This window comes from Quercus lobata, chromosome 2, assembly GCF_001633185.2.
Source record: "Quercus lobata isolate SW786 chromosome 2, ValleyOak3.0 Primary Assembly, whole genome shotgun sequence".
NCBI lineage: Eukaryota > Viridiplantae > Streptophyta > Magnoliopsida > Fagales > Fagaceae > Quercus > Quercus lobata.
This window is the reverse complement of record NC_044905.1, coordinates 14,871,095-14,943,183: the sequence shown is the minus strand read 5'-3', so window position 1 is coordinate 14,943,183 and position 72,089 is coordinate 14,871,095. Positions and strand designations below refer to the sequence as shown.

General features: G+C 34.4%; 3 protein-coding genes and 2 pseudogenes across 5 annotated transcripts; 4 read left to right on the top strand and 1 right to left on the bottom strand.

Annotated features, from left to right (window-relative positions):
* Positions 1 to 15,237: 15,237 nt before the first annotated feature.
* LOC115974660 (Fanconi anemia group J protein homolog) lies at positions 15,238 to 28,987 on the top strand. Of its 2 annotated transcripts, none has more exons than XM_031095116.1 (28): positions 15,238 to 15,688; positions 15,914 to 16,007; positions 17,055 to 17,130; positions 18,128 to 18,192; positions 18,287 to 18,331; positions 18,439 to 18,539; positions 18,642 to 18,783; positions 19,453 to 19,514; positions 19,591 to 19,664; positions 19,752 to 19,822; positions 20,668 to 20,755; positions 20,840 to 20,912; positions 21,013 to 21,108; positions 21,336 to 21,441; positions 22,115 to 22,208; positions 22,298 to 22,381; positions 22,468 to 22,624; positions 22,873 to 23,066; positions 23,464 to 23,508; positions 23,765 to 23,793; positions 23,885 to 24,006; positions 24,266 to 24,313; positions 25,343 to 25,467; positions 25,579 to 25,877; positions 26,464 to 27,400; positions 27,556 to 27,627; positions 28,202 to 28,240; positions 28,327 to 28,987. In XM_031095116.1, the coding sequence occupies exons 1-28, from the start codon at positions 15,322 to 15,324 to the stop codon at positions 28,369 to 28,371; spliced, it is 3,750 nt and encodes a 1,249-aa protein (XP_030950976.1). In that variant the 5' UTR covers positions 15,238 to 15,321; the 3' UTR covers positions 28,372 to 28,987. The 2 variants fall into 2 exon arrangements, with proteins under 2 accessions (XP_030950976.1, XP_030950975.1); XM_031095115.1 differs by having other exon boundaries at positions 15,239 to 15,688; positions 28,121 to 28,240.
* A 471-nt stretch (positions 28,988 to 29,458) lies between these two features.
* Positions 29,459 to 39,726, top strand: LOC115959928 (annotated as a pseudogene).
* A 9,912-nt stretch (positions 39,727 to 49,638) lies between these two features.
* On the top strand, positions 49,639 to 53,470 carry LOC115974659 (putative 12-oxophytodienoate reductase 11). 2 transcript variants are annotated; one of them, XM_031095114.1, is made up of 5 exons: positions 49,639 to 49,887; positions 50,001 to 50,141; positions 51,459 to 51,589; positions 52,285 to 52,461; positions 52,767 to 53,470. In XM_031095114.1, exons 1-5 carry the CDS (start codon positions 49,787 to 49,789, stop codon positions 53,357 to 53,359), a joined length of 1,143 nt encoding a protein of 380 aa, XP_030950974.1. In that variant the 5' UTR covers positions 49,639 to 49,786; the 3' UTR covers positions 53,360 to 53,470. The 2 variants fall into 2 exon arrangements, with proteins under 2 accessions (XP_030950974.1, XP_030950972.1); XM_031095112.1 differs by having other exon boundaries at positions 52,755 to 53,470.
* A 369-nt stretch (positions 53,471 to 53,839) lies between these two features.
* LOC115974940 lies at positions 53,840 to 57,339 on the bottom strand (annotated as a pseudogene).
* Positions 57,340 to 60,706: 3,367 nt separating this feature from the next.
* On the top strand, positions 60,707 to 63,657 carry LOC115977925. The gene is made up of 2 exons (XM_031099955.1): positions 60,707 to 60,834; positions 61,002 to 63,657. Exons 1-2 carry the CDS (start codon positions 60,822 to 60,824, stop codon positions 63,413 to 63,415), a joined length of 2,427 nt encoding a protein of 808 aa, XP_030955815.1. The 5' UTR covers positions 60,707 to 60,821; the 3' UTR covers positions 63,416 to 63,657.
* The last annotated feature ends 8,432 nt before the right edge of the window (positions 63,658 to 72,089 follow it).

Sequence of the window (72,089 nt, the reverse complement as noted above, 5' to 3'; positions counted from 1 at the left end):
CTTGCTCATGAAGTTGTGCTTTATATGACAAAGGATATAATTTTGGCGCACTTGGTGTTTAGCTTCCATGGTTGTTACTTCATCTGTTTCATGAAATTTATGACTCCACAAGATAAGATGCAGTTGATTAAGGTATGCACTTTGGAGTTTGCACGCTCTGCACTACGCTTCTCTTTTCATGGCAAATGGATGAGTGCTAGCTTCTTCCTTTTTACAGCTTTTATTGGATTCCTTGCCATGGTAAGTGGCTTCAGTTCCATCTCTTTTTCTTCTTTTTATTTATGTTGCATATATGGCTTGGGGTTTTGTCTTTTTTTTTTTTCTTAGTGAAATTGAATTATGAAATCATTATTTTTTTTCCGAAGGTGAATTTCAAACTGATGGAGAACCTACCCAATGCTGCGGGTGAAGTGGCTGACAACATGCATCGCCGATCATAGTGGCTGACTAAATATGATACCGGTTTGTGTTTCTTCATATCATAAAGTACGCAGTCTGCATGTGTCTCGGTCCTCCTTATATGTATACTCTATATTGTCTCCCCCACTTGTTGTGTGTTGTGTTTTTACTTTTCCCTGTGTACAACTCTGAAGACATTCGTTATGGTGTACCTTTATGGCATTGTTTTTAGTAACTGACGCTATTCTGAGCAGTAGCAAGGTTACATGTGTTGTACTCGTATTGTATATGTTGCCACAATATATGAATATTAAACAATGGAAGATCTTGACATATTTGTTCTTTGCGCTATTGATTGGTAAGAATAGTTGAAATTCCAAAAAGGGCAATGTCTATCCACACCTGTTATACACACACCTCTTCAGAATTGTGCGCGTGTAACCACCAATCTCTGGTGTGAACCATCATTTAAAAAATATCATTTTACCAAATAAGAAATAATTAAAATTAAATTATGTATGGAAAAAGTCATATTTAACTTTCTTTTTATTTTTTTAGAAGAATATCTAATTTTCAATTGACTACAACTTTAATATTACTATTCTAATGTGATCGATTATAAGTGATATACAATCATTTTTATATAAACGTACTATTTTTTTTTAAATCACTCACAATTAACCATAACAAAGTTGTGGCAAGAGATCTATCACAAAAAATATGTTCCTAAATATATAGATATAGGATGCTGATAGAATATATATATATATATATATATATTTGTATCAGCATCCTCCATTCTATATTTTGTACCAACTTATAGAGGATGTTTGGGGTGTTATTTACCCTAGTTTTTATTTATTCAAAAAGCTATTGGTAAGTCCATTATTCAATGATGCCTTATTAAAGTAGACCCACAATTTGCACATATGAGCAGACTTTACCAAAAAAAAACAAATGGTGATTTTGAGAATGGCGCTTAAAGTCTTTATCAATCTACACCATCTGCTATTACCCATGATGGGCTCTGAACACATTGATAGACTTGTCCTAACAACTGCTATGGATCCATTCTGTCCATATTGGGATCACATAATGGACCTCTTGAGCTTGTGAAGATGGAAAAGATGGAAACGCTATTAGTCTTAATTTTTACCCACAAAACGATATTCTACAATTCTGCATCCAACTTTGCTGGCTTTTTTGCAAATTATCATAGCAGCATGGGGTGGACCATAGCTACACAAAGGTTCAAGGAAGGAGGTAATAGGCCACTTTACGGGCTTTAAAAAAGGCAGCAATTAATTTGGTACGAGTAATAACATCCGGGTCACAGTTATTACTCAACAATCAACATATATACTTTTATAATACTTCATAAACCCATCGAAATCTCCAACAGGAATAGAGTTAGGACAAAACTTAGATGCAATACCTTAACTATTGTTAGTTAGGTACCTCATTTAAAATTTAGCCACCTAGCACATTGTAAAAGCACATTCAAACACTTGGTGTGCGTTTGGACATGGATTAAAATTATAAATTATTTCACTATTCAGCTTATTTTTGCTACTATTTATAGGCCTCACTACACTTTTTGGTACTATTTATGGACCCCACTGTATTATTTCAACTAACTTTTACCTTTATCTACAGTACTTTCAGCAATAAGTTTTCAATTTCAGTAAAATAAACGGTATCCAAGCAGAACCTCGGTATAACATTTCAACCCAAACTCTTCTACATTTCCAAACATTTATATTGCTTTTGACACTTGATGAGCCCTAATGAAACTGTCCAACACAATTGATAGAGTCTCTAAATCATGGCTTACACCTTCCATCCTCATGTCACACAATATTTCCATCACAAACTTAACAAATTTCCTTCTTCCTAAATTCCCTTTGTTCACTACATTAGCAACAAAGTCAAGACTCAATTCAACAATTGACATTCTATTGCAGTTTTACCCTTCAATTTCTAAAGGAAATTCCCCTCGTAATTACTCTTCGGTAGTAAAAACCCATCAACTGCTCGAACTTCAACTACTTGTTTTGTGGGATTTTCAAAATATCTACTCTACTCCCTCTCAATCAAAATGGGCCCTAAATGGGTTTGGTGCTAAATAGATACAAGGGAATGGTAAAAGGTCAAATAGCTGGTCAAGAATGAAACGTTCCTTGGGATTTATTTCATTCTTGATGTGATTCGGTGATGGCCTAGAGTTGAAAATGGAAATGGAAATGGAAATGGAAGTAATGAAGTTGGTGAAGAGAGGTGGTGGGAAATGGGAATGGTGCCTGGTTGTGAGATTAGGAAAAAAAATTTAAAAATTATTTTACCATGAAATAAACACTTGAAAATGATTTCCTATTTTCATGTTAGCGACTAAACATTGTAAATTGAAAATATTTTCAGTCAAATATTTTACAGCGAAACAAATGGAGCAAAAATGAATCAAAGTGTTGCACTCTTCTGTAGACTAAGAGTTGATATAATTTAGGGAAAATTGAACTTTTTCATGATAAATTATGTAAGGGCGGTTTTTGGGGCCCAGGCCCAGCAAGTAAGTGATTCTGGCCCAAAAGACCCTAGACAATGAATTTGTAGAGAGTGGGTTACAGAACTAGGGCTAGACAAAGTGAACGTTAATTAGTTGTATGCCATGCAACAGTCTGGACGTGAGAATATTTCATTTATGTTCACAGGATACCGGTCTGAGGAGACGTATGAGTGCACCTTTTACTCCGATTAAAGACTACAGAATTCTTTAATCTCTCTCTCTCTTTTTTCCCTCTAAATTTTCCAATCCCTTCTTCATGGGGATTTCCTTCTCTTATATAGCCTCCTTAAATTGATAAGAGCCTTACACTTGTTAACCATCTGGACCTTCACTTGAGTGCCTGTCCCATCGGACATCCACCTTATCTTTCTGTGAGTTGCATTGGCCAATGTAACACTGTTCGCTTGTCTTCTCCACATTAATGCGGCTGGGAAAGTAGCTTCCCTGCATTTAATGCGGCAGTTGTGGCTGCCCCCTGGACGTCTTATCTTTTCTTCCTCCTTCCTACTTTTTGGGACTTATCCTTATTACCAATATTTGTTTGGAATGACTCCTTATTATGAATAGGGTGCACGTTGGGCCTGTATTTGGTGCGTCCGAGGAGACACTCCTCCTCGGATGTCTCCTTTAAATAAGTTTGGACTTATTAGGGTTGGGCTAGCATTTGTTTTGGTGGCCCATTTCTCCCTTTGGTCTTAGTTGGACTCTGTATAGGGCCCAAGGCCCGTTGTTTGACTTGGGAATTTTACCCCTACAAATTATATCATGCATATTTACACTTTGCATCATAAACTATTGAAATATACTATCGACCTCCCAAAGTTATAACCCTACAACACTTAATCCCATGTCGATTGTTTTGGGGTTAAGTCCAACAAACTTTAGCATTAAAATACCAATTCATCCTCTATCGTTTGTTACGAAGTTATAACTTTGGATGGTCGGTCATGAATTTTGATAGTTTAGGAGATAAAATGTAAAATAAGGTATAGTTTACAATGTAAAAGTGTAAACCGATAGTATAAGGCAAATTGGTCTTTAATACTACATTCTAGTAGACTTAACATCAAAACAACGGGCTAGTGTTTGCATTCAATATATATTCACATTTCATGGACTATACAGAGTTATAATTGTTGGGCTCCTCCTTGGCCAGATGGCCTTTTCCATATGTTTTTTTGTTTTTTTTTTGTTTTGTGTATATAGAGATGGCAATGGGGTGGGGTGGGGCCGAAGGATGGGGTCTTCATCCCCACCCCACATGGTTTTGTATTACTTTATCCTTGCCCCGCCCGCATGATGGGGAATTTTTTTTTAAAGAAATATCACAAATATTAATTAAAAAAACATGTGTGAATATTAATTCATTCAAATCCTTCTATTATTATTTAAAGGAATATAACAAATATTAATTCTAATTGCTAGATTGGTTGTACGTTTGAATGAATAATTCTATAAGTAGTAGCTGTTTTTATACGCCAAAACTGGCTTTATGCATTTGATGTTACTATCCTCATTTTTTTTTCCGTCAAATATAACTTTTTATTGTACCTCAGATGCACAGTACTGCTTTATGCACTTGACATCGCTATTCTTCATCAAAGATAACTTTGTCTTGTCACTCTATTTATTGTGTTCAAACCTGACTTGTTACGATCCATCTTCAAACTTTCTTTGTCAAATGTTCCCTACTACTATGCCTCTAATGCATCATTGGTGTGAGGATCTTCTTTGCCTCTAATGCATCATTGGTGTGGCTATCTATATTCCGAATTTTACTCAAATACGCAATGCTTATCAATATCCATCTTCCAACTTTTATTCATAAAATTAATCTTCCTTTAATGTCTTATGCCTCCTCAAATGTTCAAATCACGTTGCTATCCATCATCCCATATTCTCATTCTTACTCATATCCTACTTTGTACAATTTAACTTAAGTGACTAATGCAACGTAGCTTGTGCTACACCTTTGATAAACTACTATGAAAATGTATGCATTAAAGGGGGTTTACCATTTATGGCTATAAACTACTTGACAAGAAAATCTTTTGATTGATTGGATCTATTGACACGCATTTAAATAAGTTCATTGATCCACTCCTTCAACGAATTGAAATTCATTTGAAATAGTTCATTGATTTGCGCCTTAAAGGAATTGAAATGAGTTTTTATTTTTTTTAAATGAATGGGAAGATGTTCACATAATATAGCTAGTAAATATTTGTTTCTCATAGCTGTTTCTTATATATTTCGTGAGGTAGATAAGGTGAGTTGTACTTTCATCATTTTTAAAATTTAATGAGTTTTGGCTTTTTTCCAATTTCTCATATAACATAGAAACCTTATACTTTGACAGCAAAATTTGTGGACAGCGTTGTTAACCACGCCGCCCATAACTCTCACATTCAACTTTAATTGAATAGCATTATGATTTATGAGAGCAATTTAGGCAAATGCTTTTATAGTTCACACCACAATAACACAAACTTCTTGATTAGACTTGCGTTTTTCATTAATTATTGTATGTTCCTCGTAAAACGTGTGAATCACCACCTAATCATAGTTTTCAGAACCGGACCAGACCGGGAGGTCGAACCGTAAAAATCGAAAATTGAGATGAAAATCGGTTTTTTAAGCCTAAAGAACCGGATTTTTTGTTAATTCTGTGAACTGCTAAAACCGTGGTTGGACCGCACGAACCGGTGAGAACCGTGCGGTCCAACCCCTTAGCAATTTTTTTTTTTAAAAACAACTTAACACAATTTTATTCTACTTAATTATTATCCATCTCTTACAAGGAATAAAAAAAAATTATAATTAAAATCCTTCAAAGATATTCAACTTTACTTCAAAATTTAATCATAACTTTTAATGTTTTCATGGTTATTATTTTATTTTATTAACTTTCTTATTTAATTATTAAATATATGCTTGAAAATCATTAAATTTCCCTCACATATATAGATATATTTTCAATTTTGCTAGTTTTATAAATTTAATATCTATATTTAGACTTTAATTAATTATTAAATTAATTATGACGTCATCACGGTTCAATCCCGATTCGACCTCAGTTCGACCTCAAAAACCTTGAACATCTCCCTTTTACGGTTCAATGAACGGTCCGGGTCTGAAAACCTTGCACCTAATGGGTTAAGAGCATTCATATTAAGAATGCTAAAATTGCTAAAAAGCCAAATTTAACATCCAACACACAAAAATACCCACTACTTCAAAACTCTCAAATGCCAAAAATTTTGACACTCAGTTACCATGAGCTATTATTTATAAGATCATCCACAGCAGATGTTCTATAAAAAATGTCATTTTGACACACTAAAAGCCTACTTTATTATTTTACCACATTATTTTACAACATCTCATTTATCAGATGTTTTATCATTCAATTCTATACATTAAAATAATATTTACTATAAATTAAAATAATATATTATTTCCTCCATATCATCACTAACAACAACAACAACGGCACATCCACCATTGTCGCAACAACGACCACCAACAGCAACAACACTGACCAGCCACCACCGGCACAAACCCACATACAACAACGCCATCTTAAAAAAATAAAAAATAAAAAAAACCACAACCAAAGAGATCGGCACAACCACAAATCTCAAACCCATCGACACCATCCCAAATCTCAAATCCATAGCACCATCCCAAAATCAACCAACCACCGCTCAAATTAGCCAACCATGACTCAAATTAACCAAACACAACCCACTACAACCATCCAAAAACACAAAACCACCAAACACAACCCACAACAACCACCCTAAAAAACATCGTTGCAACCACCGCAAGAGAAAGAAAAAAGATCCGACAGTGTGCGAGATGGTGGAGGGCGAGATCGGAGAGACCTAGACGACCTGGAAGGCGAGATGGTGGCAAGCAAGATCAGAGAGACCTGGACAGCGAGACAACGGCAGGCGAGATCGAGCAAAGTTTGATAGAGGCGAGATAGAGATCGGCAGGCGACATAACCAACTCCACCACCCAAACCCAGAACTCAACCAACAACCCGCCAAAAACCCTAACCCAACTAACCCATCTACTATCTCAACCAATCACGACCCAGTCCATAGCTCTACCACTCGATAAAGAGAGAAGAGAGAAGATTTTTGGGTTTGATTTAAGGTGCAAAGAGAGAGAAAGACGTTTGAGGTTGAGGGAGGAGCTGGGAATCTAATATGAAGAGGAAGGAACACCGGTTGGGAGAGAGAGACAGATTGTGAGGAGAGAGAACAAATAAATTAAAGAAGTGAGAGGAGAGAGAAAAGTCGAATAAAAAAATAGTAAACGTAAATGCCATTCTCGTCTGTACCATGGCAAAATGCAACGGTACTGTTCAATGTTGCAAAAATTTGACACATTTAACACATTTGATAAAATTCCGTTTTTGGTGCTTGGTGTGCCAAATGTGTCATATTATAGCATTTGGCACATTTAAGAGCTCTATTGTGGATGCTCTTAACTTACTATAGCAATAAGAGCATACTCATCAAAGATTTCAAAAAAATTAGCATTTAGCATCTCAAAAGCCTATGTAGACATCAAAATTTTATGATGCACTCACAACTATCAATTATTCATGATCAAATATTTGTGAACAAATTAATCTCCAATTGATGACGTGGATAATCAACAAATGAAATCAAGCCATGTGACAACATCAAATGAAGAAAGTCATGTGGCAACGTTAGAAGAAAAGACTCATATGGAAAGCTCTTATTAAATGGAAGACTAAATTAAATTCATAATTAACTCTCAATAAATGTTGAAAGAAAATTCAAAATCAAATGCTATTGGGTTGTTATAAATAGAGGCTTCTCATATGAGAAAAATATGACAGAAATTTAGAGAGAAAAACCCTACCGACATTCTGTCAAAATAGAGAGTCATCTCTAAGTCCAAAAGAGCACCCTTGCTCCCTCAAAAATCAACCTCATTCCTACTTCTTCAAATCAAAGTAGGGATTTTCCTTCAATTTAAATCGAGATCAAACCAACGGCACTTAACTTCAAATCAAAACTCAAATACATCTAATCACACATCCAACTTGGAGACATCAAAGTACAATTCAAGATCAAGCTTCATAGCCCTTCGGTTGTAAAGTTCTTTGGAGATCGAATCAAAGGAGTTTTATTGTATTTTTTCATTGTAAAGAGTCGGATTGTACTCACATATATACAAATCAATATAAATTGATTATTTGTTACACTATTTCGTGACCGTGTGATCTATCTTTTACGAAAATTGTGTATACAACGTACTTTATCAATTTTAACAACTCATTTTACAATACATCCAACATCAAAAATTTTATATTTTTTACCACTTCATTAAAATATTATTTTTTTTAGTTATTTTTTATTCTCAATCTCATCTCTTCCACTACCAACAAACGCACTACCACTACCAACACCCACTGCCACCACCGCCCACAGCCACCACCACCACCAGCCACAACCTCAGCCCCCAACCAACAAAATCAAAAACCAAAACACAATCCCAAAACCAAATCAAGACCTAAAATCAAATCAAACTCAAACCCACACCTACACCCACACCCACTACCACCAGCCACCACCGCCACAACCACAACAATCACTGCCACCATAATCACAAGCCCAAAACCATAATAGCATCCACCACTAAGCCACCTGCTGTAAAATCAAAACCCAAGCCACCATAATCACAAGCCCAAAACCATAATAGCATCCACCACTAAGCCACCACCTGCTGTAAAATCAAAACCCAAGCCACCACCCAAAACCCACCACAAAAGTCAATCTGAACCCACCACAAAACTGTAGCCAAAACCTACCCCAGCCTCTCTAATGACCACCACCCCAGCGACCTAGCCTTTTAGTCTCAACCCCAGCCAAGAACACCGACCACGCCAACTCAAGAACACCGACTCAACTCGATCTGAACGCCGACTCAAGATTGGGTTTTTGGGTTCGGCCATAGAAAGAAGAGAAGAGCTTGGGTTGAGGGAGAACCAACAAGAAAAAAGAAGAAAAAAAGAAAAGAAAAGAGGTAGCGTGATGACTGATGATGCGTGGGTTAAGGGAGAACCAGAAGAGAGAAAGATGAAAACGCGTGTTAGAAAGAGAGAATGAGAGAGAGGGCATGTGTGGGGATTAAAATATAATATTTGGGTTTGACACTTAGCTATAGTGTTCTGCTAGAGATAGCAACGCATTGTAGCTGGGTGTCAACAAATTTAGCATTTGCCTCCTTTGATAGAGCACGTTTTTTTGTGCTTGGAGCTATAAAAATAGCATATTAGAGCATTTACAACCTTTGATGAGAATGCTCTAATGTTAAACTAAAAATTATTTTTTTATTCCAACGGTCTCTTTTTCTCTCTCCTCTCTTACTTTTCACTTATCTCTTCTCTCTTTCTCGTGTCTTCTATTTCTCTCTATTTCATAGCTTAAGCTCCTCCCTTCCAAGGCTGAACCTCCATGGACAATCTCACCAAGCACGCCACCACCTTCACGATGGGAATCTCAAGGCCGAACTCTCTCTTTTCTCAAGCTCTTTCTATTTTCCTTCTTGTTTTGTTTTTGTTTTTGTTTTTGTTTTTGTTTTTTTGGCTCCTTATTTTTATGATTAGTGGGCTTAGGAATTGAAAAAATGAGTTTTTTTTTTTTAAATAATTTGGGTTTGGTTGTTAAGGTTTGAAAATAAGGGATTTTTAGTTTTGTTTTGTGTTTGATTTCAAAGTGGGTTTGAGTTTGTGATTTGCACTCCGTTTGTTTCAATGTAAAATATTTTCAAATGTAAAATATTTTACATGTAAGGGTCTATTTGGATACCGCTTATTGCTAAAAACTGAAAATTTATTGTTGAAAAGACTTTAGCAAAATAATTTGCAAATGTGTGAATAGTGCTATAGGACCCAGTTTTAAAGAAAACTTTGCGTTTTTCTGTACTTGCGGGTCCCGTGAACAGTGCACAAGACCCAGGGAAAAAACGCCAAATGTAGATGTGGGTTGTTTTCAGTGCAATCCAAACTCACACTAAATATTTTACTTGTAAAATATGTTACTATAAAACATTTGCAAGTGTTTGGCAAGTGTTGTGACCATAAAAATTACAAATATAAATCAGCCACCACCAATCATTGCAACAATATACCCATTGTAATCCCATTCCATCAGCCACCATCATCTACCCAAATACCCAAGAGCCGCCAGAATCACCACCAACCACCAAATCACCACCAACCATTCAAAAAATAGCCATTGAAACCACCACCAGCCACCACCAAAGATTCAAAAAACCGCCACCAACTACCAAAAAGAACAGCTACCAACCACCAAATCATCACCAAGCACTCAAAAAAAAACACCAAAAATCCATATTGGAAAGGCAAAGACACCCATAAAATCAAATCAAAAACCTGAGAAGAAAACCCACAAACAAATAATCTAATATGAAAATCCAACAACCCATCAAATCTAGCTGCGAGATCGAAATAGCCACCTACAAGACCAAATCAACCACCAAAAACCCAAGCCGCCACTCAGTAATCAAATCCCGATGGACTTCATGAGAGAGACAGGAGGAGGGACGAGAGTGTGGAGTCGGTCAGTGGGTGGTGCCACGGTTGGGTGCGTTTGTCGGTGGGTGGCACTAGTCGATGGGTGGCGATGCTAGTGGGTGGTGCCGATCAGTGGGTGAGAGAAGTATCAGGTTGGGACGTGAGAGAAATTTGAGAGGGAGAGGTAACGTGAGAGTGTCGGGTGAGAGTTAGAGAGCAATTGTAAAATATTTTACCAAAATTTTAAGTATAAAATATTTTACAAAAATTTTAAGTGTAAAATATTTTACAAAAATTTGCCTAAGGTGATTTGATTGACTGAAAATATTTTACTTTTGACTAAATATTTTACTGCAAAACAAACACTGTAAAATGTGAAAATATTTTATTGCAAATATTTTACATCTGTTAGGGTACTTTTTTTTTACACCTAATTTTATTTGAGTATCACCTATTTATTTTCAAATACCACTAATAAGTTATTGGGTTTTCCCAAATATTTTTTTTGCTCTATTATTATGTTAATCACAAATGTTTTATATCTCATTATCTAAATTGGGTTATGATATAAATTATCACAAAAAGCCCAAAAACTCATATTTTATCCAATTTTATTATCATTATTTAGCTAAGTCCAAAACCGGCCCTATGAGCTCAATACACACATCCTATTCTATTTAAAGCCCAAGAATGTCTATGCTTGGCAATATTTGAAGAGTCCATGATTCAAGCCCATAGCAAAACAATTTTATCAATGGAATTCAAATCCATAATCAAAGCTCATGATTTAAACCCAAGGCAATTTATTCATTCAAAGCCCAATTCACATTGGCAATATTTAAAACCTAATTTTCATTGGCAACATCAAAACCCAATTCTCATTGGCAATATCAAAGCCCAGTTCTCACTGGCAATATTTAAAGCCTAATTCTCATTGGTAATATCAAAACTCAATTCTCATTGACAATATCAAAAGTCCAACTTACGTTGGCACTATTAAATGCCCAAGCTAACTACTCGGCATTATTTTATCAAAAGCCCGAGGTTATTAATACTCGGCAAAATACCATATCATAATAATTTACTTAAAAGTCCAATAATGAACAATACTTTAAATTCTTAAACATATTATTACTATGATATTACAAGCTCATAAAATTTATGAATTATCTACTCTCAAAACACATGACGATCATCTTATAAAAACCCATGGAAAGTTATGATTATTAGATCCATGACATTTATTTATTTCATATTATAAACTCATGTTCACTATCTATCTTACATTACAACATTCATAATATTTATTATCAAAACTCGTGGTAATTATTCATCCTACATGTCCATTATGATTATCTATAGAGAAACTCATGAGAACATCACATTATTCCATTATAGTGGTTGTTACCATAATTATTTAAAACCCATGGTAAATATTATTCTCAAGAAAAATATTGGAGGTCATTATTTAAAAAGCCCAAAAGAAAATGTTATTTACAAAGTAATCCATAGCAAAAATTATGAGAAACTATACAAGTTGTTATTTAAAGCCCATGGAAATTAATACCCAAAATCTATTATAAATATTTATTAAAGCTCATGAATTCATTTTATTTCTACTAACAACTAAAACCCATGAGGAGTAAAAAAACCTATGGCAAAGCATGTCTTTAATGCCCATTTTATAGGCCTAAGAATCTTATGGAGTAGGAAACAAGCCCAAGTAGAAAAAGGGCCATGTGACCCAATTAAAAGTGCTGAAATGGAGCAAAGTTCCAGCCCAAAAAGGTCCCTAGCAAGAGAATTGAAAGTGGGCAACCAGCCATTGTTCATCCCTAACCAAAGTACAGCTAGAAGCCCCTACAAGATAACCAAGTCTATAAGGATGAACTAGGGGCTGTCCCATTAGCTTTTCTGTCACCCTCTACCTGACGTGAACAGTGCCCGAGGGTTGTGATGTCAGCTGAAGTCTAAAGGGTGATGGAACTCCATCATCTTCCTTAAGACTGTACCTCTAGTGGAAGGGGAGTTGAAACCAAGTTATCCAAACTTCAATAAATTGATGCTATAAATGTCAAAAACATTCAAGACATGATTCATGTGCCAAGCCCATGAATCCTAAAGGGGGAAATTTGAGAACATGTGGTTTGGAGGACATAAAGGGATCTCCAGCGGAACCCTCTGAAGTGAACTTCAACTTTGACACCTGGCTTGGGGTGTTGAATCCTACTTCCTAGGGTCCAAATCTCAATTGCAGTACTAGGATTCTTCCTTAAAACTTGCTTTAATCCCATTGGCTGAACACAATCTTAGCAATCTTAGCATTTAATGCAAGATTACCCCAAATACTACCCATTTGTGACATTGCCCAAATAAGCAAAACAGCCCTAAAAGCAAATTTCTCATTTTTAGGCCAAATTCAGGTTATTAATTCAGCTGACCTGCTCCCTTGAATCAGACCTACGTTTTTTTGGATTCTTGTTAATTAATGCTTCTCTAAAATCCATTATAAAAGCATAAGCACCTCAGCCTACAAACACACAGCTACTCCCTCTGAAACTCTTGATTTGTTTGCCATTTTGTTTGTGGTTTAACTCTCCTTAAGCTCACTACTCACTAAAGCCTTAATTTGAGTACTAATCCTATCCCACTCACTTAAAACAACCCACATTACCCCATTCATGCCTTATGCACACATACTCACCAAAATCTTAGTTTAATACTTGCAGCACTGAGCTGAGATCTCTCTCTCCCTTCATACCATGCCAAATAACTCCTTTTTTATCACTATGCAGCCGTTAATATTTACTAATTGTTTTACTATGGGAGGCTACAATGTATTTGAGACTTTTTGGAATTTTTTCTTCATATTAATGTAATGATGGCTGAGAGTATTGTGGACCCTATTGAACAAAATACATAAGAATTTCTTGAAGTTAATACTTTATTAAATTTATTTAATAATTGAATATAAATTATCCTACCGCTAGAGGACTGATTTGAACTATGATGCTATAAAACTAATAATATAACAAACTAACAACAGTAACGTGTTTATTGGGTTTTATTGTTGTCTTCTTGTTAGGGTGCAGCCTTTATGTCTTGCTTGGGCGGGCTTACATGACACCGAAAGCCTTTGGGCTTTATTTCAAGAGCCCATCGTTGAGTTTCGGCTTGGCTACCCCATATTTTATTTGGGAACATCAAAATTTTTCCCCTAACAACGTCAAAACAAATGGAGCGTTGATTTTGGGTTCGTTTTTGTTTGTGATTTTGGTGGTTGGGGGTTTAGGTTGTGGGTGGTGGTGGTGGTTATCGCAGTGGGTGTGGGCGCCAGTGGCTGGTGGTAGATTGGTAGTGGGTGTGCGTAGCGGCAGTGTGTTGGGTTTTGTAATGGGTTTCGGTGGTGGTTATGGTAATGGGTGTAGGCGGTGGTGGTGGGTTGGGTTTTGCAGTGGGTTTCATAGTGGGTTTCGGTAGGTTTTGCAGTGGGTTTTGATGGGCAGTGGCAGTGGGTTGGGTTTCTAATGGTGGTGGTGGCTTGAGTTTTCTGATGGTGGCAGTGACTGTAAGTGGTGGCTTCGGTGTTTTTGTTTGGGAGAAGAGAGATACACTGAGAAAGAGAGAGGAAGAGATGTAGAGAATAAAAAAAGAATAAAGAAAGTATATTTTAATGAAGTGGTAAAAAATATAAAACCTTTGATGCTAGGTATATTATAAAGTGTGATGTTAAAATAGATAAAGTAGTGTTTTGAGATGCTAAATGTTATATTTTTTTAGCATTCTTGATGTGAATGCTCTAAATATGAGTCTCAAAGTAATGGCTTAATTAAATAAATTTTATATTATAGATCAAGGGTTTTGCATTGGATTTGCTAGTTATTTATTTACAAAACAAAAATAAAACTAAAAACAACAATTTATTTCATAAAAACGCTCCCCTTACATGACAACAAAACAAATAAATAATTACAATATTTCTTCTCCTAGTTACATTATAAGAAAAGTTGTGTAATCTTTACTCATAGTTACATTATTACCCAAAAAAAAAAAGTAAAATTATATAGGAAGACATAATATTGAACCCTAGATACAAGATCAGGGGCTAGGTTTCAAGATGAAATGTGTTTGATGTCCATCTTGCTTGACCTAAATTTGTATTCTATAAATTCATTGGACTTTCATGTCATGATTCATGCAACTCATCTAAGCATGTTATTTTTTTTTAGAAGAAGCTAACCATGTTATTTAAAGCATAACAAACTAAAAATAAAAATATGGAAAACTCATTCAATGAACAATGATTTTTCTCATAAGCATGTCTACTCTTCATATAAACTATTAAACCATATTTTGATTATTACATTATTTCATATATATATATATATATATATATGTATGTGTGTATGAGAGAGAGATATATATCTTTGAAATTACTTTGATCATTTCAAGTCATGCAAGTTGTGTAAAATTGTAAAATCATACAAAAACTTTGCATCATGAACATCTTATTTGACATGCCAAAAAGCCTAAACTACACAAATTAATTACATTCCTTTTTACCTCCGACACGTGGCATACCACAAATCGTTCCATTGCGAGGTTTGTAATAGTTTCAAAGCAGAGTGTAGAAAGGAAGCTACCCGGCCGCTCAGTCAAAATTCCCTCAAAATCCAATTCCCGCCAAAAACCCCCCAAAACACCAAAAGGTCCAAAACACATATATATACACAAAACCCATCATCACAACCCAACCCTCATCACAACACACACACAAATGGTCTCTGCAACTCCAACTCCTCCAGGTCCAGACCCAAGCATCAAGAGCTCTAAAAATGTGTACCACATCGGAGGCATCCAAGTCGAATTCCCGTACCAGCCGTACGGGTCGCAGCTCGCGTTCATGGGTCGGGTCATCTCGACTCTAGATCGAGCCCAGAGAGAGAACCACTGTCACGCGCTCCTCGAGTCCCCGACCGGTACCGGAAAATCGCTCTCGCTTCTCTGCTCCACTCTCGCTTGGCAGCAGAGCTGTAAATTGAAGAACCAGTTCGCCAATCTCACTCACTCCAAGCCCAATCCCGAGGCTTTCACCGATCCTCTCGCTCACGGTGGCGGATTTGTTCCAGAAGTGGAACCCTCAGGTACAACAACGATTTTCAAGATTGATTTTGAAAGTTTTAGCCTTAATGCGCTAGGGTTTTAAAGACAGTGAGAATTTAGTTCTTAACTTTTAGGTTATTGGATTTTGTGGTTGATGAATTTTGATGGTGGAGTTTAATTTATGAAATGGGGCAAACAGTCCCTTGATCAGTGTTTCTATTTCAATATTTGATGTGCTATGAAACTGGCATTGTGATTTTTATCAGGTAATGCGGGGCCGGAAAATTTGGACCCAACTCAATCTGCAGCAAACAACAAGAATCAAAAGAAAAAGGCAGCACCCACCATATATTATGCATCGTAAGTTTTATTCTATTGGTTCGCGGTTGGAAGCTTCTATTTTTCTATTTGTGTTGTGTTGTGTTGTTTATTTAGATAGTTTGCTTTTGAAAGTAATGAGGATTGTATTTGAAACTTCACATAAAATCCTAGCAGTTATTTAGTTTACTGATACTGCAGTTTGTGCCACTAGAAGTGTTTCAGTTTTCAAATGTACTTTCATATGTTAGACTGGGTTCAATTATTTATTTAGTTTTATGTTTTATTTTTGATATTGTTCTTTGATGTTGAGATAGGGATTACCTATCTTCTCATGTAGAGTTATAGTTACAATTTCATGGAGCAAAATTGATTCTATAGCTTCCGAGATTCTAATTTGAAACTGTCTGCAATTTGACATCAATCATTTCTTCTTGTCATTGTTATCAATGATTCAGTCAAAACATAAAATTTAAGTATTTGGGGTTGTACATTAATTATCTTTGTCTTTACCTTTGAGTTGCATTTGAATCTGAGAATTTAAAATCAAGGGATTCAAAGCACTATGGCTAGTAAAAATATGAATTGATTCATGTGAATTTGAACAACTCACTAATAAGCTTTAGCTAAACTGGCATCTCCTCCCCTTATATATCAGGTGGAGGGTGATGTTGTGAGTTCAAGACCCATCGGGTGTGTGTGTAACTTACCAACAAAATTGGAACAACACATGATGCATTTGAGTTTGAGAATTTGCTCTAAAAAAACATTTGTGTGTTGTGAATTTAAAAAATATCTTACGTTTAATTATTTCAAATTCTCATATTAATGAGGTTTAAATTCATTCATGAAATTCGTCAATAGAAAAAACTGGTGCTTGTCATATTGTATTCAAGCCATTAAAACTAAAAAATTGAAGTCCAAATTGTTTTCTCAAATTTTTTTAACTAAATAATGCTTGAAGTATTTGAGAAGTTTGAATGAAGATTTTACAAATTCATTTGTATTAGAACTATTTTTTTTTTTTGGTTTGGTATTGTCATATGTTGAATTCCATAATGGTTACAAATTGTTTTTTGTTTATTTAAGGAGGACACATTCACAAATTTCTCAAGTAATTCGTGAATATCGAAAAACTGCTTACCGGGTCCCGATGGCTGTTTTGGTAGGTTTACCTTTTCCTTGTCAGTTCATGCTCAGTTTGGAATCATTTCTCATATATATGTATCTGATAATTAGTTTGAGTTATCGTGCTTCTCAAATCCCTAGACATTGTACGAAGGAAATTTGTGTGATTATCTACCCTCATTGTAGTGTTTAGTCTATTTTCTTGAATATGATCTTTCTGTTATTCCAATAGAAGTATTATCATTTGTAAATTGATCATTTTTCCTATCAGGAGGGTTTTTATTTTTTAAATGATTATGCCAATTGTAAGCATTTTATATGGATATTTCTTATGCTTGACAGTTGCATGAATTTGGCTAAATAGGTCTTTGAATCTATTAATTGAACAAGAGTTAGGTTCAAGTTACACCTAGTAAAACTCTTGTTTATAGTAAATTCAATTGACATGAACAAATAGAACATGTAATTCAATGGTAGGATTTTCAAAATATTAATTCAATAAAAAGTTATTTAATGGTTTAATATTAATACATAAGGTATAACTTGAAATCTAGTCAATTAAACAAATATTGTTTTTGCTTTTAAAAAATATTTAGGATCATTTGGATTTGTCCTATTTTCTTGTTTTTACAGGTCAAAATATCATTTGATTGGCTTCTCTTCTATATTGTCCAAAGCGCAGCCAAGTGTAATTAACAATATAGTTGAAATTGGATGGATAAGCTGGAGTACATTCTAAGCTTTTAAACACTTTATGGGATTTTTTTCTCTTTATTTCCTATTGTTAATTGACCATTCCAAAACCAACTTTCTTTTTTGCAATAAAGATGCATTTTTGGATGGTTATTTAGTTATCTTTGGATATATGGGGTAGAATTTGCATTCTTCTATTCCATAGGGGCAAATAGCTTTTTTGAACAAGAATCTTTTTGAATAATGTCTCTTGTGTGTACTCTTGATTTTGACTCTCTCTCTCTCTCTTCTCCTACCCCTTCCCCCCCCCCCCCCCCCCCCCCAAAAAAAATTTCTTCCAGGCGTCTAGGAAGCACTACTGCACCAACAAGCATATACGAGGGAAAGATAATATTGATGAAGAATGGTGCCTTTTTGACCTAAAGACTCTTTTTTTAGTATATATATTAGAATAATTCCTTTATATATCCTGGCTGACAATGTTGTTTGGAAACTTCCAGCAAGTTGCTTTTGAGGGATCGAGAAGTGGGATGCCCAGAATTTAAGTGAGTTATATCTATAGTTGTATATGCTCCCTAAATTTTAACTCTCTTTATTAATGGCGCTATGTTATGTGGAAGTAATAGCAATCTAATTTCTTTACTGCAAATAGAAATGCACATAAAGTCAAGGGACATCCATCACTGCAGAAGGGAGGATGCCATGAGGCTCATGATATAGAAGATCTTGTGAGAGTTGGACAAGTTGTGAAAGGTTCATTTTTGTTTTTTCATATATATTAAATTTATTTCTAACACATGTCATGTTGCTTTAAAAAAAAAAAAAATCTAAACAGCAATTTTCTACTTTCTCTAGGTTGTTCATATTATGCAGCACGTTCTATGGCAGATGATGCACAATTGGTTTTCTGTCCATACAGCTACGTCATTAATCCAGTCATTCGAGGAGCGATGGATGTAGATATTAAAGAAGCCATTGTGATTCTTGATGAAGCCCAGTATGTTTCACAACCTCATTTAATTACTTTTTAACTTTTTAGAACCTTGTTGAGAGAATGTGAATAATAAAAGAAATCAGTAAGTTTGCAGTGTATAACCTAGACAATTAATAAGATTTTTGACTGATAGGTGTTGAATTTCTAATTTCTTAAATCTCATTTTTCTACACTGGTTTTGGGAGAATATGCAAACTCATAGATTGGTTTCTTTTTCTTCATGGAGTGCAAAGTAGTTTTTTCCCTGATATGTATACATGAATTTCATGATAGATTTTGTTGATTTTAATCTTGCCAGTTGGCATAACTTTGAGGTTCCCCAAAAAGTTTTATTTTATATAATTCTTGATGTTCCATACAATCCCATGTCACAACACGTGGAGGGAGTTTTCTAAAGCACAATGTAGACAATGCATTTATATTAATGCTCTGCATGTTCTTAAATATCAAGTTTAGAAGCATCTCCTTTTGGAGACCTGTAAAAACAATACATTTGCCTGTTTAGGGCATGGATTATGTGCTTGCCTCCAGATATATGCATGTCTATTTTGTTCTTTAGAAAATGTATTTCATATTCAACAAGTTATTAAGGTTGGATTTTTTTTTTTTAAAAAAAAAAAAAAATTTTCATATCAGTTTCTCTACTTCTAAATTAATATAACTTGTTTGCAGCAACATAGAGGATATTGCTCGAGACGCTGGCAGTGTGGATCTTGAAGAAGACATTTTGTACAGTAGGTTATGAAATTAATACCTTTTTTTTTTTGCATGATCTTATGAGTTGCTTATAGTTGTTGTACCTTTTGAAAGAATTGCAGACGGAACTAGAGCATCTCTGCACAGTGGATGTTCTAACTTATCAACCTTTATATGAAATGACAGAGGTAATTGTTTTAGATGCTATTCTCACTGTAGTTTTGTCCAAAATTCCTTTATGATGTAACGGTCCAATGAGTGTCACTAATGTTTAGGACCTTATAAGTTGGATTGAGCGGAGGAAAAGTACACTAGAGAAACGTGACTTCCAGCACCACATCTCTTGGTGAGTCGACTTGTTTCTTAACAATGCTTGTGATGCTGCCTAAACACAATAGAAGCTAATGGTCTTGCAAATTAAATTGATTGGCCTTGCTTTTTTTGGACACATGTTTAGCCATAGAGGAGCTATTCCATATAAATATTTTATTGGCCCAAATATTATATCATACATGATTTCTTTAAGAGACATTCCACTTTTAATTATGAAATTGTGAGACCCTGATAAAATGGGGTGTCTACAGAAATTCCTTGGAAAATTAGAAAAGTGTTGTGGTCTCCTTAATCCCATTTTCAAGAATGAAAGAAATCATGTGTCTAATTTAGATACAGGCTTTTAAGATATCAGAAATTTTATATTGCATCATAGTTTTGGGTAAATTATCAATCTTGATAATATTAGTGTTCTGAGGTACACAGCACATGAGGTGTATGTGGGTCAGTTATGTGTTGAATTTGCATACCAATTACCAAAATTTTCCTTGGTTTTTACTCTGCTTTCTTTATTGGTGGTTTATCATAAGATTTTGTTCTTGGTTCACCTGATACTTGTCAACTTATGGCTAAATCAATTTTGTCATTTGTATCTTTTTCAACAGGAAATGATTGTTCATTAGCGTGATTTTTAATTTTAATTATTTACTTTTCTCAGAAAAGCTACTTGTTATATCCTTATACTGAACTGCTTAAATTATAATCCTAATTAAATATCTCTTGTGGGATATTAGCATACTTGGTGCATCGTATTTGCAATAAATTGTTTTGTTTCTGCTTCCATTATACCAATAATAAAGGAAGTATATGAGTATCATGAGTGTTCACTTCTTTTTGTTCTTTTTAAATATATCTCAGTTGGACTGGTGATAAGGCTTTAAGAGAGCTCCAAGAGGCTAATATTTCACAGCAGTGCTTCCCAATCTTGCTAGAATGTGCCACGAAGGTATCTTGAGTATAAGATTTATTAATTCATTGAGGCTTGATTCTTTTCATTTTCTGCTGAAACTTCTTTATTTATTTGATTAAGGCAATTAAAGCTGCTACAGATTTAGAGTCGGATGTAGCACGTTTAAGTGGCATGTCAGTAATAACTTTGGAAGGTACAGCCTACATATTTTCATGTTTTTGTATCCTGAGCTTACCTATTGGCTATTCAAGACTAATTATTGCAATTGACTGTTTTTTGAAAATGTTATGCAGGGTTATTCTCTTCTCTAACTTACTTTTTCTCAAGAAATGGGAGTCACATTTATGATTATCAGCTTGCTTTACAACGATGTGTCAAAAGAGATGCTGGTAAGTGGAAGGCTATCTTTTGTAGATTTTCTGGAAGGTTCACTGCCTGAAGTTTGAATCATGTCATATTGGTTTGTTGGTTATTGATTTTTTTAACCACTTTGCTGTTATTATTGTCACGAAGAACTTAGATCACCATTCTTTTGTCTCTCTTGACTCTTTTTGTGAGATAAGTTACTGCTGTAGCTAAAGTTCAGTCACTACTTTTTATTTTATTGTTGTATCAGGAAAAGTTGGCAATTGGACACATACTTTCAGTTTGTGGTGCTTGAATCCAGCTGTTGTTTTTAGAGACATTGCTGATCTTTCTTTGTCTGTCATATTAACATCTGGGTAAGTGTACTGCATAAGCACACTTGAACTGCTAACAGAGTTGTAGTTGTGATCCTTAGTTACTGGATTGAGATCCAGTGACCGGGTGCAATCAGTTTCAAGGGCTGAGATTAAAATTTAAGTTTGTAACTTTTCCCCTCAGCCCTTGAATAAGAAAGTTAAAAGTAAAATTTTCTAGTCGAAGGACTGAGGGAAAAAGTCAACTTTTCAACTTTTAATCTTAACCCTGTAAACTAATTGCATCTGGTGCAATACCAATGGATCTCAATCCTAATTACTAGACCAGAAAGTAGGAATTGACTCTTTACAACTTTGTAATATTCTAGTGTCCACAGCTTTCTGGGCAAGCATGTCCATTAGCAAAAGGACTTCATAATGTTCAAAATTGACCTCTCTTGACCTGCCTGGATGGTCATGTTCTTCCCAAAATAGGCCATCGTAGTAATTTGCTAAAATAAAGTTAGCATAACTATTGCTGTACACACAAGCACTCTTAACTTTCACAAAAAAATTGACATATATGATGTCTCAGACTGTGATGCAACTTGAAGGGAAGTTCACAGATCATTGGTTGTGTTTTTTTAAGTTCCCCACAATTTTTCTTCTGTTGCCATGTCCCAAAGTAAAATTTTCATTCTACAATATTACTCACCTAGGTTTTTTGGTAATTTAGGACTTTGTCTCCAATGAATACCTTTTCATCTGAGCTTGGGGTTCAGTTTGGAACTTGTTTGGAAGCTCCACATGTGATTGATGTTGAGTCACAGGTTTGATTGGCATTACTTTTCCCTTGTATGCATTGGTTTGTCTTGGTTCACAGCTATTCTACTATGGCTTATCAACCTTGTCACTGCAGGTGTGGTCTGCTATAATACCCACTGGTCCAGGTAATTATCCACTGAATGCAAGTTATAAAACAGCAGATGCATATGCATTTCAGGTATTTCTTCCTTTTCTCATTGATTTTAATTAATCTGATAATGTATTCTCCTTTAATTTGTGTATAATTTATTGTTTGTTGTGAAGGATGCACTTGGGAAATCTTTAGAGGAGATTTTTAACATTGTTCCAGGAGGTTGTCTAGTGTTCTTCCCAAGTTATAAGCTGATGGAGAAACTATGCAATCGTTGGTCTGAAACTGGTCAATGGTCACAGCTAACTACAAAAAAATCCCTTTTTGTTGGTAAGACTTCTTCTGTCCCCTTTTAACCCTCGTGTATGTTAATCTTTTAATGAGCAATATTCCTTTTATAAATTGTAATGAACAATGCTAAGTCACTGAGTGCTTTTTTTTAGCATTGATGTTAAAGTTGAGCCCATCTTACTTGGCATTTGTACCTGAGTTGATTTTTCATCGTCTCTTAGCAGTATTTTTTTTTTTTTTTTTTATATGGTTAATGGAGAGTGCTTATTTTGCTTTGGTTTGTGCAGAGCCAAGAGGAGGAAGCCAAGATGATTTTGAACCTGTTTTGAAAGGTTACTATGACTCAATTCGTCTAGGCAATAAACCTGCTTTTGGGAGAAAGAGTCGGGTAAAGAAAACAGACCTTAATCACTTCAACACGGTCGAGTCCCCAGAAAATTTAAAGAAAGGAGCTGCGTTTCTGGCAGTTTTCCGAGGAAAGGTACGCACTTAAATTTCATTACTGACAGCAACCTTTTACTTTTAGTTATAGCTTCATTCTTGGAAAAAAAATTTAAATGTAAAGGTTGACATTATCTTCTACTCCAAATAGTTTCTTTTGGTTGGCATCACCAGATTTTGCACTTGTAATTAACATGGTCATTTTGGTCTTCTACGTTGTTTAATTACTGGAAGAATGTATGTTATGGAGCTATGGTGCACATATTTTTGTGCCATGGGACACTGGTGCTGTTTGTAAAAATTACTGATTAACCTTTTTAAATTTCAAAGACATGAGGCGAACATGCTGTTCTAGCATTATAATAGCCAAAGCACAGTCTTGTAAATAACAGATCCTTTTGTTGAGTTTGCATATGCTCATTATATTATGCTTTCAGGTTTCAGAAGGAATTGACTTCTCTGATGATAATGCCCGTGTGGTTGTATCCTTTTTGCCGGAAGCCTGATGTCAAATTTTCTTATTTTTGGTTTTGGGTAGTGGTCTATTGCCACTTCAGCCTGCAAGACATTTCTACTAGTGGAAGAGAATAAAAAACTTTTGTTTAGTGTCTTTGACTCTTTGTAAATTACTGAATCTTAATTAACTAAAAGTATTAATTTTAATTAGAAAATGTCTATTCCTATCTTTTACTTAAATGATTGTTGACTATTGATAGTGTGAGTTCTTGACTATCTCAGATAATTGTTGGAATTCCTTTTCCCAACATGTAAGAGTTCTTTCCTCTCTTAGATGCTTTGTGAAGAAGAAATAATTACTAAATAAGATATAATTTTCTGATTGCTGGAACTTCTTATCAGGTTTGATATTCAAGTATCGTTAAAGAAGAAATATAATGATACACATAAATCATCCAAAGGCCTTCTAAGTGGGAATGAGTGGTACTGTAACCAAGCCTTCCGAGCTCTAAATCAAGCTGCAGGTATGCTCTGTCATGATTTCACTTTCTATGTTTCTAATTGGATTGATTATTGTATTTATATATATAAAAAACTTTCTTGCATTTTTGAGGGTTATGAAGTGTTTTATTATTTTATTCAGCTGAAGTATTTTTCTCTGCAATTTCTTGTATCACATTTAAATGACAAGTTTTTATGCATCTCTGATAGTTGTTGAGCTTGGTAATTATTTTTATTATTATTAATTTTTTTAAGAAAGTAACCACCTTTTTCTTTTTGCAGGACGTTGTATACGACATAGGTTTGATTATGGAGCCATTATCCTATTAGGTAAATTTTTTGGGCTTACTGATTTTGTTGTCCTTTTCAATTAGCTTCATTGATAGTTATCTCTATTCAAGTTTTATATCTCCTAGAAAAATATATTGAAATAAATGCAGCTTCCAGAAAGATACTTCCTGTGCCCAATCAGGCAAGTGTGGTGAGATTTTTTATGCACTCTTCAGATTCCTAGATTAACTATAAAGCTTCTGCCTGCAGCTGTAGCAACCCACCCTTTTTTCTTTTGGGTTTGAGTGGTAGCTTCAAGCTCAAATTCTGTAGTGTCTTAAACTTCAATTAAACTAACCGCAAACCCATGTGATGTGTGAGAATAAATAATTATTTTGTAATTTTGATATAATGTATAATTCGTTCTCTAAAATTTATTCAAGATGATTTGTTCTCCCTAAAAGTTAAACAATTTCTAAAATTATTTTCCATTTTTCAATCTCTACCAATATATCATTCTATTATTTTGAGTGTGTTTGATGGATATTATTCCTTTGTGAGGTGGTTCATATTCTTCAAAATTATGTTATAGTGTGCTATATATATATATATATATTTTTTTTTGGTACAACTAAACTTTTTAAGTTTCAAATAAATTATTCAAATTCTTCATTCTCTTAAAGGAAATTATCATGATAATCAAAACTCATAACAAAATTACACCTAATATTACTCAAATAATTGATAGGCACATTCAAATGCATAACCAATATTGTGTTTTGATATAAGTTCAAATTCTCAATTCCAAAATAACTAACTATTAACCTAAACAAAAATCAAACCAAAGTTGTAAGAGAGAGGGAGAAAGACCACCTGTGATGGGGAGCGTAGTAACAATAAATGCTACTCTTTAACTTTTAGATATATATAGATATAGATTATTATTTCCTCTGTTGGGTGTTGCTGCAAGTCAAAATTTTCTTTAGTATCATTATTATTTTTTCAATTTTTGGTATTTTAATGCTGATTGAACTATCCCCTTTAATCTAGCTACCTTTGACTTTGAGGGTAATTGTTTTTTGCAAGCAGATGAGCGCTATCAGGAAGAAAGGAATAGAGCATACGTATCAAAGTGGCTAAGGAAGTCAATTAGACAATATGACAGCTTTGACTCTTCAAAAGACAGATTAAAATTGTTTTTCGAAGATGTGAAGGTCCGGTATACGTTGCCATTGTTGGTTGTTAATCCAATTTCCAATTTCTTTTTCTTTAATGTTTAAATTGTTGGATGAACGATATATGCTAAGAGGTTCACTTGCTTGCAGGAGTGGGTTGGGAAGAATACTGTAAATGTATTACAGAATTTTGACATTAAAGAGGAAAAGTCTGAAAGTGCGATTGTTGTGGGTCAAAGTAAAGGGCTTAGAAGAAATGAAAATCAGAAACTGAACAAGTCTGATCATTATGGACGGAAAAGGATTTCTATGACAAAGTATGATGCTTCCCTTCCTTTGCAGAAATCTCAAGGTAATGTCAAAGTTCAGGCATCTCTGAAAATGGATGAGGACACTAGCAACTGTATAGAATATGTTGACCTTGAGTGCAGTTTTCAGAAAGACACAAGGTAGCTCCAGAATCCCTTTGTTCAATAATTTTGTAAATTATTAGTGTTGTTCTTCTGGGTAACTGGACAGACCACTGGTCTTCTGGTAAAATGATTTGAAGCAGCCTCTTGAAGATTCTGGATCAAAATTTTGAGTTTTACTATGTAGAAGTGTGAGCAGGAAAGTAGCGTATGCTGTATGGGTTGAAGGTCTCCCACCACTTACCAAGAGGGAATAAAATAAAAGAACCAGATAGTAGTAAATGGAACTGAGAACCAAAAATTATGAACTTTAATTTTGTGACTTCTTTTAATTTCTACCTTTTTTTAGCTGGATCAGATAGACATAATTCCTGTCTTGAGCAAAAAATAAGAACGAAGTTATTCATGCAATAATATGTTCTGCATAAAAATTATCCATCCATGATAGGTGTTTTTGATTTGTTCAGTCTGTGTGTTGTTCAGGCCCCTGGCTTGCTTTTCAGCATCTGCTATCTAAATTTTGCCTTACGGTAATCAGCTGGGAAATTATGAAATATCTTCCTGACTGTTTAAGTAATTATGAAAAAGTTACAACTACATTACAAGGAAGGTCATCTTTTTGCAGGTGCTCTGAGGATTTTTCCATGGCATTCTCTGTTGAAGATCCAGATGTATCTATTGTCAAAGAAACCCCATGCTCTACTAGTCCAGGATCCTTGTCTAAGGATGAAAACTCTTGTTCAACCATAATTGAGGATTCTACTGAATTTCCAGATCATGTATCAGTTCATTCAATCTGTTTAGCTAGCGAAGGGAAATCACTTTCTGGTGCCCAGTGTTCAGTGGTAGTTACTCCTGAAAAGAATATCACTATGAACACCTACAGTTCTATGCCAGATATGGAATCATCTTTGAATTTAAGTGTTAATTCTCATACCCAAAAAAGGAGAAAGTCCATGGGAACTCCACTTATTAACCTTATAGAAGATGAACAATCCGATGCCCCCAATGCTATAACCCCTGTCTATACTGGTTTAACAAGAAGCTCAATGGCTAGCAAAGATGCAAATCGCAGAATTGAATTTGGTTTAGAGTCTAGTTGTGCAGAACACAAATCTAAGAAGTCCAGTGTTTCTCGATTGCTCACAAAGGACAATTATGTTGCTTCATGTGTGCCTCCTATTTCTTTTGTGGAGAAAAGATTACAAATTTCTTGTTTTCTCTGCAAAAGCCCTTTGGGTCTTCCTGAGAACCATCTATATGTAATGTGCCTGTTAACATCATCATCGAAAGTCCACCTAGCATCTGTTCTAAAAGAGAAATTGGAACCTCATGATGTGAATACACCTACAAGCATACAAGTTGTCATGACTGACATTTTATCTGTTCATCCACAGCTCTATTCCAGAAGATCTGAAGGTGCTCCGGGACAGGGTGTTTGGTGTGAAGAAGATGGGTGTGTATTCAATACCATTTTCTGTCCTTTCTGCAGTAACCCCAACAGCTGTCTTGGTGTGCAGATTGTGGCTACTGATGCATCAAATGTTCATTTACTTAATAAGGTATCCCAATAAACTCACAGTGCATTTTATTGTTCTTGAATCTTGCAATTGTTTGATGCTTAGATTTAAAGGTACTTATGATTTATGCCATTAGTCCTGCTTTGGTAACTCTTTCCCTACTGACAATTATTATTGTGACTGCAAATCATGGCCAGATATTGTTTTACCGTGCGCATTTGGAAATTAAGAATCTTGAAACATCAAGTGACAAGGTTTCAGAGGAAAAGGTAAGTTTGTAATATATGATTTCTCAGTCATTTGTGTAATGCTTAAAAGGGTTGTTAATTAATTGTCATAACACTTAAAATGCTTCTATGGTTTATGTGTGTGCTTGTGTGCATGGCAGCTGTTAAGATAGGGAAGATATATGAGAAGAAACTAAAATTGAAATTGTTAACTGATGGATGGTGGGAAATAGATGAATAGAACAAAAATAAAAGAGATAAGTATGCCCATGAATTTAAAATTTCAGAACCTCTTGCATCAAGAATTTTTTGTTGGTCTTATCTTGTAAGTTGTCACTAATGACTTAGCAATAGCAAGATTCTGGTTCCTAGAATGTTTGGTAGGCAAAAATAAATTTCTTTTGGCTATATTATTAATATAGTGATGAAGATTTATTTTCACAAATTCATCTTAAGTACTAAATCATTTTAATCAGTAACTTGAACTATACTCTCTTTGGAAAAGGATAAATAACATTTTTAAGCATGATTGTAGAATTTGTTGCCAGCCAGTGGCTCAGGCATGGAAAAAGAAGCCATCTTGAATTCCATTGATAAATTCTCTTACTCCCCACAGCAACAGAATTCAGGAGGCTGGAGGACTACAAAATCGAAGGTTAGAAATTAAGAGATGTTTCAAGCCCTTGATTCTGGAGCATTTTACATTGCTAGAAGTTACATTCCATTTTTGTAATGTTGCAGTTAAAACTACCAAAGAAAGGCTTGCTTTCTAATTCAGAAGGTTAATCTTGAAGAAGCATATTGGACTTCAAATGCATATATGATTTTGAAAAGTATAGATTGGGAAGATCATGTGCTTCTCCATACCTTGGTTACACCTTGAAAATTAAAAGCTGGGCCAAGATGTTGCCTCTGGAAGTTGAGTTTCCAGTTGATGTGCTTCACCCCCTTGATTAGCTTTTGGGAGTTGAGCATTCACCAGCAACTCTTGCAATCTCCAAAAGTCTAATGGGGGTAGACTGTATTCTGTTGCCCTGGGGCATTGTAGAGGAATCACTAATTACTTAACTGCAGCAGCAGTATCAGCACCATCAGTGTTCCATATCCTATAGAGGAACTGAGGAGCTAGTTGACCTTGCAGCTCATGATAAGGTGAAGCCAGTTGGATTATTGCAGTTCCTGGTAAGGTGCAGTCAGTTGGATTGGATGACTGGTGTTTATGGTTCTAATTTAAGTTGTTTATAAGGTATGATTATGGCCCTAAAGTCATTTTTGATCTGGTCTTTTGTTTATATCAAAAAAAAAAATAGTGTAGTCTGACCACTTCTAAGGTGGAGTTTAGTAGCATTTTGGAGTTAATTTACAGATCAAGATCTTTAATTGCAATTAAGATAAGACATGTTTGTATGTTGGTATCATTCTTATCACATCCAAGGACCAGTGAGAAAAAACATTGCAGGTTGTAATATATTGTATTGAGCATTTTGGAATGCTGCACATATTTAAGATCTTCATTTCATTTAAGATAAGAGATGGTATCATAATTATGATTAAATATTTAAATTCATAATTTTCTAACAGTTTAAACTTTTTGAACAATATTCTCAATTTTTTTTTTAGGACAATAAGTATTTTTTTTTTGGTATTAAAACAAGTGGTTTGGAGTTTGAATCCTATTTCAACCCTACCTTTCAATTCTATTACAAATAACTAGGATCTCGAAACATGGGATGTATTAAAAATTTATGCAACATATAGCATGTAAACACATACTGCTTAAAGTAGTTAAGTACTTGGATTTGGCATAAATGCATAAGCTTACATGACACGAATTAACACTTCTTAAACCACAAGCATTACGTGCTGCCTGATAATGGTAACTGTACTTGTAGATTGTGACCTGAATCCAATGATGATTGAACTTGCAGTCACACTAAATCAAGGCAATTATGATTCATGAAGTCATTTCTTTTAATGAGGTTTGGGCTTTTAAAAGAATGGATTATGTAAATATTGTCGCAATTTCCCTCTCACATGGGTGTGGGACTTACAAATTGTTGATCCACCCCCATGTGAGGGATAATGCATGCAACTATTACATACAATGCCACCTTGTAACTATGTTGTCAAAATCAGATTGAGGGTTATTAGATAATGCAGTTGGTATTTTATAAGATCGGATTTTGAATCAAACACGTTTTGATTAGAAGTTGATAATTAGCCATAATAAGTAATATAAATTGTTGAACCTTGATCATCTCAAAGGCTCTAATTCATTGAAGAATTTTTTTGTGGTAATATTTAGTTGTGATTCCTTAAGACAGGGAGAAATGTGCCTTTGGATTTTTACTATGGGCGAAAGGAAGTTGGTTTTCTTAGCTTAAAAGACTATTGAGAGAATGCATACACAAAATTTGATAAAATTTTTTGACATGAGTTGGTAAGTTTGTACTGGTTTTTATTTGGGCTCATCACTAACATTATTTTTTTACCTACTACTAGCAATCTGCCACATTAGCAATTGTCATATTTATTGTCAATTTTTTTTTTTTTTTTTTTAAAGATTTTCTTAACTATTAAAGTTTCAATAACAGATATAAAATCGTGCAGACATGTCTAGTTGGGAACATACTCCAAGCTTCAAACTTGGTTAAGGGCCTAACATTCAGGCCCTAAGGTAAAAAGCTTTTGATAAAATCTTCCACTAGGAGCTTTCTAATGCCTCTTGAATTGGTCTATGATTTTTTTGACAGTACCCAATAAATGAAAACTATTTAATATAAAAATAAGATAGAAGACAAATAATAATAATAATAATAATAATAAACATGATTCAAATCCCATTTACAAAAAAAAAAAAAAAAAAAGAAGAAAAAGAAACAAATTGATATTTTAGTAAGTTATTATTATAAAGCAAATACCATAAGTTTCAAATCTTATTCAATCTATTAAAAAAAAGTAGTATGAAAAGGTCAATTAATATAGTAGATGATTTGTATTTATTAATGAGTACCTACTAATTCTAATAATTATTCATTGGTTAGAGGGTTGGGTAGTGGATCAATGCTACTCTCCTACCGTCTTACATTTAAAGTCAAAGTTAAATGGACCAAGGCAAAGTGTTTTGTAACTTAATTGACATTTTCTAGTATTTTCAATAGAGACATTTAGGGTTTAAATATTCCGTATCCCTTTTTTATATATATAAAAGTTAATTGGGCTTTGAACACTTGACTCAGTTGACTGGGTTGAACTGTACAAGCGATTTGGGTACGAGGGATGAACGACGATCAACCTACCTAAATTTTTACTAGTAATCCTCGGTTTACCTGCTTGCTGAAACCTCCCTCCATAGCCGATTGAATGGTTGGATAGCCACTCAACTGTTCACTGTACTTCCTGTATCCCACTCCCCTCCCTATCTCTCTTGACCCATTCACCGGAGCATGTGCAATGGCATGCTGTACAGCTGGAGCCCAATTGTACAACTTGTAAACGACACACTGGTCATCTATGAGGTATTGGAAAATATGCAAAACTACAATTTATTGGTGTAAGCTACATTTTGTACAGTCTAAATAAACTACAAGTCGTTCCCAACTCGTTAACTACTTAATTACAAAGTTGCCCTCTTTTACCTAAGCTACAGATAGTGCAATATGAATTTGGAAGCTTGTGAAAACAAGTATTTCCAGTGCCAGGGAGAAATATTTTTTAAGCCGTGCTAAGGAAAATTTGAATGTACCAAAGTTATGAATATTTTATTGTAGCAGTTGAAATGTTTTGTGTCAACCAATAATTCAGTAGTTTTTTTATTCTTTCATTTTTCTTTTTTAGAATCAATAATCCTGTATACTTAACTCCTTGAGACATACTAGTTTAAATATTTGGTTTTCTTTTTTTGGATAGAATATATCTAGTAATTTCAACTTATATAAATTAAGTTATTTCATTAATTCATTCCATTTCGGAGGATACAAAATTATACAATTTTTTTATTGTATTTTAAAAAAAATAAAAGAATATATATTTTTTAATTGAAATCATATGAGTTTATTCTCCGCAAGCTGGCCTATATATTTCTTTATTTGTAGCGCAAGATAAAGTCAGCGGAGGCCAAATCTTCAGGTCTTTGTGAATTTTTGGCATTGTTTGCACTGTTGACATTGTGAACCAATCACATAATCATATTGTGTTGGAGTTGGATCGGAATACTTATAACTAGGAATCAATCATTCGTGGTTGAACAGCAAGAAAGTTTTGAGATGGAGAAGTAACACCAATACCACTCCTCACTTCGTGCAAAATGGGAAACTTCAATCTATCTCATAGGTCAGTATATGAATCCATATTTATCATACAATAATGATTCAAAGCTAAGTTAAACCAATCTACTTGGATTGTTTTCGTTCTTTATCGATTGTTTAACGTTTAATAATGGGTTCGTAGGATTGTTTTGGCACCATTAACAAGAACGAGATCCTACAACTTTGTTCCTCGGCCCCATGCTGCTTTGTATTACTCCCAGAGAGCAACAAAGGGTGGCTTCTTGATTGGAGAAGCCTCTGGGATTTCAGACACTGCTCAAGGGTAAATATCTTGGTTATGTACTTATGTTTCTAATTTTTTTGAAAAATGTATGAAAATATAAACAATCAACATACAACAAAATTTGTTTCCAAGTTTATGTTTTAAAATTGAAATCTCAAAGAATTTTATGATCTCATGTTTAACTAACATGTTTAGGAAATGGGTTGCTAGCCTTTTTTGTAAATGTCATGATCTCATTTGGGAGAAAGACTTAAAGAATTTTCATTTTCATTTTTTATAATTCAATTGTTACAACAGGTTGATTTGAACATCGGATATTTCTATTAAAAAACCAATGAGGTGTCAACTGAGTTACAAATCTCTTAGCATTTTGAATGAAACTTAAAAGACTTAAAGATAAGTAGATAAGTTTCTGTCAAAATCTAAAATTAACTTAAGAAACCTCAATTTTCTTGTTAATTTATTTAAGAGATTGTCAAGAGTCTTGTAATTTAGTGACATTGTCTATTCTCTTTTAGGAGGAGAATCATAGTTCAAAGACCCCTTTATTGTAATGGTTGAGTTGTACAAAATGTTTAAGAGGATAAGAAAAACAATTGGGAATACGGTAGCCGTACAAGTGCACAAGAAACAGAATTCTCTAATGTTAGAAATCTCTTTCTCTGAAAATTCTTTTGTTGCGTTAGCATTTCTATGCCTATACAGTTAATATAAAAAAACAAAGAAAAAAAATAGCTAACCTAATCTAATTTTTGTGTTATTTTTCCTGATTAGATTTCAATCCCTTCTTTAAATTTATTTCTAATCGATCTTAATCTAAATTCTCTCAAAATTTTAAAATTATTGATGACTCAAGCATAAACTTAGTGCAAATCAATATCTATATATTACTAAAAATTGAAGCGTGACATTTATTGCTGCTAAGCTCCTATTACGCCACCTCATTGCCACATCATTTGTCACATAATTACTATTTATTCCTTTTTTTTTACAAAAAAAAAAAAAAATAGATTATTAACTTTACATATTCATCTTTGTCGGTTTTAACATCTATATATATATATATATTTCATTTTTATTTCCAATTTTCCTATAATTTTTTTTACATTCACTTATTTTTTAAATATTTACACTTTCTTCAACCTTTCTTCTTCCCTTACCTTTTCATCTCCCCACTACCCTCTACTTTAATATTGCTATTCATCTTTCCCTTCATCTTCTTTTATTTGTCTCTTCATATCCCTTTCCTCTTACTATAAGTTTGTCACTCTTTTTCATTCTTTGCATAGTTTTGTCTCACAAAAAATTCTCTCTCTCTCTCTCTCTCAATGTTTTGGTGGATTTTTATTTTTTATTGCATCTCCACTTTAGGTTGATAAATTTTTGTGTTTTTAATAACTCTAATTTAGGTTGATACGATTTAGTTTTGTGTTTTAAGTTATTATTATTATTATTTTGCTCTTTGATTGTTAAATTTTATCCGATTACATTATAAAAACTTAAAGATAGTAGATAAAAATAACACAGTATTCCATTACATACCATAATTTGGATAATTTAGTGTTTATTGTTATATTTTTTAATTTTTCTTATTTTTTTTCTTCTCTTCTATTTTACTCAATATTGAAATTCAACCACATCCTCCTTATCATTAAATTATTTATATTTTCTCTCTCTTTTTGTTTTAAAAAATAAAAAATGTAATTTTTTATTGTGCTCATCAAATTTTACTTATTTTTTTTTTTTTTTTTAACATTTAGACTTTCTCCTTCTCTTTACCTTTTCATCTCTCCAAACATTCTACCTTGATATTACTTTTCCTCTTTCCTTTTATCTTCCTTTATTTTGTTTCTTTTTATTATCTTCCTTTTAGTATAAATTTGTCATTCACTCTTCCATTCTTTACATAATTTTCTCTCACAAAAAGTGGTTATTTCCCACTCTTTCTCCCTTAATTTTTTGGTGGATTTTTATTTTTATTTTTCTTGCATCTCTATTTTAGCTTGATAAAGTTTTGTATTCTTTAGAACTCTATTTTGGTTGATGGGATTTAGTTTTGTGTTTTAAGTTTTTATTTATTTATTTTTTTTTATGACTTTGATTGTTAAATATGATCATATTGCATTATAAATAATTAAAAATAGTATATAAGAATGTACTATTATTATATTACATAGAATTATTTGGATAAGTTAGTGTTTATTGTTATGCATTTTTTTTTCTCATATCATTTTATTTAAAATTTAAATTCAGCCACATCCCCCATAAAAAAAAAAAAAAAATCTTTGACATACCACTAACGTGACTACATCTATAACTATTTAAGCCATCCATGATATCTATTTCTTATTAATAGCCAAAAAAAATTACAACTAGCAAGGGAACATACAAAGTAATAAAGAATAAATGAAGGAAGAAAAAAAAAAAAATGAAATCAAACGTCAATGAATAACTGTTATTTGGAAAATAAAAAAGGTGGTAAAGAGGAGTAAGAAATAAAATAGAGATGGCTATACAAAGGACATTAAAAACTTTATAGTGCAATAAAATCAACAATTAAATATAATAATACAAAATTTAAACTTAAAACTAATAAAACTCTAACTAGGGAAATTATATATATATATATATATATATAATCATACCCTTCATACACCATGACTTAAAAAAGATTATTGAATAGTTCTACCTCTCATTTAATGTCTATTTTATACAAATTATCAACCAATAAATATATGATCATGGTAAAAAATGTTATAGATAAGATTATGAAAAATATGATAAAACTATTTAAAAAAAAAAAAAACTCTTTATAAAGTTTAGGAACTAAAATAGTATTTTATTTAAAAAATTATCATGTGCAAAGCACAAGTCAGTGACTAGTATATATAAAAGCAGATACCTCATGTGAGAGTGCATGAGGTCTTGCCACATGGCACTCTAATATTGCATTTAACATTTTTTACCTTTTTCCATTAAATTTTTTTTACTGTTACCTAATAAATCATAGTGACTTATTTTTACTATTATATAAATTTAGCATTTTTTACCTCTTTTTATTAAATTTATTTATTTATTTTTTTTACTGTTATCCAATAGATCATAGTAACTTATTGCATTTAACATTTTTTACCTTTTTTCATTAAGTTTTTTTTACTGTTACCCAATAAATCATAGTAACTTATTTTTACTATTATATAAATTTAGCATTTTTTACCCATTTTTATTAAGTTTTTTTACTGTTACCCAATAGATCATAGTAACTTATTTTTACTATTATATTGATATGAACTGTTCTTGAAAATTAGACCAAAAGTTATTCACTATAAAATGGATTATCTTTTAAAAGTAGACCAAACCTTATAAAAAATTCAGGCACAGTTCTTACCTTACATATTATGACCCAAGTTTGACCATTCCCACATGTAAATCAAAGCAAAAACTCTTACACTCTTACTAACTCTCTTCTTCCTCCCCCACATATAGATGATACTTCTAGAAAATCTTATTCTCATGAAATATCTCTTCATTTTACCCCAATTTCAATTCAATATGCTTTTGTCTATTAATAATATTCTATGCAATTTATGCAGAAAAATTTTCTGTCATTGATCAGTGCAACACAAATATATATAAATCTTAAGATCCCTTAGGTTGTTGAAATAATTGACAAATGCATATTTCTAAATTTTATAATAACAAAAAAGTCTAATAAATAGCATATACTATCTCACAAAATGCCATTAACTTAATATTTTCTTTTAAAAAATTCAATAATAGGAATGGTCAAAAACATGATCCTATACAAGAAATACCAAAAATACATGCAAAAAAAATTTCATAGGAAAATTTATCTTTAACTAAAATGAAGACAATAGTAAAGATAAAATGCATTGAATGAAATCCTACGAAACAGGTTCGTTAATTATTTCAAATTATACTCATCATTTATGTAAAAAAATAATAATACATCATATTATTTACATTAAAAAAATAATACATATTAATTTCAAAGTTCATTGCAAGATGTGAATTGCTAGGGCCTTGCAATAATAAGTAACATTGATACAACAATGGGTTGGTATTACATTTTGTGCATACATTGTGAAAGGAATGTCAAATTACAAGCAAGATCAGTTTGGTGTAAAAAATGTAAAACAAAAATAAATCTTTCTATCCCAAAGTTAGAGGCATTCACATTAACTACATACTCTCCAAATATTTATAATATATTTATCTCACTATAACTACTATATATATACAATTGCAAACTACTTCAGATACAAGATTCAAATTGAAGTTTTTAATGCAACTAACAAAACAAAGTTTGTGATATTTGATTGAGATGCTGAGAAAATCTTAAATAAATCTACAAGATCGAGATCTTGCTGAAAAATAAACTAAGTTACAACTTATTTAAATTATTGTAAAAATATTGATATAGGAGAAGAAATCCCACATGATTTGAAAAAAAAAAAAGGATTTCTCTACTTCATTTGAATGAATTCAATCTAAAAGATGGTTTTGAAAATTACATAGTTGCTAAGATTTTTGATGCGCCTTCAAATGATAAAAAGGTATGGAAAAAAAAAAAAATTCAACAAGCTATATTAATTCTTTTTGCTGCACTATTCCAAAATTAACAAAAATAAAAAATTTATAAAAAACTGTCATATCATTGAAATTTAATATAAATGCAAATACCTATGAAAAATCTTAGCGACAAAGTCCAAACTTTGTAAGATCTAATCAAGAATCTCTTGGTGCCAATTCATTAATAATTAAAACAAATGATGCAACAAAAGGAAAAAAATGATGAAAGCTCAAAAATTGAACAAATATGGATGGACTAAATTTCAAATGATGAAGATGGAGAAATTGACGATGACAACAAGCGTCACCATACCACAATAACAAAGCATTGAAGAAAAAGAAATTCGTAATGAAGCTTTTTATTACATCACATAATAAAAATCAATAATATAGAATGAATTAATATGCTTTTATCAACTTTTATTTTACAATATTACTCCAAGTTGTTTTCATTATTGCTCATTACTTGAACAAAATAATTATAATAGATATATGTGTGCAATTTATAATTGTTACTTTTTATGATGAACTCATTACTAACAAAGTTTTATAATAAATATGCTATAATATATGTATAATATTTTTCAAAAACAAATTTACATAAAACATTATAATATTATCCGTGCATCGCACGGGAAACTTACTAATTTTATTAATAATAGATAACACCTTGTTCCAATAAAATAGGTATGCCTTTTCAATTCAATAGATTTTAATAATGACTAAATATTTTTAGCTAAAAGATGTAAGAAATAAAAAAAAAATTCTTTGTATCACAATAATAAAAACTATGTTAAGAAAACCAAGTCTATAAATAGACAATAGACTATCTTCCTTTTTTTTTTTCCTCAAAAATTTTCCTCAAAAAAAAAAAAAAAAAAAGTCGGGAAATTCGCATTCTCCATCAAATAATTGACGATGAAATTATATAGTATTTAGTACCCAAATAATTTCTCATGTTAGTTATTATTTTTTAATGAAATAAATTTGAGATACCTTATTCAAAATGACTAAAATAATTTAATTACAATATTTGTAGCTCTTGAAATATGCTTTCTAGAATGATTATTGACCAAATATTGATCCTTATTTTTCACTGTGCCCATGCATTTGCACTTATTGCAACCTCCTTATGTTTATACAAGGCACAGAACATCTTATCTATACTTAATTTTATTTTTACTTTTATTAAAGTTACCCAAATACTCCAGGCGTTTGGACAAGAGAACAAGTTGAAGCATGGAAACCAATTGTGAGTGCTGTTCATGAAAAAGGGGGCTTATTTTTTTGCCAACTTTGGCATGCAGGGAGAGCTTCTGATTATTGTAACGCTTCTTTTCCCTTTTGTTCAATTCGTTGTATTCATGATGCATGGTTAGAATTTTTAGTGCCATATTAATACTCTGCTTGTGAAAGAAAGGTTTGTTTCAGAAAACTGACTCTTTTACTGGGTACTGAATCTGAAATTGAACTAGAAAACATTTTCTATTGTTTGGCTTCATTAATATTTGTTTTCGTATTTCTAAATAATTATATGAGCAAAAACTTCATTCACAAAAATATATCCCAAATAGGAATTTATATATTTTTGACCTATTTGGGTGCTTCAAATGGCAAGCAAACTCCTAATATGATTTTTTTTTTCTTTTGAGAAAAAGACAATAACTTTATTAAAACTAATCAGTTATCAGCTAACATTACAACACTAAGGTGTGGAGAAACACCTTCCATCCATAACGATAAATCACTAACATGTTTAGCAAGTTTGTGAGTTACAAAATTATCATGTTCAAATGAAGGGGAAAGTGACTGGTCTTAGAAAAAAAATATTGTTTGTAAATTTCTTTTTTATAAATAGAGAAAGGGCAAAGAAAGTATTATTCGGAGAGGTTTTTTTGGTGTGGAAAATGAAAATGTTTTCTTGAGGTTAAAAGAGAGTGCTAATAGCATGTTCCACAGGCTATCAACCCAATGGCCAACCTCCAATATCTTGCACGGACAAGCCAATAACAGCTCAGATTCAAATTGATGGCACTAGTGCTGCAGAATACCCACCTCCTCGACGCCTAAGAACTGATGAAATCTCACAAGTTGTCAATGACTTCAGAATTGCAGCAAAAAATGCTATAGAAGCAGGTCATTCTTATTTTAACTGGGAAGTTCAATTTTTCACTAGACATCCATAGGCAAAGTTCACATACCATTGTGTGCATTGATAATAAAGGCTATATATTGTGGACCATATCTTCATAGTATAAACATCAACCCAATTGCATTGAAACAGGCTGCTAGCTTGCTTAAGTTGCTTTGATTTTTCTGACCACTCTTTTATTGGGCTGAGTTTCTTCAAGTAGTGCATTGCTTAATTTCTATAATCTTTAATTCTATCTGTTCTTATGAAAGGAAAGTTCACAGTTCAAATTACAGGTTTTGATGGAGTGGAGATTCATGGAGCCAATGGCTACTTGCTTGATCAATTCCTGAAGGATCAAGTTAATGATAGAACAGATGAATATGGGGGGAGCTTAGAAAGTAGTTAAAGCAGTTGCTGATGAGATTGGAGCCGAAAAAGTTGGGATTAGGCTCTCTCCATATGCTGATTACAATGACTCTGGTGACTCCAACCCTGAAGCTCTTGGTCTGTACATGGCTGAGTCCTTGAACAAATATGGAATACTCTATTGTCATGTGATTGAGCCTAGGATGGTTACCCAGTTTGAGAAGCATGAGACCATATGTAGTCTGTTGCCCATGAGAAAGGCCTTCAAGGGGACATTCATTGTTGCGGGTGGATACAATAGGGAAGAAGGAAATGTAGTAATTGCTAGTGGTAGTGCTGATTTAGTTGCATTTGGACGTTTGTTTTTGGCCAACCCGGATCTGCCTTGGAGATTTGAGATCAATGCAAAGCTTAACAAATATGATAGAAACAGCTTTTACACGCATGATCCTGTTGTTGGGTACACAGACTACCCATTTCTTGAACCTGACACTTAAAATTAAGGGCAGTGTCTATTTCACACGGCCAAGTACACATATTTGTACACACAAATGTCACATGGCAAAATAAATGGTGGAAGTTGGTTTACTTACTAGACTATTAATGTTTCATTAACAAATATATAATCGTACAGACATGTCTGGTTTGGAACACACTCCAGGCTACAAACTTTGTTAAGGGCCTAACATCTTCTGGGCCTAAGATAAAAGCTTTTGATAGAATCTACCACTAGGAGCTTTCTATGCCTCTTGATTTGGTCTATCATAATTTTTGACCGTCACCATTAAATGCAAGCTATTTAATATAAAATTTAGATATAAGACAAAAATAATATGATTTGAATCCCATTTACACCAAAAAAGAAACAAATTGATACTTCAATATAAGTAATTATCATTAAGCAAATACCATAGGTTTCAAATCTTATTCAATTTATTAAAATAAAGTAATATGAAAAAGTTAATTAATGTAGTAGATGATTTGTATTCATTAGTACTCTAAGAGTACCTAATAATTACTTGCTGGTTAAAGGGTTGGATAGTGGATTGATACTACTCTCCTAATGTCTTTCCTTTTAGGCCAATGACTCATAGAATCCAGCTCTCCATGAATTGGAGCCTTAAACTTAAAGTCAAAGTTAAATGGGTAATGACCAAAAGTTTTGTAACTTAATTGACTAGGGTTTAAATCATTCCTACCTTCTTATTATAAGTGAATATATATACACACACACACACACATACACAATTCCATTGATGTAAACAATAATGCATTTTATAAAACATCCTATTATGTAAAAGGACATTGTACTATGAAAAATGGTACATCATTCCACTTATACAAACAATAATGCATTAAAATGCATTTTGCTAAAGCACATCCTACCATACATCCCACTCAGGGGCGGAGGGAAGGGGAGTTGGAGGGCGGGGGGGGGGGGGGGGCAAGTGCCCCCTTGAACTTCCAAATATTTCTCTAATAATAGTATAATATTACTATATTGTACAAAAATATCTTATTTGCTCCCCTACACCACAAAAGGACAAATAACTTTTCTCTTATTTTTTTTTCAATTCCCACGGCAGCTTCTCTTAGAGCATCATTGGTGGTGCCAAAAATTTCACAATTTGGCACCATAAAAAACTATTTTATCTATTTTACCATCTCATTTTACAAAATACTCAATATCAGTGATTTTGTTTTAAAATTCAACACAATAAAATAATATAAATAATACAATAAAATAATATATCTACTACAATAAACGACAACCACCACCACCACCACCACCAACACAATAAAATAATATAACTTCTAATAAAATATTGTTTTTTTTTTTTACCATCTTAGCTATGGTACACAGATATCTTTGGTTATTTTTTTTGGTATAAAGGAAACTTCATTAGAGAAAAACTAAACTTCAGGGCAGACCCTGTTTGTACAGAAACCGTGGCTATCAGCCTCAACAAAACATAAAACGTCCACAGGCGGACTTGAATACACAATAAAATCCATAGCTTGCAAGCAGCCAATATTAGCTAGCCTATCTGCACACCCATTGGTTTCGCGGAAAATGTGCTTGATCCGACAGTGGGGTAATTGTAGCATCAACTGTCTGCAGTCTTCAAAGAGAACTGTCTGCAGTCTTCAAAGAGAGGGGAAATGGCAGTATTAGTATAACTAGGATTGTTAAAGGCATCTACAAGAGATTTAGCATCCATTTCCACAATGATCTTGGGGGAATTTAGTTGTTGGCATAAGAGAAGGCCATCCCTAAGAGCCCAAAGCTCGGCCAAAAAGCTGCTAGCTTTCCCTAATCTCCTAGAGAAGCCTATAACCCAGTTGCCATTCTCATCCCTTACAACACCTCCACCCCCGGCTAAACCCAGCACACCATTTGCAGCCCCTTCCGTGTTAAGCTTCAGCCACCCCATTTCAGGTTTTTCCCAGCAAATTCTTTTAACAACCCCTTGTCTGCGATGCTTCCATCTTCCTGCACAGTGGACAAATTCGTTGGACTGCATAATGATCTCCTGCACAATGTTTGGGTTAAAGCCTTTGTTTTTGAAAACCAACAGGTTTCTCTGCTTCCAGATAATCCAAATGGCAAATAGGAAAATGGAATTCCAAGGAGGAAGGTCTGCCATGTAGCTGGTCATGTCATGGCAGTTTGAAAGAAGCCATTCCCTGGTAGATTGAGTGAAAAAGGAGGGACTGAGAGCTTGGCGATGCAGCTGAGCCCAGATAGGTTTGATGCAAATGCAGTCACGGAGAGCATGTGAAATGGATTCAGTTTCCAAATGGCACAAGGGGCATGTAGGATCCATATTAATCCCTCTACCCAAAAGACACTCCTTTACTCCGATGCTACCATGCATACATTTCCACACAAACATTTGGATTCTAGGGAGGGTGTTAAGCTTCCATATCCATTTTCCAGCAAACGTTTCAGTCTTTAAGGGGTCGATTGCAAAACAGTAAGCACTCTTTAACTCAAAAGTACCCTTTGGTAAGGGACTCCAGGCTATTTTATCAATTCCTCTAGTGAGAATAGGAGTTGGTATAGCTTGGATCTCAGCTTTTAAGTTATCAGGAAGATCAAAGGGGATTACTTACCAATCCCAGCCATACGGGGCAGCCACATCCTTGATTCTGAGATTCACTATGTCACGGGGGAGGGGACCATGAATAAGGTGTCTAATTGGGCCAATGTTTAACCAACGATCCGACCAGAAATTTAGGCTACTGTCATGCCCAGGGATCCACTTCACTCCATTTTGGAACACATCTTCTCCTTTTATCATACTTCTCCATGTGGGAGAACAAGGCAGCCTCGAATCCTTCCTGGACTCCACTCTCAATCTAGTGCAGTATTTCAATCTAAGAACCCTTGCCCATTGAGAGTCACTCTCCGTATGAAAACGCCAGTTAAGTTTAGCCAAAAGAGCCGTGTTTCTACCTTTGGCTGATTGCAAACCAAGCCCTCCTAACTCCTTTGGCTTGGTAACCTTATGCCAATTTACCCAGTGCATCTTTCTTGTGCTTTCCGTGGAACCCCACAAGAAGTTCCTATTAACCCTATCTATCCCTTCAAGAATCTTATTAGGCAGGAGCACATTTTGCATGACATGAGCTGGAATAGTGGAAGAAGAGGATTGGATTAGAACAAGTCTTCCCGCCATCGAGAGAAGATTGGCTTTCCACCCTACCAGCTTCTTCTTAACTCTATCAAGCACAAACCCAAAATCTTGCCTACGAGAACCCGGGTGCTTTAGAGGAAAACCTAGGTATTTGCCTAGGTTGGAGGTTGCATGAAAACCCAGCTGATCAGCAAGCACCTCTCTTTGATCTGGATCAATATTGGGAGAGAAATACACCCGAGATTTTTCTGCACTAATAGTCTGACCCGAACTAGCACAAAAATCTTCCAGCACCCCCTTAATGGTGGCACAATTTTCTGGGTCAGCCCTGGCAAAAAGTATTAGATCATCCGCGAAGAAGAGGTGAGAAAAGGCTAGCCCACTTCTAGAGGCCTTAACTGGAACCCAAAGCTTGGAATTGCATTTATCCTCAATTAGAGCTCCTAAAAACTCCATGCAAAGAATAAATAAGTACGGGGAGAGAGGATCGCCTTGCCTAATGCCTCTTGAAGGACAAAAGGACTCAAGTTTACCTCCGTTAAACAATAAGGATGTAGACACAGAAGAAATGCAGCTCATGATGAGGTTAGAGAGATTGGGAGGAAAGTTAAATCTAGTCAACATGTCCCTAATAAACCCCCACTCAAGTTTGTCATACGCCTTTTCGAGGTCGATTTTAATAGCCATATACCCCTTCTTCCCCTTGACTCTACCAATGGAATGAATAAGCTCTTGAATTATGATAGTGTTATCCACACCTCTTCTACCAGGGACAAAAGCAGCTTGATAAGGAGAAACCAGATTCTCTAGGTGTGGCCTTAACCTAGCCACAATTACTTTAGTGATAATCTTGTAAACGGTGTTACAAAGACTTATTGGTCTATAATTTCCCAAGACCTCAGGCCCTTGGATTTTAGGAATGAGTACAATATGAGTTTCATTGAGGTATTGTGGCACTCTCTTGTTCTCAAAAGCTCTCATGACTTCCTCAACTACTGAATCTCCAACAGTAAGCCAGAACCTTTGAAAAAAACCGGCATGTAACCCATCTGGGCCAGGAGCTTTGTAAGCTTTCATGGACCAGAGGGCATCCTTTATCTCCTCCTTGGTGACCGACATTCCTAAACCTCTCTTATCCTCATCAGAGAGTTGGGCTTGCCACTGGAGGTTTAGAATAGGGTTTCGATGGACCATTCTCTGCGAGGTAGTATATAGAGAAATAAACCCTTTTCTAAAGTAGTCCATGACAGCCCCTGCCTCCGTAATCCACTCCCCCACCTCATTTTTAATCGAGGCAATGTGGTTCCTTTTCCTTCTAGCTAAGGCTGAGACGTGATAGAAAGAAGTATTTCGGTCCCCTTGAATCATCCAATTAATCCTTGATTTAAGAGCCCACAAGTCTTTCTCCTGGTCTAGAATAATTTCAAGCTCCCTGTGAAGCTGGCTCTCAAAGTTGATTAGAGAATTACTGGGGCTGAGAGCTATGGCGCGTTGAACACCATACATTCTCGCCAAGATTCTCCTCTTTTTGCTATGGATATTTCCAAAGTGGTTCTTATTCCAAGAGGTTGCTTCGTTAGTAAAACGGGTGATGGATTCCTCCAGATTCCTATTGTTGGTCCAAGCATGTGAAACAATACCAGGAAAAGACAAATCAGAGAGCCAGAAGACAATTACTTTAGTGATAATCTTGTAAACGGTGTTACAAAGACTTATTGGTCTATAATTTCCCAAGACCTCAGGCCCTTGGATTTTAGGAATGAGTACAATATGAGTTTCATTGAGGTATTGTGGCACTCTCTTGTTCTCAAAAGCTCTCATGACTTCCTCAACTACTGAATCTCCAACAGTAAGCCAGAACCTTTGAAAAAAACCGGCATGTAACCCATCTGGGCCAGGAGCTTTGTAAGCTTTCATGGACCAGAGGGCATCCTTTATCTCCTCCTTGGTGACCGACATTCCTAAACCTCTCTTATCCTCATCAGAGAGTTGGGCTTGCCACTGGAGGTTTAGAATAGGGTTTCGATGGACCATTCTCTGCGAGGTAGTATATAGAGAAATAAACCCTTTTCTAAAGTAGTCCATGACAGCCCCTGCCTCCGTAATCCACTCCCCCACCTCATTTTTAATCGAGGCAATGTGGTTCCTTTTCCTTCTAGCTAAGGCTGAGACGTGATAGAAAGAAGTATTTCGGTCCCCTTGAATCATCCAATTAATCCTTGATTTAAGAGCCCACAAGTCTTTCTCCTGGTCTAGAATAATTTCAAGCTCCCTGTGAAGCTGGCTCTCAAAGTTGATTAGAGAATTACTGGGGCTGAGAGCTATGGCGCGTTGAACACCATACATTCTCGCCAAGATTCTCCTCTTTTTGCTATGGATATTTCCAAAGTGGTTCTTATTCCAAGAGGTTGCTTCGTTAGTAAAACGGGTGATGGATTCCTCCAGATTCCTATTGTTGGTCCAAGCATGTGAAACAATACCAGGAAAAGACAAATCAGAGAGCCAGAAGCTTTGGAATCTAAAAGGCCGATTGAGTAAGACAGCCCTTGTAGGCTGAGTTTCCATAAGAATAGGACAATGGTCCGAATGGCATCTAGGAAGATGAGAGACTTTAGCCTCTGGGTACGATAAGCACCAATCAGGGTTTGCGAAGAAGCGATCAATTCTTTCAAGAATTAAGTTGTTGATATCCCTTTTATTGGTCCAGGTGTACCTTGGACCAGAGAATCCCATATCAAGCATATTACACCTATCTAGACAGTCCTTAAATAGAAGAGACCGGTTAATGCTAACCCCTCTACCCCCAAACTTATCCTCCTCTAAAAGAGGTTCATTGAAATCTCCTGCCATAATCCATGGCTTATTATGTAAATCAGCAACTTTTATAAGATTATCCCACAAGACACATCTCTCTGCACTCCTAGGACTAGCATAGATAGCAGACAATAACCAAGCAAAATCAGAGGACCGTACCTTGACATCTACGTGGATTTCTTGCTCAGTGATGGCAAGAACATTGATCTCCACTCTGTCTGAATTCCATAAAAGCCAGATCCCACCAGTGAAGCCAATAGCATCCGAACGAATTGCGCCGTCAAAAGGAAGTCTATCCGTGATTTCCTTTGCGCGGTCCCCACCAACTCTAGTTTCTGTGACCACAAAAACCGCAGGATCATGAATCCTCACTAAATCATGCACGTGACTCTGAAAATTGGGCTTCAGAGCGCCCCGACAGTTCCAAGCGATGATATTCATAACTAATTGGTAGATGGGTAGAACACACGTGTCAAGCGACGGCCTAATCCCCGCTTTCCACCTCAAACTCCATTTTATCTTCATCAACATCACGCCGGCTTGACCCGTTCTCAGCCAAAGAATCAGTACGAATTTGAAGACACACATCTCCATCCCCCGAGATGTTGAGAGTAGTCCGATCCTCGACGGTTTTGGTACCAAAACCCAAGCTTGATCCGTGAGTGGCAGGAGGCTTAGCTCGACGCTCATCTTCATGAGTGGGAGGATGAGCTTTTGCATCTTCGGCAGTTGGCGATTGGACCGTTCCAAACTTCTGGAAGCTTCCACAAGCTTCCACACCTTCATCCCGAAAGTCCCTGGGATTTTTACTGATCTCCCCATTAAACGTATTACCCATCTCAGGTTTGGCAAGGGCCATGAAGTTGAAGGCGCGCTGATCATCAAATCCATGGTTGGAGGAAGACGGGGGTTCTGCAGTGAAATTGTTTGGCTGAGTTTGGAGAGTAGCGGCACTAAATGGGATACCACAATTACCCATACCTCTGGCCATTGACTTCATACTCTTCACGGAGGTCTTGGGCTTAGTTTTTGGGCGCAAATGGGCTTGTGAGACTTGTCTCGGGTTGGGCAGCTTGCCAAAGCCCGTGTCATTAATATCCTGAACTATGTTAGTGGGCCGAGTATAGCTGAAACCTGCAAAAGCCTCTGAAGAAGGCCCAGAGCTTGACATAGCAGCTCGCCCAACAACATTACGCACAGGGGGGGCGTACCATTCCGTGTTGATCTTGTGGTCCCTTCAGCTGAGGTACTTTTCTTTGTCACTTTCTGCCCATGCCGCTTTCTGGTCACTACTATCCAAGGGCCATACTGGTCCTCTGTCTCATCCGTTCCACTACCATTCGGCATGGCTTGCATGCCACCTGCAAACACATCTTCACGCACCTCTCGTGAATTTTCCACCTGTCCTGCATGATTTTTCTCCGCCGTAACCTCCGGCTGCTCCTCCTTGCGAATTGTGTAAGGACAAGCTTCTTTACGATGGCCAACACGGCCACAAGAGAAGCAGAGTTTCTGAATTCCTTCGTAGACCACAGCTTGCTCAAACCGCCCTATAAGAATGGTGTTAACCAGAGGTTTGTTGATGTCGATTTGCACGCAAAGTCTGGCATATTTACCCCGCGCCTCCATAGCCGTGTGGGTGTCAATCCTTAAAACTTTTCCAATAGCCTCACCAAGCTGTTTGAGGACTCCTGCTTCGTAGAGTTCTATGGGAAGCCTATTCAGTCTAATCCAAACAGCAACCATAGAAACATCCGCTGAGTCGGGCGTAAAGAAAGGCTCCCATGGTCTAATGGATAAAAAATGATCTCCAACAAACCATGGGCCTCTTTTCCTCCACCATTGTAGCGGGCTTTTTAGTATTGATGGTGCTAAAAATAGCAATATGGTTTTTTAACACCACCAATGCTAATGCTCTCACATAAATAGACCTACACTCCAACAACTCTTATATTAAAATAATGGCAGAAATGAAAAAGGATGTTTTATATCCATTGTTTTACATGTTAGTGACCTCAGCATTGATCTTACAAGTTGCAGCAGTTACTGTTGAAAGAATGTTTTCAGCAATGAACATAATTAAAAATTGATTACACAATCGAATGAGAGATCAATGGATAAATGATTGCTTAGTCACATATATTGATAAAGATATATTTAAGACTATTGAGTGCGAAGAAATCATGCCGCGGTTTCAAAATATGAAAAATCGTTGAGAGCAATTGAGTAAATTAAAATAGGTGTGAAAAATAAATTAAAGTTTAAATTTTATGTTAGATTGTGTATGAGAATTTCATTAGCATATAATTTAGTTATTTACTTTATTATTAATATTGATTAATATTTTTCAGAATAATTTTTTACTTTCAATTTTGTTTTTTATCTTGGCCCCCTGACCCAAACCAGGTGAAAAGACAAAGCCAAGACATTTTGCGCCATGAACACTTGACTAGGTTGAGTTGAGAAACCGTACAAATGATTTGGGTAGTGGGCTGGCGTGAGAAATGGCACGCTATACAGCTCCAGTATCCAGAAGTTAATCGCTAGGCCCAATTTTACAAATTGTAGACGACACAGCAGTCATCTATGAGGTATTGGAAACAATTCAAAACGACAATTTATTGGGGTAAGCCACATTTTGTACAATCTAAAGAAAACTACAAGTCGTTTCCAACTAGAACTAGTAAATTGCAAAGTACCTTTCTTTTACCTAAGCTACAGGTCGTCCAATAGGAATTTAAAAGTTCGCGAAAACGGCAAGTCGCTCTTGCGCCAGGGAGAATTGAAATTAGTAATTAGTAAAGTAATGAATACCAAAAAAAGGTCTTTTTAAAAAAAAAAAAAAAATTTCTTTTAGAATTAATAATAATCCAATATACTTTAACTCCTTGAAACGTACTAGTTTAAATATCTGGGTGTTTTTCTTGGAAAAAAAAAATCTAGTTGTTTTAACTTCTTATATATTTTTTGAGAAAGAACTTTTTATATAAGTTCTTCTAAAAAAAAGAAAAGAAAAGAAAGAATTCTTATATAAGTTAAGATAGTTCATTCCATTTTAGCCAATACAAATTCATACAATTTTTTTTATAGTTTTAATTAAAAAAATTGAAATTAGAGTTGAGATGATATGATATGATATGAGTTTATAATGATGAGTTATATGAAATTATTTTTATTTTTTGAAATCAAGGCTATAAATATATTATGGGTTATGTTAGCGGGTACCGCAACTTTTTTGAAATTTTTCTGACAATTTTTTTTTTGTCTTTTTTAAAATTTTATAAGCATCGCTTGATGTGTTTTGGACTTTTTTCTGACATTTTTTTTAAATCTTTTTTTTTTTTTAACTTTGACAAGCACCTGGTGCTTGTTAACATTTTCCATATATCATATAGAGAATGATTGAGTACAATTGGAAGGAGGAAGCAAGGACATCCCTCAGTCCAAACGGTACGGTCCTCCATATCCCTTGGATGGGAGGCCACTTCATTTCATTGCAACATTTAGTGACAACTCAAGTACCAATAATCTCCAACCGATCAGCAATTTCCTCACAGAGAGATAACAGTACACTAAACAATATCATTTTCTTAGTCAAATAAAGTAGCCAAATTGGGATTTTGTCCATGCCTTTGCCAAAAAATGGCAATGGGTCACATTATATTTTTTTTATTTGTAGGCGTAAGATTAAGGATCTGTTTGGATATAATTTATTTTGCTGAAACTGAAAACTGAAAACACTGTAACAAAATAATTTTTAAATGTGCAAATAGTGTTATGAGACTTATTTATTTTTAAAAAAAAAGTTACTGAAAAGTGGAATTTGTGAGTCTGTAAACTGTGCATTTATATACTGTTTATGGTTGACTTGGTCAAATGCAACCAAAAAAAAAAAAAAAAAAGAGAAAAAAGGTCAGAAGTTTGCAGCCACTTATATTTCCAATCCAAACTCCCTCTAAGACATCGGATGCCAAAGCTTGTTGTCTTCGTTAACTGTTTAGGGGCGTGAATTTTTTGGCATTGTCCCACACTGGTGACTTTGTGAACCAATCTTATTCATTGACATAATCATATCGTGTTGGAGTACTGATCAGAAGCTGTCATGGCTGAAAAAGAAGAGATCAAGAAAAGTGAGATGGAGGAAGTGACACCAATTCCACTCCTCACTTCTTACAAAATGGGAAACTTCAATCTCTCTCACAGGTCAGTATGAATATCCATATTTATCATCCAATATTGATTCAAGCTAAGCAAAACAAACCCACTTGGTTTGGTTGTGTTCTTTATTAGTTGTTTAAAGTTTAATGGATTCGTAGGATTGTTTTGGCACCATTAACGAGATCAAGATCCTACAACTTTGTTGCTCAGCTACATGCCGTTTTGTATTACTCCCAGAGAACAACAAAGGGTGGCTTCTTGATTGGAGAGGCCTCTGGGATTTCAGACACTGCTCAAGGGTATGTGTTATTTTGAATTCTAAAGTTTTGGAAAATCTATGAAAATATATAAAAAAAAAAAAATTGCAAACAACAAAGATTATTTCCCATATCAAGTTTTGGTGTGAAAATTTGAAATCTTCCACTCTAATATCATGTGGTTTTAAAATTTGTATCCCTGAAATAGCATAACTTGAAATTATTCTCTTTGACATTTGATTAGTTTGTAATTGCTACTAATTGAGAATTGATAATTAAATCAAACTTTTCAAATCCAATAAAATCTTTATGTTGTCCTACTTTGTAATTAATAAAATTATTTGGATCACCAAGAATCTCATAGCTCAACTGGTTGAAACTTCTTGGTGTTTCCAATAAAAACATCCAGAATTCAACACCTGCTCCTTCAACTATAGAATTGAAAAAAAAAAAAAAAAAAAAATCATTTGCCCCCTCTCATTTATGAGGAGAACCATAATTCAAAGACCCCCCTATATTACAACTATTGAATTATCCAAAGAACAAATATATATTTAAGAGGCTAAGAAAAACAGTTGGGAATATGGTACTTTATAAGTGGTACAAGAGTTCCTATGGGTATAAATAGTTAAAATAAAAAACAAAACAAAAATTGCCAACCTAATCTGATTTTTGTGTTAGTGTTCCTAATTAGATGTAAAATCCATTCTTGAAATTTATTTCTAACTGATCCGAAACTAATCTAATTTCTCTCAAAATTTTTAAATTATGTTAACTTGAGCATAAACTTAATGCAAATTTTATTGATAATACCTTGTTCCAATAAAATAGGTATGCCTTTTGAATTAAATAGATTTCAGTAATCCCCTCAAAAAAAAAAAAAAAAGATTTCAGTAATGACTAAAATTTCATTAACTAAAAGATGTAATAAATATTAAAAAAATTCATTGTATTACAATAATAAAAACTACTTTAAGTAAATTCAAGTCTATAAATATATAGATTAATAGATTATCTTCCTTTTTTTTTTTTATTAGAATGTAGCGTTCTAGTATGGGCAATTTGCATATTTCATCAAATAATTGACTACTGATATTTAGTAGCCAAATCATTTCTCCTATTAGTTATTATATTCTAAAGAATAAATTTGAGATACCTTATTCAAAATGACTACAATAATTTAATTACAATATTTGTAACTCTTTTGTGAAAATTTTGCTTTCTAGAGTGATTATTGACTACTATAGATTGATTCTTATTTTTCACTGTGCCCATGCATTTGCACCGATTACAACCACCTTATGTTTATGTAAGGCACAAAACATCTTATCTATACTTCTTTTATTTTTACTTTTAAAGTGGCCCAAATACTCCTGGCATTTGGACAAGAGAACAAGTTGAGGCATGGAAACCGATTGTGCGTGCTGTTCATGAAAAAGGGGGCATATTTTTTTGCCAACTTTGGCATGCAGGGCGAGTTTCTGATTATTGTAACGTTTCTTTTCCCTTTTGTTCTATTTGTTGTATTCTTAATGGTTAGAATTTTTAGTACCATGTTAATACTCTTCTTGTCTCCATGAAAAATGTTCTTTTTTATTTATTTATTATTTTTATTATAGAAAATTGACTCTTTATTTGGTTTCGAATTTGAATTTGAACTAGAAAACATTTTCTTTCATTCACAAAAATAGATCCCAAATATGAAACTATAATTTTTTTTTGGCCTATATGACTTCAATAGTTCAATATGAACACTAATAAAAAAAACATAACCAAACAATTGAATAGTTAAATCATAGGAATAACTATTCCATTACAACGTTTATTATAATATACCAAACATACTCTATAAGTGGAAAAATGGCTAGTTTTAGAAAACAGAAACATCATTTGGAAAAAATTTATCAGTCGACCAGTAGTCAATGTTTGGTCTATAAATTGAGAAGGGGCAAAGGGAGAGATTATTATTGGGAGAGTTTTTTTTTTTTTTTTTTTTTTTTTGTGGAATTTATTTGTGGTAGTTTATTAAGTATATAATGTTTTGGAATGCGTGGTCCACTCTATTGGGTTTGTTTTTCGTTAAATATGAAAAAATGTTTTTTGTGATGCCAAGCACAAAAAAATGTGGGGAAATGTTTTTTTTTTTTTTTGGAGGTTAAAAGAGTGCTAATAACATGTTCCACAGCCTATCAACCCAATGGCCAACCTCCAATATCTTGCACGGACAAGCCAATAACAGCTCTGGTTCAAATTGATGGCACTAGTGCCGCGGAATACCCACCTCCTCGACGCCTAAGAACTGATGAAATCTCACAAGTTGTCAACGACTTCAGAATTGCAGCAAAAAATGCTATGGAAGCAGGTCATTCTTATCCTAACTGAGAAGTTCAACTTTTCACTAGATACATTTAGAAAAGTAGTTTGACATCCATTGGCATAGTTAACATTCCATTGTGTGTATTGATACTAAAGGCCCTATATTGTGGACCATCATCTTCATAGTGTAACCATCAACCCAATTGCATTGAAATAGGCTGCTAGCTTGCTTTGATTTTCTGACCACTCTTTTATTGGGCTGAAGTTTCCTCAAGTACTGCAACGCTTAATTTCTATAATCTTTAATTCTATCTGTTCTCATGAAAGGAAAGTTCACAGTTATAATTACAGGTTTTGATGGAGTGGAGATTCATGGAGCCAATGGCTACTTGCTTGATCAATTCCTGAAGGATCAAGTTAATGATAGAACCGATGAATATGGAGGGAGTTTAGAAAATCGGTGTCGCTTCCCACTAGAAGTAGTTAAAGCCGTTGCTGACGAGATTGGAGCCGATAAAGTTGGGATTAGGCTCTCTCCTTTTGCTGATTACAATGACTCTGGTGACTCCGACCCTGAAGCTCTTGGCCTGTACATGGCTGAGTCCCTGAACAAATGTGGAATACTCTATTGTCATATGATTGAGCCAAGGATGATTACCCAATTTGAGAAGCATGAGACCAAACGTAGTCTGTTGCCCATGAGGAAGGCCTTCGATGGGACATTCATTGTTGCAGGTGGATACAATAGGGAAGAAGGAAATGAAGTAATAGCTAGCGGTAGTGCTGATTTAGTTGCATTTGGACGTTTGTTTTTGGCCAACCCTGATCTGCCAAAGAGATTTGAGATCAACGCAAAGCTTAACAAGTATGACAGAAGCACCTTTTACACTCATGATCCTGTTGTTGGATACACAGACTACCCTTTTCTTGAACCTAATACTTAAAAAATTGTAGACAGACTACCCATCCCTTAAACTGGGAGCTTGGTCAACTAATTGAAACAAAAATTCACAGGTATTCTGATCAGAAGATTCAGAACAACCATTTTGTGCGGATGGAATTTGTTTTTTTTTTTTTGTTGGGGGGGAGGGGGGTGATGTGTATATGGCGACATTAGTAATGCTAGGGATACTATTACGTTTATTGCATAGAACTTACAAACTAATGTGTCACCATTCACAAAAATGCATTTCAAACATTCATTTATTAGGTGGTTAAAGTCCACCAATCAAATACATTATCATGTTAGTTTATAAGGTTTACGTAGTAAAATTTGTTGTATCTTTATCATTTTCCAAGGTGGCATACATTACATTGTTAAATTATAACTAGTTCAAGTTTGTTTGTTTTAGCTTAAAATCAAGCTTATTTTCATTACTAGCTGATGTGCCAATTTTATATAATTGTACGATAAATGAATGAAAATAAGCTCATCCAAACACACTAAAGAATTAGCTGTTCATGGAATAAATCAAACTAAATCTTTATGTAAAATCACGACAACATAACAGATGCAGCAGCTGCAAGAATAACAAGAACAAGAACAACAGAAACATTAATGACAACAGCAATAACATTTAGCAAACTCTGGTTCAGGTAGCAGCTCCTTCAACTCAGGATGTCTTCCAAGCTTGTTACGCAAGCCATGAATCTCTCAATGGGTTTTGGAGGGTAAAAGAGTTTATATTATTAAATTGCCTAGGCAATATCTTCTCCTGAAAGCAAATAGATGAGTGACCAAACAAAGTTCAAATCGGTGGGTAAGTAAACACTTTTAAGCGAAAAATGAACAACTTATCAATTAACTAGAATCACTAGATTGAAACCTGCTTCACATTATCCCAACAGTGAAATCCCATTCAGAACTGCAGAGTGTTGGGGAAGATTAATCCTTTGGCTGGAATCTCATCTACAAATTTCTGTGGCATGTTCGTTAAAACTATTTTCTCAATGTTTTCCAGAATAAACAATGGGGCTGGAAGTTCCTTTAGCTTGTCACAGCATCGGATTTCTACTTCTTGGAGTTCATTAAGTGCTTCTTTCCCCACCTCCCATGTCTCCAAATCCTTTAGCATCCAAAGCTTCAAAATTCGAAGCTTAATGAACCCTTTGGGTGGGCACTTCAATTCCTTCCCAGTGTAAGAATCTGCCAATAGCCTGAGGACAGAAAGGCTTGGCAGCTGCGCTAGGATTGGCATGGGATCTTTTTGAAGCTTTGAGACCGACAAAGTAAGGACTGTAAGTTTAGGAGGGAATTCATACCTATCATGTAGCTCCGGTATGCTTCCAAGCAAATATAGGTGGGTAAGATTCTCAAGGCTTGACAGAGGCTTCAAATTGAGCTTCCAAGGTTGACCATTTTGGTTCTTGGATCGTATCCTGAGAGATTGAAGACTTGCAAGTCTTGCAATCCACTCATCTAATTCTTGAAAGGAATCTAAATGACATGTCAGACCCAATTTCCTGAGATTAATTAACCTATACAAACCATTCTTCACTGGAGTCTTTTTGTCCACGAATAATCCCCATAATGTTTGGAGATGAGTAAGAGAAGTGCCATGGTTTTGCAGAGACATGTCAAGACGTATTTCATTCAGACACAGATGGCGCAGGTGTTTCATCTTCCAAATAGAACTCGGTAGAGAGCTGATATATGTGTGCTTCACATCCAAAGTCTCAAGGTAAGGCAGTTCACCAATAGACGGGGGAAGGGCATCCAGAAAGGTCCACCTTAAACCCAAGTACCTCAACAAGAGAAACAGTTTCCCCATATTGTCGGGCAGTTTAGGCTTGTAAACACGCTCTAGATCAACCACCCTCAGCAATCCAAAATTTTGACCAATGACTTTGTTGAGAAACTTATCAATTTCTGTCGCAGGCATATCATTTTTTTGAATGTCGAAGGCCAAGTAAGAGCGCAGATTTTGAATTTGTGAGATGTACTCTTTGGGGTCAGCAAAGTCAGTAACCCGCCGAACAACATGCTGAGGAGGAGTTTCCGTTTCTGACATTTGTTGGATGTAGAAAAGGCCAATCTCCTGAGCTTTTGACAAGAAATTACTATCATCCTGTAAGACACCAATACGACATGTTTTGGGACTCCCGTCTTTTCTCCATTTGAATATTTGAATCAAGTTTCTTTGCACAAGTTCTTTGAAGTATATCTCCACCATATCCTCCGGAGTCTTCTCAGGGTCTGCTTCACAAATCCCTCTGCAAGCCATAGCCGCTGCAACCTTCTCACAGGAATATCTTTATCTTTTGGGAAAAGCAGTAAATAGAGGAAGCAAGGCCTCAAGTGGAAGGGCAGATCGTTATAACTCAGGGCCAGTATAATTGAGAAATTGTCTTGCTTGCTGTCTAGTTGCCAACTTGGGTGCTCAAAAACTTTCAACCATACTTCGTAGTTCGGATCCTTTGTCGACAGCAAACCTCCAAGCACCACGATTGCCAGAGGTAAGCCCTTACACCTACTTATAAGTTTTCTCTTGAGCTTGAGGACTTCTTCATCAGAGAAGTGAAAGTTGTCTGGTAAGCGTACCTTTTTCAAGAATAACTTCCAGGTGTCTTCGTCATTTAGCGGATTGAGCCGGTGAGGCTCTCCTCTTGTATCTGCTGAAAAAGCGACGCGATAATTGATAGTAGTTAACATGATCCTGCTACCATTTTTTGTGTCTGGAAAGGCCTTAAGAAGTTCTTTCCATAAACTAGGTGTCTGCAAATCGTCCAACACCACCAGATACCGTTTCTCCTGCAAAATCATATGGATCTTCTCTGTGAATTCCTCTTTCGTAGATTTTTTATCAACAATCGAACTGACAATCTGTTCCAATGTGCTCAGCAGCACATCTGTAAGGTTCCCAGAGGCAAGAACCCATGCTCGACAATCAAAATGGCTTTTAACCTCAGGACTGTTATAAATTGCCTTTGCAAGGGTAGTCTTGCCAGAGCCATGCTTGCCTACAACTGAAATGACGCGAAAATCAAAACGACTTTTAACCTCATTTGCCTTTGCAAGGGTAGTCTTGCCAGAGCCATGCTTGCCTACACCTGAAATGAGCGGAAGCTTTTGGTAATCCCCGGATTCCCGGCCACTGCCAGTTAGCATGGTCACCAGTTTGCTTTTGTCTTTTTTGAAGCCAATGAAGTCTGTTTCTTCATCCACAGAATAGCTAGAATCATTGTTTTGCTGATTCAGTGTTAGCCCTTCATCTTGATAGCTTGACCTTGATCTGTGCAAAGTTAATTGCCGAATCCTGAGAGGCTCGCCTTGGTCCATTTCCGTCTTGCTTTTGTCAAGGTTTTTTATCTTGTCCTTGATCCCCTCTATCTTTTTGCAAAGGTCTGAATCAGCCTTCAAATTCTTGGGGATGAAAAAGTAACCCATTCTCCTTGCATACATTTTCCGCAGGACAAACGTTTCAATGGCATCCTCCATTTCATAAACAACAGCAAGAAATTGATCCACCCACTTCTTAACACCTTCGTCGTGTTCTTTTTTATCTTCTGCATCTATTAGGAAGCTCTGCATCTGTCTTAAGCTGATTCTGACTAGCTCTATCTCATCTATTGCCTGATTGAAGATGATTGGTTCTTGAATGAGCAGGTCTGTGAGTTTCCGTATCGCTATAGAAACAACTGCTTCAACATCCATTGACTTTTCTCTTCCTTTTTCTCCTTATCCCTGCCAAACCAATGGTGCTTCGTTTGTTTGAGAACCGGTCAGTTGTGAAAGGTTTAACACTATTCTTTTTTTCTTAAAATTGACTAAACTCTACCTCTAATACTTTTGCAAGTAGCGCTTGAAGTCTCGAGTCATGAGCCGACTTAATGGGCCTAATTGAGATTCAGATTCCCGAAACTCGGTCAATCGAGACTTTGTTCGGGCATGGCTTGATTGATGATCGACTGTGTCCAGAAAGGCATAAACTGAGATGATTTTGGGTGTTTTTTTTTGGCTGAATAAGAGGGGGTGGGGTGGGGTGGGGGGGGGACTATATGTGACTTACCCCCAAGCTGTGACCTAATAGGGGCATCCCTCGCTAGGGAATGTTGGATTGAGTCATAGCTACTGTGACCGGGGCGCCACAGATCTCATCCTAGTACCCAAGAGAGCCAGAGTGTGGGGCACAATGCATGCCATAAATCCCGCCCCACATGATACCCGCCACGACTCGAACATGGGACCATGAGCATGCACGCGGGATCCCACACCGCTGGGCCACCCCTCCTGGGGCAGATGATTTTGGGTGTTTGCATGTCTTGGTATTGGTCTTAAAAATACATGAAAAAACCCATCATGGAGGAGCTAGACCTAAGTGAGATGACTATATCTATTAGGTCTATAGTTGTCACGCTGTTTGGTATTTTCAATGAGACATTATAGTTCAAATTCTCCTTCTCAATTTACTGAACTACTAAAAAAAAATTGATAGAACTTCATAAATGCGTTAATTTTAAATTTATTTTATTTGCAGCATGAATTTTGAATTTCTTTATGAAGTATATATAAACATGATTAAAGGTAAATTTGTATGATTGGGTAACCATATTTAGAAAATGGAGTACCACAAGCCTTTTGTTACAGCAAATCAAAAGAAATTTTGAACATTTGTCCAGCATGAAGCAACATTTTTGTTATCTTCTTATCACTCATGTCATTCTATTATGTATGACTAAAAGCAAATAAACAAACATATTTAGATCATCATTTCATTTGTGAAACTATGATGGTTGTTTTGTTATTACCAAAATATCAATGGAAGTGATAATGTGGAAAAGTGCTTCATTTTAAGCATTTGCAATTAGATTATTTTTTAAATATTTAAAATAACATATGACAAATCATAGTATGAGCATCACCTGATAAAATAAAGTCCTCTAAAAAATGAGGTAACTTTGTAACAGAGAATCAGAGATTGACTCTCTTCTCAGTCATTCTTTATAGTCTAGTAGGTGGGCTTATTTATTATTTTTTTTTTTTTGAGAAATAAGTGCCATTTAACAATCTCAACTACTTGCAGTAATCAAATATCAAAATTTGGAATAAGATGAAAACGCGTCGTTGCAACTCCCAATGCATCATCAAGAACCAAACGTTGAAAAATATACTACTAAAAAACAAAACGATGAAAAATATGATATTAAAATTAAAATAGCAATATATAAGCAAATTAGTACACTAATTATTGTGATTCTCAAAAACCAGAAAAAGGGTACACTAATTAATGCACATGTTGGGGTATCAGACTCTTTGTTCCATGGAATAATTTTGATTCGAGTCTACGAGTTTGACTCAAGTTCGCTGGTTAACATATTCTTTGATTTTTAGGCATTCGAGAGTAAAAAAAAAATTCGATAATATCTCAATTAGGAGGACTTAAACTAAGACGTGATGATGAGAACGGGATTAATTGTGGTCAAGCTTAAATAAATTAACCATAACTAAATACATAATCGAACTTGATTGAATGAAAATAATAAAAGTTGCTCCGCAACATCTAAGGTCTCAATCTCTCATAGTGATGTCGGAGAAACTAAAAGAAAATAAACACGTTACTTTTCAAAGGAAAAGAAACTAGACATGTAAGCTCCCAATTGAAAACCTCAAATAAATGAGGGCTTTCTTAAATCCACAAGGTGATAAGTTCTTGAAATCTACCAAAGAGAAACAATAAGCAAAAGTCTGAATTTTTAATAATTTAATAATTGAATTGTCTTGGAGGCTACAATGCGTTTCAATAGTAAAAAGAAAACATAGGGCAACTATATAAATGCACAAAAAACCCTAATTTGTGCTAATCATGTAATTAGGTAGCAAAACAATAATTTTTACCGCAAAGGTAAAATTGAGATAATTGCGGAAATTGAAAACACAGTCTCTAAGAGACGTTCCAAAATAGGCGAGACCTTATTTTAACTTTTAAATTAAAATTTATTAAAGAAAACAAATATTACTCAAAAAGGAAAAATCATTGTTTGCAAAGCCTTAATAGAGGAATTTGCCAAAATCACAAGTCTTGATCAAAAGACTGTTTCCTTTCAGCCATCTGAATTTCATGCAATTCTGACATTATCACTCCAATGAGTTCTACTAGTACGTATTGAACTTGCGCTGTGATTTCTAACACTCTCGCTACTCTAGGAAAGCCTATATTGTCTATTCTTCATCACATAGGTCAAAATAAAATTGACCGAGACCCACTATAGATGAAAATAAAAATATTGTGACATTTTGTTGTGTCCCTAAACTTTCTCAAATAATAAATTATGGGAATGACGAGGTTACATCCTATTGATGAAGCTAACACTCATGACGAAAATAACACTCATGACGAAGTCGTCCTGAGTGGCGAAGAAACTAGTCATCACTGACGAAGGTAGGGGAGTCATTCAATGTAGTCGATCAATGACCTGGGCAGTTACAAAATCAGCCAGACAGACCGTTGGGAACCTATTAAAAGCCCCATTATTGGGCAAGAGGCGTTACTAGGAAAGACATTAACAACCACAACGGCTAGCACCCAAAACCACATATATAAAGCCCTCACATTGTCAGCAGAAGGTGCATATATTCACACTTTGAGAAAGCACTCTGGTTTTATCTTGTTCTTCCATTTTCATTTCATAAGGTGCTTTTTTATTCTAACTTTGGCATCGGAGGCGTTGTGGCAGGCACCACACCGGTGACTCTTATAGAGGATACATTTCCGACATGAAGTTCCATCTGCCCACTTTGACTGACGAATTTACGCTTCATCAATAAAGCATGAAAATAAATCACATACAAAGTTTAAAGTGATGATAGTAAACTAATACATAGAGAGAATAAAAGTGAAGTAGAAGTAGTAGAAGAAGAGGATGCTTGACGACACTAAGCTTGATGGTAAATCTTTGTTTTATGTCTGCGGTTTAAAACTTACTTCATCCAACTCCCGCTATTTACCTATTAAAATAAATAAATAAATATTTATCAAGAGTTTTGTAACTCAATTAATTGACATCTTCTAACATTTTCATGACATCTAGAGTTGTAACTATCAAAATTTTCTTTTTAAAGCTTAAAATTTACTAACTTAATTAAAAAGTCAACCAATGAGTTTAAAGAACGCAGTGTTTTTTTTTTTTTTTAAAGAATAACAAAGAAAACTTTTTAGTCCAGGATAGGTTAATTATGTTCACACTATTACACAGCGAACGCTGACAACATACATACCAAACGGTACAAGGTTAGGTCAAGTGGGTAGCGACCAGCAAGTCTTTCTTTTATTTCCTTTTGATCCAGTCAAACACTCAGCATGTGAAAGAATTCACATTCACATTTCAATGTTTGCATGCTCAGCTCTATTTCTCACAGAATTCTATTACCAAGAAATGCAGTTCAGAGATCACAGAAGCTGAATCAGAATGCTACTTACAAGTAAGTCACCAGCTTAATTCTCAAGCAACATAAAGCGCAAAATTTCAATATTACCCACATAAAACCCAAAGGAACTTCTACTTCAAGCCATTAGCAGTTATTTTTATTATAAATATAGAATTCTTGTACAAGTGTTAAAGCTTAAAGGTTTGTTCTTTTGCTTTCAGTTTTGAGCGGTTGGCTTTTTGTGGAGAAGAGGAAGCTCGGCCAGGTGTTCCCAGAAGAGGCAAGGAAAATATGGGACCTTTGGGAGCTACGAATATTGGTCCTGATCAGCCTCACCTTGCAAATATCACTGATTGTTCTAGGCAATCGCAGAAAGTATAATCCAAACACTTTGCTCAGATTGTCTCTCTGGTCTGCATATCTAACAGCAGACTGGGTGGCAACTGTTGCACTAGGTGTCCTTTCCAAGAACCAAAGAAACTCCTGCACTTGTGCTATTGCTAGCAGTAGCAATACTAAGAGTATCAATGATGAGCTCAGGGCATTTTGGGCACCATTCTTGTTGTTGCATCTTGGCGGTCCAGACACAATTACTGCTTATGCTTTAGCAGACAATGAGTTGTGGATAAGGCACTTGCTTGGACTTCTTGTCCAAACTATAGTGGCAATTTATATCACTGTCACGGCCTGGAGTGGAACTTGGCTCTCATACCTGACCATTCCCATGCTTTTTGCTGGCCTAATAAAGTATGTTGAAAGGACATTATCCCTGAGGTCTGCAAATCGTGAGCAGTTTCTTGATTCATTGCTCTACCGTCCTGATCCTGGCCCCAACTATGCCAAATTCATGGAGGAGTTCAGTTTGAAAAAGGCCGAGGGGTTTAGTGTGTTGGCTATTGAAGTGATTGAGGCTGCTGACCAATCCTATGCTGCTGGCAATGGCAATAACAACGGTGACGCTAGTAAACGGACATTGCCTGTTGCGTACAGCTTCTTCAACACTTTTAAACGGCTCTTTGTAGATCTTATTCTTAGCTTCCATGACCGAGATAAGAGCCGGTCCTACTTCCAAAATCTCACTTCATCAGAAACTGCTTTTGAGGTAGTTGAAATCGAGCTTGGATTTGCATATGATGTTTTCTATACAAAGGCACCTATAATATCCACTTTTTTGGGATGCATTTTCCGCTTCATCACTTCCTCTTTCACTATTATAGTGTTCGTGTTCTTCCTGATTATTGAGAAGCACAATCACCCGCAGGTTGATCTCATCATTACTTATATTTTGCTGGTTGGAGCTATTCTTCTAGAATTCTATGCTGTCATTTTGCTACTGTCCTCCGATTGGACAAAGCTATGGTTGAGTGAGCATGAACCCCAGTTTTCTCAAATAAAAAGGTGTTTTCAATCCATGATTTCTCGACCAATCTCTTGTTTTGAACCTATTGTTTCTCCGTTGGTCTCTTGTTTTCAATCTAAGGTTTCTCCTTTAATCTTTTGTTTTAAATCTAAGGTTTCTCCTTTAATCTCTTGGTTTCAATCTAAGATTTCTCCTTTAATCTCTTGTTTTAAATCTAAGGTTTCTTCTTTAATCTCTTGTTTTCAATCTAAGGTTTCTCGATTGATGATTCCTTGTTTTCGACATGTTATTTCTGAAGTAGTATCTTTTCTTTTTCCTTCTAACAAAAAGAGGTGGTCAAATTCCATACCTCAGTTCAATTTGCTAAGCTTTTCCCTTAAAGATAAGCCCGTGCCTTGTTTGGATGATAAACCTGAACTTTTTCAAAAGATTGTGAGACATTCGCCAATCTATTATAAAACATTTGAGAAAAGCTGGTATACATACCGTTGCGAAACCTCCCCCAAATTGAAAGGTTGGATCTTCCAGCATTTTCTGAAGAAATCAGAGGTCGCCACAAGCACAAAGAAACCAGATGACAACAATACTTCATCTTTATGTAGTGCCAGAGGCAATCTTGTTTTTAAAAATTATATTGAAAAATATGAACGTTCTCTCTCTTTCAATTGGACCACTGAGGTAGAGTTCGACCAAAGCATTCTTATCTGGCACATTGCTACAGATCTTTGCTATCACTCAGGTGGTGGTGAAAACTTGGCTGCTGAAAATTCAAGTCATAAATGGAGCAAGAACCTATCAGACTACATGTTGTATCTCTTAGTCATGTGTCCTTTCCTGTTGCCAATTGGGATTGGGATGATCAGGTTTCAAGACACTTGTGAGGAGGCCAAGCATTTTTTCCAGGAAAAAGGTCTATCAAAAAATAAAGTGAAATTTTGCAAAATGTTGCTTGAAGTGAATACTGATGTTGAACCGATTAAGGTAAAAGGAGACAGGAGCAAATCTGTGCTATTTAATGCAAATAAACTTGCAAAACAATTGCAGGAAATGGGTGAAGAGAAAAATTGGGAGTTTGTTTGGGAGTTTGTCTGTGACGTGTGGATTGAGATCCTAGGTTATGCTGCTAGTCATTGCAGGGGATATTATCATGCTCAACAGCTCACGGAAGGCGGAGAGCTCCTCACTCATGTATGGCTTCTTATGGCACATCTTGGCATTACAGAACAATTTCAAATCAACCGAGGCCATGCAAGAGCTAAGTTGGCCGTGTACTGAGTGATTTTATTTTCATTTTTGTACTAAAGTTGCTCTTGAAGAGAATGTGACTTAACTATGAAATCAGTATATCCATCTAGATGAACTGAGCAGTCAAAAATTGGGATAAATCATGACTTGAAGTTACAATTTCCAACTTGGAATTGTGACTTTAAGTCATAATTTATGTGCAGTTTGAATGTGTGTATGAGTGTGTACAATAAGATGTGTGAACTAATCTTTACCCATATTATTGAATTGCACATGAGATCGCCTATACACTCAGTAAGTTTAAATTCAATAAAATATTGCCACCTCAATTTTTTTTTTCAAATACCATCATAAGACGCATCACACACCATTACAAGCTTATTTCCATGTTAAAAAAAGAAAAAAAAAAGGAGAAGAAGAACATGAAGATACACCACCACCATTGTCAAAATACCATAATCAGATCTCCATATTCACCAAATAGTGCTCGAAAATTCAATACCACCTTCGAGTTGTTTGTGGATTGATTAGGCAATGCATTCTTCTGAAATTATGGGTTATCTGCCATTCACACCGTATGGTCATCAAAATTCGCTTAAATTTACAAACTTAATGTGATTTTCAATTTTTCCCCCTTTATCTCATAGATTTGAGAAAGGGTCTGATTTATGTGAAAGATTTTAGAAAACCAAATTTTCTATAACACCTTTCATATAGTTCATGTATCACAGGAGGTCATAAAGTTATCGATTCATATATATGTAGTTGATAAAGTACGATACACAATACAATTCAATTGAGAAAATAGTATATAAATTTATTCATAGGCTTACCAATACAAGAAAACGCTTGACAATTGAGAAGCATAATTCAGTATATTAAATGAAGAGTGCGGAAGACGATAGTGTTGGTTAGAAATAGGATGAAAGAATGAAGAAGAACTGAAGGAATGTTGTGGGTTTGTAACGCCCCAAAATCATAAGCAATAAAAGTCTATTTAATTTGAATAATCTATTAAAATATTAAATAAAAGAAACCAGTAACCTAAAATCTCATTACAAATGTCAGAGCTCTAATCCACCAAAGACAAAACATCCTCAAAATAATTCTCTAATACAATGTTTAATGCCATAAAACACAATAAAAAAAAATCCTCATAAGTCCATATTATAGTTCATAACTGCTGTCTTCTAAGAGTCTCTACTTCAATAATCCCTCTAATGTATCTGTAAAGGGAAAATAAAAGAGGGGGGGGGGTGAGATAACTCAATAAGTGGAATTCACTAACTTTGGGATGTGGGAACAAACCTTTCAAATAAATAATTCTTACAACAATTTCATAACATGTAACACATCAAAATTTATCATTCAATATTTCATGTAAAAGAAAAATATCTTTATATTGTGAGCCATCATAATATATATATCAATACCATCACATACACAGTTTCCTAGGCTTTGCTCGTGGTCAACGTTTACGCCCCATTGACAGGGTTGTGTTATCCCCTTTTCTAGGACTGGAACCTCCTTTTTATCCTCTTTCTTAAGGATGGCTCATTTGGAACCTTAAGGTGCACTCCCTTGCTAAGGAGTTTCCTTTTTGGATCCTCAATAGTATACTCCCTTGCTAAGGAGCTATCAAATGTGCACTGTCCTCTTTTCTGGGGCCGACCCTTGCTAAGGACTAGCTGCAGTATGATTGTCCCTTGCTAAGGAATAATACAACACTGAACTTTTAATCACGATTTGCTATAGGTTTTCAAAACATACACAAGATGCTCACAAAAATAATCCATTCACAATTCTCGAAAATATAAGGATATATTCACACATACGAATTTAAATAAATTTAGGTTGTCTCACAAGTTTTTCATAAAACGAATAATTAATGTGCACATCAAGAAATTATAAAATATCCATTTATATGTATAGAATAACAATATATTTCTTTGATATATTATAGTTTAATAACCAACACTGTTTGAGAAAACCCCCAAAATTAATAAACACCAGTTACCTCTTAGTTGCAAAAATAAAGGAAATCAACCTCTCTTGAATCACAACAATTCAGTAGAATTAGAACCTAGCAACACCAAAAATAGGTTCATCAATACACAATTTCCCACTTCAAAATCTATTTTCACACTTAAATAGTTTTATCTTAAACAATATTGATATATCCAAAATCCTCCATTTATTCACTTAACTATCCAATTTAATATTGGAAGCCGCATATAGCCTTAATTTATCAATCTAGTTGCTTAGCATTCCCACTTGATGCCGCTGGATATCTATTGACTCTAATATATATATATTCAATCTAACATAGGAAGCCATGAGATAGTATTCTTAATTTATCAATCCAGTTGCTTACATTTTTCCCTTGAAGCCACAGGATATATAAACCTATCTGATCAACCTAATATATAAAGCTATTAATCAAAAGTAGAAGCCACATATTAAAGTTATGTCAAATCCATCTTAAAGCCTATAGAGGACTATATGGCTATACATTATGTAATCAATTTCAAAGCCTATGGAGGACCATACGGCTATATAAATAAGCAGATCCCATTTTAATAGTGTAATCGTCAACCCAAAGACCCAAATCCTCTTGATGCCATAAAGCACAAGGACACAGCTGGACACTTATTTGGACAATGACAATGGCGGTGAAAAGAGTGAGACTATAAACAATTGTATATAAACCACAATCAACCTTCTTCCTTTGACATGGTGACAAATCAATTAATAAAGTCCAAGCCTATTAGATACAATTTCAAAGCTCTTGACATGCAGCCATATTTGACCATTCCTTATCTAATATAATAACAATATAGGACATATTTTCCCTTAATGTAGGGATAGGTGGAGATTCATGAGACCAACGTCTCTTAGATCCTTTCCATGACACATGCCTATATATACTTGCCTAGTCTAAGTATGATAACAATCATAGGAGTCCTATTTCCATTAATATAGTCATAGAAACCATACTTGTAGTCTCTTCTCATAGCCACAGTGACGTAAGGAAAAGTTCAGTAGTTAGCTGAAACAAAAAGGAAGCCTCCATCAGTAAAAATACACGTGTGACTAAAGAGGAAGAAGGCTAAGATTTTCAAGGCCCATATATTTACTTATACCACCTCATTTGGGCTTTATATTCCATAGTATTTATATTATTTTTAATATCTTCTGCCCAAATCAATTTAATCCATTTAATTGTAGGTCTCCTTTATAATTTATGTATAATAATTAAATTAGTATCAAAATTATGGGGTGTTACATTTTTTAGTTTAAGGGATTGCATTCCACATTGTTGGGAAGGGGAAGAGGGGTAACATAAAATGGGAAGTTTTTTTTTTTTTTTTCCAAGAAGTTGCAATTGGTTTTTGCTACATGTTTTTATTTATTTATTTATTTATTTTATTGATAGAAGTGAGATATTAGGAATAAAGATTAGTTTTTTTTTATTATTTTTTTTTTTTTTTTAAATTTATAACAAATGAGGGTATCCAAACATCTTCGAGTATTTGACTATTTTCTCAAGTGTATGCGATCCTTCCGTCCCACATGCAAGATTCTAGTAAGAAATTTTGAACCGAGGATCGACATTAAGCTCCCAAAACTCCTAAACAAATTCACCTAATATATAGAGAAGTGACTATATATTTATATATATATATATATATATAGAGAGAGAGAGAGAGAGAGAGAGAGAGAGAGAGTTTTTCAACCTATGTCATCCGTTTTTGTGATTTTTGCTCTTTATTATTGTACAGTACACCTGCTAAGGCAAGCAAGTGTATTGACTTGGTCATATTTGAGCTCTACACATGGACAAATTGTGAGAAAAAGGAAAGGGAAGTTGGTGAGAGGAATAGTAACCTTGTCTCGTGCCAACAGCATGATCACCATTAGGGGAAGCGAGATGTGTAGTTTGGCAAGGACACCTAGCATTACCAGGAAAGGGATTGCAATTTTTGTTGGTCAAAGGTTGTAGAATATCCCTCATTAGCTAGTACTAAGCTGGACCACTGCTAAGGACACGTGCAATATTTTTTATTATAGTTGATTGTTTTTTGGGAAGGTTTCCCCCCAGGTTTTTTACTATTGAACTAGTTTGTTTCATTGATTTTCCTGGGTCATCATATCTTGTCTTATTTACTATTCCGTTGTGCATAATATTGATGTTTGTTTGTTTTAACAAGGTTTATTCATAATAAATCTAATTAAAAACTTGGGTTTAAAACTTATTAATTCTATCAACTAGGGTCTAAATTTCCCAACAAACAACAACAACAACAACAATTTAAAAAACAAAACTTAATTACATTAACCCAAAGTAGAGTTTTAAAAAATATAAAAATTATCAACTTAAAACAAAGATGCAAGAAAAACAAAATAAAAAATCCACCAAAAAATTAAGAGGGAGAGAGAGAGAGAACTTTTTATTGTGATGGAAAACTATGCATAGAATGGAAGAGATAGTGGCAAATTTATAGTAAGAGGGTGTGAATAAGAAGAGACAAAAATAGAGGAAGATGAAGGGAAAGAGGAAAAATGATATTAACGTAGAGGGTAGTGGAGAGATGAAAAGGTAAGGAAGGGAAAAAAGTTGGAGAAGTGTAAATATTAAAAAAAATTAATGTTAAAAACAATTATAGGAAAATTGGAATGAAAAAAAAAATTAATGACATGGACGCTGATGTGGCTTAAATGGAGTGTAACAACAATAAATGCTACGTTTCAGCCCTTAGATATATTAGTCGCAGACCCATGCGTTGCGCGTGATAATTTTTTTAGTGTTATCTCATAAATATATATTTTATTATTATTATTGTTTTACTATTGTCTATGTAATTTATGTAAAATTCTTATATGATAAAATTATCCAAATCATGTTATGTAATAGAATAATATTATATTCTTTATAATGTAATAGGATAACATTTAACAATCAAAGAGAACAAAAAAGAAAAAAGAAAAAAACTTAAAAAACAAAACTAAATTGCATCAATTCAAAGTAGAGTTCTTAAAAATACAAAAAATTAATAACCTAAAGCAGAGATGCCAGAAAAATAAAAAAAAAAATCCACCAAAAAATTGAGAGAGAGAAATAACATTTTTTGTGAGGGAAAATTATGCATAGAAATATAGGATAGAAAAGATAATGAAAAATTTATAATAGGAGGATAAGAAGAAGAAGAAACAAAATAAATGAAGATGAAGAGTGATATTAAGGTAGATGGTAATGGGGAGATGAAATGTGAAATGAATGAGAAATGTTGGAGAAAGTGTGAATGTTAAAAAAAAAAAGAGTACGATTTCATAAGGAATTTTTTTTTATTTGTATTTAATTAAAAAATTATATGTTTAATTTTTAAATATTAAAAAAATGAGAGAAAATATTAATAATTTAATGATATGAAGGATATGACTGAATTTAAATGGTCAATTGTAGTAGTGCTATTGATGTTAGCTTGAATATATATATATATATATATATATATATTTTTTTTTTGCAACATGAAAAGTGATAAACCCTATCCATATAACTAAATTAAAGTTACTTTATGATGATGGGTTAATAAAACAAATTTGTGGTTATCAGAAAGCTAAGCATTTTTTTTTTTTTTTTTATAAAAAGAATAAACTTGAAAGCTGAATATGAATATATTGTCTTGTTTTATTGCTTGCCATTTGGGTGAGAATGAAGCCTTGCATAAATAAATGGAGCCTCATTAGAACTATCAACCATTATAGCTCTAAAGAATACCAATAACAAAAACTTAGCATAAATCAATACTTACCCTTTGCAAGTCAAGAGGCTACACATATAATCTAACGTACATCATTACTCAATGTTTCAACTCACCACATAGCAAAGTAATCATGCAAATGAACTTTGAAATATCCATTTGGTGTTACGATTGATGGTATGTAGCTTTCTAGAAAAAATATGTAGTAGTGGTAAATTAAACAACAATACTATTCAACTACTCAGATTTATCACGATCTGAGGAGAACATGAATGCATTATGGACCCCTTTGTTCCTTATGGCCCATACAAAATTTAAACTGTTGGAATTAAGAAGAAATAGATTTCTAAATATATAAATAGAATAGTTTTTGTTAGAAGTCAATCACTGCACATGAGGAGAGAAAAAAAAAAAATGAAAACATAGCGTATCAAGTCTAAAAGGAACTTCATAGAACAAATATCATGTTGTACAAAAATAACATATATAGAACAACTAAATAGGTGAATCCAAAACAACCCAAACTAAGAATTTAAAGAAAAACTCATGCAATAAAATTAACAACTAAAGAGAGAGAAAAAAAAACTTAAATCGCAGAACTACATCACATCAACTCAATATAAAGTTTTAAAGAACACAACAATTTATCAACCTAAAGCAAAGATGCAAGAAAAATAAAAAATCCACCATAAAATTGAGAGAGAGAGAGAGAGACAGCCTTTTTTTTTTTTTTTTTTTTGTGAGGAAAAGTATGTAAAGAATGGAAGAGAGAATGACAAATTTATAGTAAGATGGTGTGAATAAGAAAGGAAAAAAAAAAAAGAAAGGAAGATGAAGGGAAAGATGAAGAGTCATATTAAGGTAAAGGGTAGTGGTGAGATGAAAATGTAAGGTAAATGGTAGTGGGGAGATGAAAAGGTAAGGGATAGAGAAAGGTTGGAGAAAGTGTAAATATTTAAAAAATGAGTAAATTTAAAAAAAAATTATAGAAAAATTGGGAAGAAAAATAATAATGACGTGGACGCTGATATAGATCAATTGGAACGTAGTAACAATAAATACTACACTTCAACTTTTAGATATATATATACATACATATATATATATATATATAGATATAGATTTCAACTAATGGGAATTTTAGTAGTTGAAAATTTCAACTAATGATTGCTAAAATACAAAACAAAGAATTTTTTTTAAAATGTGCATATTCTAATGGGAACTGTTAGAAATTTTCAACTGTTAAAATTTATATATTGTTTAATGGGCTAAAAGTTGCTAGTGGCTTTGTCCTTTACTGTGTTGTGTTCAGTGTGGACCCTAAGAATCTTTTTGTATTGAGGAAAAAATGTGTAAATGTGGACTTTGTGGTCCATTCTCATGTGGTTGTCTCCCAAAAGCAGAACAAACACTCTTGTCTGTTTCTGCTATGTTTGTGTTTTACGCTCTATTTGTTTCACTAGAAAATCTTATGTAAAGATAGTTTTCTACATTTTCCAGTGTTTGATAGCACAAAAAAAAAAAAAAAAAAACTGGTCAACGGAAAACTATTTTTAGTCAATGAAAAATCCTAATAAAAATAAGGCTTTTTTTCTATAGGTTGTTTTCCAAAATTTTTTATTTTGGAAAACAATCTCTCTCTCACGGTACACTCTCTTACTCTTTCTCTCTTCCCTTTTCTTTTTCTTTCCTCACACCCTTACTGTTTCTAACTCTGGTCTGTTTGTTTCGCTGGAAAACCTTCTGTAAAGATAGTTTTTCATATTTTCTAGTGTTTGATAGTACCAAAAAAAAAAAAAATGGTTAACGGAAAACTATCTTTAGTCAATGAAAAATCCTAATAAAAATAAGGCTTGTTTTCTATAGGTTGTTTTCTAAAAATTTTTATTTTGGAAAATGATCTCTCTCTCTCTCTCTCTCTCACGGGATGCTCCTTACACCCTCACTGTCTCTAACTCTGGTATGTTTGTTTCGCTGGAAAACCTTCTGTAAAGATAGTTTTCCATATTTTCTAGTGTTTGATAGCACAAAAAAAAAACTGGTCAATGGAAAACTATCTTTAGTCAATGAAAAATCCTAATAAAAATAAGGCTTGTTTTCTATATGTTGTTTTCCAAAATAAAAAAATTTTGGAAAACAATCTCTCTCTGATGGTACGCTCTCTTACTCTTTCTCTCTTCCCTTTCCTTTTTCTTTCCTCATACCCTCACTGTCTCTCACTCTGGTCTCCCATCTCCATAGATCTCTCTCTCTCCATGTTTCTCTTCCCCTTTATAACACAGTTCTTTGATTAGATTTTTTTTTCCCTCATTGCTCGGTAATTATTTCATTCCTCTCTACCAACTTGCAAAGGGGAACATTTTTGTAGCAGTAATTATTTCATTCCTCTCTACCAAAATCCCAATTCCTTACTTTGAATTTCAAACTTGATTTTATTTTTTTTCTCTAAGAAATTTTTGGTTTGATGGATTCCAGGTAGTTCTTTTTTGCACATAAAAGTGCTAAAAAAATATAAAAAATAAAAAAGAAGAAGAAAGAATGAATGAAGTAAAAGACGAAAAACCTTGAACATAGTGCCTATACGGCTCTAAATTGCTTTTACATAGGATAATCTTTACGGTAAATTAATAATATTGTTATATAATGAATGATAATTGTTTAGGGGAATTGTATTTGTTGGTAGATACATTATGCAGATACTATGCAGTGATAATATATTAAGTAGAGATATTATATAAATATATAATTTCGAGTAATATTAAAGACTTGTGGTTGACCATAGTAAACAATTAGTGTACTAGCAAAAAGAATAGACAATTAAAAGTTATTGTTATTTGTACTTATTAAAGATGTATTCCCATATCAATTTTATGTATATAGACAAATGGTTGATATATATATATATATGTATGTATGTATGTATGTATGTATGTATGTATTAT

What these genes read in the sequence shown, in the direction of transcription:
- LOC115974660 (XM_031095115.1), top strand. Translation starts at nt 15,322, where the DNA reads ATGGTCTCTGCAACTCCAACTCCTCCAGGTCCAGACCCAAGCATCAAG. An exon ending in AGTTGGACAAGTTGTGAAAG is followed by an intron (nt 18,540 to 18,641) that starts GTTCATTTTTGT and finishes TACTTTCTCTAG; the next exon opens with GTTGTTCATATTATGCAGCA. An exon ending in TGTTTTTCGAAGATGTGAAG is followed by an intron (nt 25,468 to 25,578) that starts GTCCGGTATACG and finishes ACTTGCTTGCAG; the next exon opens with GAGTGGGTTGGGAAGAATAC.
- LOC115974659 (XM_031095112.1), top strand. Translation starts at nt 49,787, where the DNA reads ATGGCTGAAAAAGAAGAGATCAAGAAAAGTGAGATGGAGGAAGTGACA. An exon ending in AGGGCGAGTTTCTGATTATT is followed by an intron (nt 51,590 to 52,284) that starts GTAACGTTTCTT and finishes CATGTTCCACAG; the next exon opens with CCTATCAACCCAATGGCCAA. An exon ending in AAAAAATGCTATGGAAGCAG is followed by an intron (nt 52,462 to 52,754) that starts GTCATTCTTATC and finishes GAAAGTTCACAG; the next exon opens with TTATAATTACAGGTTTTGAT.